At 35.5% G+C, this 72,089-nt stretch overlaps 1 protein-coding gene across 1 annotated transcript; it reads left to right on the top strand.

Annotated features, from left to right (window-relative positions):
* Positions 1 to 39,791: 39,791 nt before the first annotated feature.
* On the top strand, positions 39,792 to 64,136 carry LOC132300167 (K(+) efflux antiporter 3, chloroplastic). The gene is made up of 19 exons (XM_059797148.1): positions 39,792 to 40,066; positions 41,236 to 41,622; positions 43,246 to 43,347; positions 46,738 to 46,818; positions 47,928 to 48,029; positions 56,140 to 56,217; positions 57,111 to 57,179; positions 57,360 to 57,410; positions 59,002 to 59,115; positions 59,226 to 59,327; positions 59,424 to 59,558; positions 59,867 to 60,048; positions 60,129 to 60,264; positions 60,691 to 60,762; positions 60,841 to 60,942; positions 61,934 to 62,095; positions 62,533 to 62,622; positions 62,725 to 62,886; positions 63,560 to 64,136. The coding sequence occupies exons 1-19, from the start codon at positions 40,016 to 40,018 to the stop codon at positions 63,854 to 63,856; spliced, it is 2,475 nt and encodes an 824-aa protein (XP_059653131.1). The 5' UTR covers positions 39,792 to 40,015; the 3' UTR covers positions 63,857 to 64,136.
* The last annotated feature ends 7,953 nt before the right edge of the window (positions 64,137 to 72,089 follow it).

Raw genomic sequence — 72,089 nt, 5'->3', positions numbered from 1 at the left:
CTACATGGATTCATGTCTTCTCAACTAAAACAGTTGATGTTTGTTTTATATTCTGAATTAGGAAGGATTTATATATATATTTATGGTACCGTGATATGAGCTTGAGTCTCAAGATATCTCCTAGGATGGATAACTAGACCTAGTTGCTGTTCCCTGGTAGGTCTAGGTATTCAATTTGAAGGTCCCCCGTGTTAGTTTTGCCCATTACGGCTCCTCGCCCGCACGCTCAAGCACCCCGGCGTGCACGTGGGCATTGTATGCTAAAAAATGAAGTTTGGAGTTTGGGTTTGGAAGTTTTATGGGAGCTTCCTAGAAGCTTAAGAAGTGTTTTGCTCGGTTTTCTTCTTCGTGTTTTTCCAAAAAATATCGTTTAGTGCCTCAAAACGGCACACAATTTTTAGCATTTGGTAACTGTTGTTGTAGGCAAACTCAACTAAAAATATTTGGAGTACAATCCTTTGTGATATCTTTTACAAAAAGAATGGTCCTCTGATTCGATCTCCTTTTTGTTGTTGGTTGGATCCAAGGGCTGCACGAGCTTGAAATTTGACTCTAAACAAGTCAAATAACGTTAATACAACCTAATATAATTTCACAACATTCCAAGAGATTCTAAGAACATTGGCCAAGAATCCCACAAATTGCCCTTTCCTGGTTTAAGCAAAAACTGACACTGTCCCACTAAAACCTTAATAAATCCTACTGTGATTTGAATCAAAGAATGGCATAGGTACCATTGGAAATATGACTCAAAATCCTTGAGTTTAGGCACAACAACAAGGCCATGTTCTATTGGGAATGCCTTGGCCAATTTTTACTCCACAACCTCCCATTGCTCAAGCTAATCATGGTGCTACTGATCAAAGCCTCTGCCTGGGTTGGGCTAGCTTCAATTCCTCTCTGGTTGACCATGTGTCCCAAGAATTGGCCAGAGCTCATGCCAAATAAGCACTTGATTGGATTAAGCCTCATTCCATACCTCCTTAACATGCCGAACACATCTTGCAGCTGTTCTAAGCTACTGAGCACACCACTGGAAAGACAGCATAAAATTAATCCAGTTAGACCCAAGAATCACTTGATTCGGAGTCCGGATGAAGAATATATGAAACTCAAAAGTTTCATAAAATCAAACTTTTGGGTTATGATATTCTAAGTTACTTTGTAAAGCCACGATAGACGGTCTATATTCCGCATATCAGGAGGATAAGCCTTTGGATATTTGTTTAAGCAAACGATTGTGCAGTTAAGTTACGGTTAATGGATAAGTTTCAAGGTTGGATAATTACCAAAGAAACTATGGAATGAACTTTTGTGAACTTGAGTTCAAAGGAGGTTTTCTTCTCTGGAATGGAATATGTCTTAAGTGGAATTATATTTTGGTTGTTTTGTGTATTGTATGTACTACGTGTTTCATCTTTAATTGTTGTATGTTTCAATTTTGTTATTACATGTTTCATTTTATCAATTAGTCCAGATTGGGAGTATAGATTGGTTGGGAATCTAATATATCAGTTGTGATAGATTGGTAAAACCATAATCCCAAAGTGGCCCAAAGATATTTGCAACAAGAACATAACCAGATGATAAGATTTGGTCAAACCTACGGTTCAACGCTTTTATTTGAGCAGCTAACTCACTAGATTTTTTTACCTCGTAGAGTTTTTCAACCTTATGAATTCCAGGTGAAGACCTAGACCTAGAGGAAGAAGCATATTGCATTGAATTTTCACTTATGGCCTCACCCCTTGGGCTGCCATGGGATCTCCAGGTCGTGAATGAAGAGGGGAGAAGATGAAAAATGAAATATCTCACCCCCCTTTTATAGAAATCTCAAAAAGTGCCCCGAACGGGCCTCGCCGGGACCGAAAAACTCATATTACAAGTCCAAAAATCACCATTACCATTCACCACAACCACCTCCGCCTTTGACCACCACCACCACTTCTGCCACTGCCTTCTACCTCCGCCACCGACTTTTACCATTGCCCACCGCTTTCCACCACCACCATGTACTGCCACCGCCTTTTAACACCGATACCTCCACCACCTTCCACCACTACCACCACAATTGTCTTTCACCACCGCTACCACTTTCCACCACGGCCACCATCTTCCACCACCGCTACCGTCATCGCCTTCCACCACCGCTGCCGTCATTGCCTTCCACCACCTCCACCACCACCGCCGCCGCCGCCAGGTTACTCGAGGCTGGCCGGAGGTTCTGTTCTAAGTTCAAGAGCTCGAAGTTAGCTTTCCAATGGTGCTAACCATTCATCAGAACTCCACCTATAGTGTGAGTCATTCTAGTTCTAGTAAGATAGGTTCGTGGTAACTCTAAACAGAGAAGGCCACTTTGTTTTATTTCATAACCTTTCTATCCGGACTCCAAATCAGATGATTCTTGAGTCTAACTTCATTCATTTTTTGTTGTCTTTCCAATGGTGTCCACGGTGGCCCCTCGTCGGGCCACCGCGACGTCAATTCTTCTTTTGGGCTTTTCTCCTTCGTCCAGACTCCGATTCAAGTGAATTTTTTTTTGACCTTGACTAATTTTTCGCTGTCTTTCCAACGGTGTGCTCAGTAGCACCCGATTCTTCCTGGATAATTACTAGTTTACCCTTTTTGCTTTAAGTGCTCGTTTTTCTTCGTCATGCCGTTTCTCCTTCATTCGGACTCCGAATCATGCGATTCTTGAGTCCATCTTGATTAGTTTTCGTTGTCCTTCTAGCAGTGTGCTCAGTGGCACCCGAATCTATAGTTTTCAAAAATGACTATTTTGCCCCTGGGGGCAAACAAGGTGAAGAAAATCTAACCTAATCATTTCACAACATTCTAAGAGGTTCTAAGAACTTTGGACAAGAATCCTACAAAAATGCCCATTCCAAGTTTAAGTAAAAACTGACACTATCTCACTAAAACATGAATAACTCCCACTATGATTTGAATCTGAGAATAAAATTGGTACCATTGGAAATCTGACTCAAAATCCTTGAGTTTAGGCTCAAAAATCACCCCATTTGGATTAGAAATGAAGAAGTTATGACCATTTGAAGTTGGAACTTCAGTGCTGAAACATAACAGAGAGGCTGTGTGAATACAAGCTATTTTGGTCAACCAAAATGGAGTTTCAAAGGGCCAAATTGGGCAAAAACTTTTTGTCAAACAAATATTTTATTGTGATCGAGCCAGAAATAATCAATGGTACCAAAATAAATATATTAATTAAGTAGTCGGATTGATGGCTTTATTTATCCAATAACTAATTATGCATAGAGGGTCAAAGTGCAAGTTTGACTTAGAAATTATTTATTATTTAATTGGAGTTCAATTAATTTCTTTTAGTGGAGTAAAAATTAATTTATGTTTTACTTTTCTGCATTAGGAAGGAGTTATATATATATATATAGACACACACACACACATATGGTACTCTGATATGAGCCTGAGTCTCAGGATCATGGATAGGGTGTGTATATCGCAAAGGTTGGGTATCTAGTTATAGCTGATGTTCCCTAGTAGGTAGGTGTACATGGCCGCTGGAAAGTGTGATTTACATGTTACCTGCTATTCAGGCTGAACTACACTATAGGCTAGTGCACATCCTATATTGTGTATCTATATTTATGTGGACTATTTTAGTTATTGCTGAGCTATCTAGAATGTATCTGCGTATCGGGTTTATGTATGGATTGTAGTAGAGTAAAATTTTTGATTTCGACCTCCTTGTGCGACTCCGGCAACATTTTTCGTCTGTTTGCTCCTCTTGTAAGTAGCTAGAAACACCCCAAATTGATCGGACTCTGTCTTCGCCTAAATATTCACCGCCGAAGGACACCCCAACTCACCAATTCAGGTTGAAATTCCGGCAGTTTTTATCGCCGGCGTTTCTAAAATGGGTTCGTCGATAGAGGACGATGTCGTATTCCTCTGTTTCTAACCATCACAAGTAGTGTTTTCCAGTTTCAGGGTTTCTGGCCCTAGTCAGTGCCAAACTTGTTTAGGGCATAACTTTCTACTCGGGACTTATTTTTCAACGTAGTTTCTTCCATTGTTCATGTTTTCTCATTTTGAATCTTTTTCGTTTCAGTAGCACAAACCACGTACAATTAGGTTTAACCTTGCATTCAGTCTTAGTTCTGTTCTCCTCGGATGTTCCAAATTTTGGTCCGTTCTTGAGTCTAAATTGACCACATCTAAATGAGCTTTCCAATGGTACCAATTAGAGCTTCAGATTCCTCTTGTAACTCAAGATATTCAAGTTTTAGTAAGGTAGTGTCAGAATTTGGTTCAACACAAAAGTGGCTTCATATGAAGCCGTAGAATTCAAAAGAAATCAAAAGTGGAAACGAAGTTTCAAAAATGATTTAGTTTAACCCTAGGAGTAAAATGGTCATTTTACATAGAATTGTGTGCTACCGTGCACACCATTAGAAATACGGCAAAAAATAAAGGGGTAAAATGGTCATTTCAAAATAAAATGGATGCTACCGTATATACCATTGGATGGACAACGAAATATTAATGAACATATACTCAAAAATCACTTGATTTGGAGTTCGGGCGAAGAAGTTATGATAGTTTCAAAATCTGGTTAAGAAGCTGTCAAGGAGGACACCATGGGCACCCGTGGGTGCACGTCGCGCGCGCGCTGATGCACAAGGCAAGCACCCTGACATGCAGAAGCCCAAGTGAAAAAAAAAAAAAAGGCTTGCACCAGATTTTGAGATTCAAATGGGATTTTGAGGGCTTAAATGACATTTTTTGGAAAAAAATTGTGAAGTAACTCCCCCCGAGTCTAAATTAATCGCGTCGAAATAAGCTTTCCAATGGTACTAATTAGAGCTTCAGAGTCTTATTGTGCCTCAAGTTATTCAAGTTTTAGTAAGGTAGTGTGTGTTTTTGGTTCGAACCGGGATAGGGTATTCCTTCCTTCGACTTCAGAACTTGATATCTTTGTCGTCCGGACCTCGAATCAAGTGATTCTAGAGTCTATCTTTATGAATTTTTCATTGTCTTTCCAATGGTGTGCACGGTGGCACCCATTTTAGGATGGAATGACCATTTTGCCCATATGTTCATTCTTTTCCGTTTTTAAAACGTTGCTTCCGCATTTTCTTCCTTTGGGTTTCGTGACCTCGTTGAGGGTCACATTGGTGTCTTAGAGGAGTGTTGTATTAGGCAATTGAAATGAACTACGACATACAAGGATCCAAAAACATAATCCAAAAACCAATGTGTATCGAGTGCAGTGCAAAAGATCCAAAACTAGTTTTAAATAACAAATCATTGTAAAAATATCCCAGAGATAACAATGTATCAAAATATTAGTGTAGCAGAGCAGGTAATGAGTGATAGAGATAGACATAGAGAGGCAGAATCATAGTGCAGTATCTGGTGCCATCATGTCGGCGATGACCTGGATTCCAAAAGTTTATAATGTCAATTTTCTTGGACATGGTGGAAGAGTATCTAGAGGTCTTTATGGATGATTTTTCTTTCTTTGGGTCTTCATTTGATGCATATCTTTGGTGTTTAAAAGATGTCGTGAAACAAACCTTGTTCTTAGTTGGGAAAAGAGTCATTTCATGGTTCAAGAGAGTATTGTGTTGGGTCATGTCATCTCAAAAAGAGGTATCGAGGTGGAAAAAGCAAAAGCACACCATTGGAAAGACAGCAAAAAATTAGTCAAGTTCAAAAAAAAGTTCACTCAATTTGGAGTCCGGACGAGGGAGAAACGAGTGTTTGAAGTTTAACAGATGTGCCGCCCCAGCCAAACTCCCCACCTGACAATGTCTTCCGCCCGGATCGGCCCGCCGAGGCGAGCCTTAGGTCCAAAAAGAGGGGCAGTGCCCCGCCTCCGATTCACGGAATAAGTAAAATAACGTTAAAAGTAGTGGTATTTCACTTTCGCCGTTGCCGGCTCCCACTTATCCTACACCTCTCAAGTCATTTCACAAAGTCGGACTAGAGTCAAGCTCAACAGGGTCTCCCCAAAATAAGTCAATTCAGCTGAATTAGAGCATAAAAGAAGCAATCTCAAGCTTAGTGGAAGAAAGGAGCAAAGTGGACGCAAAGTGGTGAAAAATAACATTTTTCGATCAATCATACCAAGCTCTGATCGATCTTACAGTGATCGTTCCAACCATGACAAGATGGATCGAGACTCTTGTCCTTATCCTTAAGAAATTTCCCTCTTTAATCGATCTAATATTCCTTCGATCGATCGGGCATCTTTGATTTTATCCCCACCTACCACTTTTGTCCTTTTCCCCAGAGGGTACTTCTTTGAGTCAAGCACTCCATGTCATTATTCGGTTCAATTCTTATCTCTTCAAAACACACAATACGACCGCCTCATACCTGAAACCTCAAAATCAAAGTCAATCATTCCTAATATTCCTTAATAGAATTACCCATTTGCTTTCTCTAATCACGTAATTCTAAGGCGACATCGACACTTATCCTCAAAACACTGCTCAAATTAAACATCAATTAAAACACCCAAGTACATGAATCACATAACATCACCCAATAATCCCTAAACTGCTGTGCACTATACATCCCATAGCCATCACCAAAAGTACTAGACTCTAGAAACTTCCAATCCCTATTCAGTAACTCTTGCCTCACACACCATCGGTCAAGACCACTCTCAAAACAAGCACTATAAAAACCAAAGACTACACCTCCTTCCATGGGAATGAGTCGACCTATTCAACCAAACCCTTACCGGTGAACTCTAACAGCATAACAACCCATATACAGGTCCATCCATCCGCGGATGCACACAACTCCTAGATGGAGAACAAGGCTCACGACAAACGATGTCCTTGCCAGGACTATAACAAACAGAAAGGGTAACAACCCCGCTCTCACAAGAGACTGTCAGCTTGTACCCAGATGCACCCAACACCCTATCACACGTTACTCACCAATCGTCCAACCATGGCCAGTAAGGGCAACGGCCATGTCGGCATCAGAAGGCCTCCTCAGAACAAGATAATCAAGTCCTGGAGAGCAGATATGGGGGCACCGAGAAGAAGTGGCCAAAGTGTCAACGATAATGCGGATGGGATATCCATCAATGGTAATCTGTAGCTCTGACAAATTACCTGAGGCCGACCGGAGGTTCCTAGCCGTAGCCAAACAACGACATCTCCAAGTTTCCAAAATCAACAAATTGTGCAACAACGTATATATCTCAACATGTATATACAAGATATCAACTATTTACAAAGCACAATCCAAATTTGGAAACACATACAATACATGCTCTAAATCTACATCTACTATGGCATGACAAATGTCGAATCTTCAGTGAGATCGATCTCTCTCAGATCGATCAGGAGTAAGTTCGATTGATCTTTCTCAGATCGATCTGAGAAAACTTCGATCGATCGAACTGTTTTGGGAAATTTGAAAAGTCACAGAAATTTCTGCGTGATGAGGATCGATATCAGCATATTGATGTTGGGGAGATAGAGTTGCAGCCGGATGCAACTTATTTGGAGCCGTCGTGTCGTATTGTTGACGGTAGACCGAAATGAACCATCGGTTAAATAAGTTGCATTTCCAGTAGCCTTTTTCACTGTTCATGGCCATTTTGGTCGAGACCAGCTTGCACTAAAACTGCTATAACTATTTTTATTGTTGTAATTTTTACACAAGGCCAGTGGCATTGAAAAGCTGACTTCGAGCCCTTGAGTTTAGACTCAAATTTCACCATCAAAAGAAGATGAGTGTTTGTCGGCAGTTACTTGCGCATCAATAGGATTTTTATCCAGTGTGGTCGCGTACGTAGGAAAAAGGGTGCACCTGTTGATCTGGACCATTTAATGGGTTTGGTCAAAAGAGAGGTTATCTTGTGTAGCGCGGTGTACCAATGCACCCAACAGCAACCACTTAGAAGTTACCAACACGCGCCGAGAGTGGCTCAGGCGCGTGAGGGCGCGTGCAGGCCCGTGGACGCGCCTGACGGTAAGGGGAAGCGCGTGGACGCGCGTGGGAGTAGGCTAGGGGTTTGTGGCGGCGCGTGGGGATGCGTGTGAGGTCCTGGAAAGTTGCTTGAGACTCCGGTGAAGTTCCAGTATTTATCTTAAGCTTGTTAGGGTTAAAATTAATCATTAGAGGGTGTGTTCTTGATGTTCTGAAAGCCTCAGAGTGTTACTAAGATACCTAGTAACATTTAGTGGTATAAATACAATTAATTAAATATTTTTGCAATGAATGGAGGTGTATATATGTATATATATATGTAGATATGATTTTAAATAGTCAACGAATGGTATGGAATGTATGATACACACATATATATATATTATAAAATATATGTGTATATATATATTATTTAAGATTATTAAATATTATAAATCTTGTTTGGTATGACTTGATTCGTGGATGGTATGGTTAATTTAAAATCGTAATAGATACACGGTTATTAAATTAAGGACATGCTTATTATATGCATGTGAAGTATATGTATAATTACACTTAAAGTTAAGTTTAAAGTTAGTACATGGTTGAATTGTAAGCATGGATGAGTTGCCAAAGGCTTTGATATACTGCCTTATTGGTTATGAATAAATTTCATATATGGGAAGCATGGTTGAATTGCTAATTAATTGTAAAAGTAAATATACTGAAGGAAGCATGGTTGAATTGCTAGTATATAAATAAATATATTTATAAATGGCATGGTTGATTTGCCGGTGCATATTTAAATTGCTATATGTTTAGATGACTAAATTACTGTTTAGGATGGAGTTAAGGTGAGTGGGGTTTACTTAATGAGAAAATTATAAAAGGGGGAGCTTGGTCTAGGTATGTCTGATAATTAATTATTGATGAGTGGTTTTGACAATTTAATGCCCTATTAACAGATAGGATTCTTGTACTATATATATAAGTATTTATATATATTTGTAGTATCGTATATTAAAGTTAAAGCTTAATTAGGGATGGTTTTGGTAAAGATGATCTGTTTATTGGTTTCCAGAGGCTTGGTAGAGAGAACTTGCTCGTAGGGTTTAACCCGCGATTTTTTTTCAGGTTGCTAGAAAGTCAAGTCTCAAGGTTGAGGATCCGCAGCTGGAGGACTTATCCATTCCTTCTATTTACTTAAAAGTATGATATTAGTTTTGTTTCAGTTAATATTAGTATTTATTTGGTTGAAATGCTAAATAGTAACTTTTGGTTGAGGGGTCCTTGAGTTACGGGATTCCCAAGTTGTAACCATTTGGAAGTTATTAATGGATTTACTATTAATTGGATTTCTTCAGCGTTTTATTTTATTCTTTATTTCATTTTGTAATCCGTGCTTGTTTAAATACTTTAATTGGTTTGATATCCCTTGATTTTGTACGCGGACTTGATCAACCCGTGTTCCGAAATCAGGGGGTATCACATCATGTAACAAGAACAACCATTAAAAAATATAATTCATAAAACCTATGTTCTAGAACAATTAAATTATAAATTCCAGTTTTAATTGTTCTTTAAATAATCCTAATATTATACTAGAGATATAAATTCCACAGATCAAAGGAGAAATGTAGAACAAAAATTAACTTTTAGGGATTTGATAAAAACCCTAACCTCCTTCTTACTCTTTCTCTTCTTCCTCTTCCTTCTTTCTCTCTCTCTCTCTAAAATATAATACGTGATAAATTTCTAGTCTTCTTTTTCAACCCTATAGTTATATATTTATAGACTAAATAATAACCCTACTCCTTTTCCCAATCTACATCAAATTAATAAACCCCTTATCCAATTTGTCTATTGAACCCAATTAGGGGTGCACACGGTTTGGTTCCTTACTGTTCCTGTCGAAACCGGAACTGTTCACAACAGTTCTTAAAAAACGGAACTGGAACCGGAACCGTATAGATTAGAACCAAACCATAGAACCGGTTCGGTTCCATGAGAACCGTTAACCATGAGTTGAGAGATAGCGGCTGAAGCTTGCGAACCCGAACTAGAACAGCGATGGAAACTGAAAGATATGGGTTTTGATTTTTTGAACAATCTGAAATGATATGCCGATATAGGTTTTGAAATTTTGATTCTTGCAGACAGTTCTGAAATATATGGGTTTTGAACTTCTGATTCTTGTAGATTTTGTAGTTTACAGTTGCAGAGAGAAAGAGGACAAGTTTAGCAGTTACGGAGAGAGTAAGGGGGGAAAGCTTGAGAGTTGAGAGATAGCGGTTGAAGTTTGCGAACCCGAACTGGAACAGCAGGCGATAGAAACTGAAAGATGTGGGTTTTGATTTTTTGAACAATCTGAAATGATATGCCGATATGGGTTTTGAACTTTTGATTGCTGACAGATCTGAAATATATGGAAGAGAGAGAGAGGGCAAGCACCAGGACATGAAAGTGTATTTACTAAAAAGAATAGTGAATTTATGTAGTTTACAGTTGTAGAGAGAGAAAGGGAAAATTCAGAGTCGAGAGAATAGAGATAGAGACGATTTGGGAGGCTGAGCCGCTGAAATGAAATGATTTGCCCTAAAAATAATTTTTTTTTTTTAAGGTTTAGACTTCAATAATATTGTAATAATATAATCAAATAATATATATATTACGGTTCGATTCTGGAACCGGAACTGTGAGACCGGAACCGAAACCGAACAAAAACTCAACGGTTCCTCATTTTAGGAACTAGAACCGTGAGAACCGGAATTTTGGTTCCGGTTCCGGTTCCATGGTTCTTTTGTGCACCCCTAAATTCAATTGGTTGGCCCATGACTATTATCCATAACCATTAGAATAAAAATAAAATAAAATAAAATAACCATTTAAAACATTTAATTCATAACCATTAATTATAAGAAAACACCTAACATTTAAGTAAACAAATTCACATCATCTAATATATAATTCAACAAAACAAGTATTTCAAATAAACACACAATCAATTAATTCATATAAACAATTAACAAATAAACAAGAAATCAAATAAAGAAATAAAAACAAAATTAATACAATACCGAGACTATCCTTTTAAAATTAGGGGTTTTACATTCTCCCCTCCTAACAAAAGGAATTTCGTCCTCGGAATTCGCTTTTACCTTCATCCATTATATCTGAAAAGGTTTAGCGAATAACGTCCTCTAGTTCCGAAGTAGATTCATCCTCATTGTGATGACTCAACTGGACACGTACCAAAGGAATGACCTTATTACGAAGAATCTGATCCCTACAATCAACAATATGATACAGTGGTTCCACATAGGTTGCATCTGGCTGCAACTCAATCTCACCAACATCAATATGCTGATAACGATCTTTATCGCAAAGAAATTTTCGTAACATGGAAACATAGAACACATTGTGGACACGATCTAAATTGTCCGGAAGTGCTAACCGCTAAGCCACAGCTCCAACTCAATCTGTAATTATGAATGGACCGACAAACCGCAGTGACAACTTCCCTTTCTTCCCAAAGCGCATTACTCCTTTCATAAGAGACACTTTGAGTAAAACCTGATCCCCAACCTGAAACTCCAATGCACGAGTACGACGATCGGCATAACTCTTCTGCTTACTCTGGGCAGTGCGTATGCGATCCCTAATAAGAGCAATCTTTTCAGAAGTATCCTTAATGAATTCAGGACCCAAAAATCTACTCTCTCCAACCTCCATCCAACAAATAGGAAATCGACATGGTCGACTGTATAATGCCTCAAACGATGCCATACCAATAGTCTTCTAGAAACTATTATTATACGCGAACTCCACAAGTGACAAATAATTCTCTCAGTGGCCCTTCAAATCAAGAACACGAGAACGAAGCATATCCTCCATGATCTGATTAACCCTCTCGGTCTGTCCATTTGTCTGAGGATGATAAGCAGTGCTAAGATGTAACTCTGTACCCAAAGCCTGCTGAAAACTCTTCCAAAATCCTCACACAAAGCTGAAATCCCTGTCCAATATAATAGATAATGGAATGCCATATAACTTCACAACCTCTGCAATGTAAAGTCTCGCCAACTGCTCCAATGTGAAGTCAGTGCGAATAGGCAAGAAATGAGCTGATTTAGTCAACCTGTCAATGATGACCCACATGGAATTGTGATCCTTGAATGAATTAGGCAATCCCTCCACAAAATCCATAGAAATGCTCTCCTACTTCCACTCTGGTATAGGTAGTGGCTATAGAGATCTTGGCGGCCTCTGATGATCAATCTTTACCATCTAACAAGTACTACATCGAGAGACAAAAATAACAATGTCCTTCTTCACACCTGCCCACCAAAACTGTCGCTTCATATCATGATACATTTTGTCTCCTCTTGGATGAATAGAAAACTTAGAATGATGAATCTCAGTCATCACATCCTTCCTCAAATCGTCAGTAGAAGGTACTACCAATCGCCCTTTGTACCTCAAACCTCCATTAGTCCCAACATAGTAAAATGGAACTTCCCCAAAAGCTATCTCTGCTACTTTATTAATGCACTGCTAATCCATAAGTTGTGCCTTTAGAACCTTGTGAATGATAGAAGGTGTAACTACCATGCAAGCCATAAAAGCATCAGATAACTCGTCAACGGTTTTCAAAGCATTCCACTCAGTAGTAAATAAAGCAGAAAGACTCGCATAGGGTCGGCGACTGAGTGCATCTGCCACCACATTTGCTTTCCCTAGATGATACTGTATAGAGAAATAATAGTCTTTCACAAACTCTAACCATCTGCGCTGTCTCATATTCAGCTCCCACTGAGTGAACAAATACTGTAGACTCTTCTGATTACTAAATAATCTGAAGGACTCTCCCAACAGATAATGCCTCCAAATGCGTAAGGCAAAGACCACCGCTGCCAACTTTAAATCATGTGTTAGATAATTAAGCTCATGAGGCTTAAACTTACGAGATCCATACAAAATTGGTCGTTCTTCCTACATCATTCTATCCCGCTCTGTGGAATAGACAGAACCGGTGTAGAAGTCAACTTGTTTTTTAGCTCATCAAAAGCTTTCTGACAATGTGCATTCCATACCAACTGTACACCATTTTTAGTCAGATGAGTGAGTGGTCCCGCTATCTTTGAGAACCCCTGAATGAATCTATGATAATATCCTGCCAATTCGAGAAAACTTTGAATCTCGATAGGTGAAGTAGGCTGTCCCCACTCTACCACTGATGAAACCTTGGCTGGATCTACCGCGACCCCCTTTCTGACACTACGTGACCTAGAAACTTCACTTCTCGTTTCCAAAATTCACACTTCTCATATTTGGCATGTAACTGATGTTCACGAAGCATCTGCAACATTGTGCGAAGATGTTTAGTATGATCATCCTCTGACTTTGAATAGATCAAAATATTATCAATGAAAACAATGACAAACTGATCTAAGTAAGCCCTGAAGACTCTGTTCATTAAATCCATGAAGACTGCTGGTGCGTTAGTCAATCCGAAAGGCATGACACGAAACTCATAAGAACTATATCTAGTGAGAAACACTGTCCTAGGAATATCTTGCTCCTTAACCCAAAGTTAATGATATCTAGAACGCAGATCAATTTTAGTGAAGTATGTAGCTCCCTTTAACTGATTAAAAAAATCATCAATCCTGGGCAAAGGGTACTTATTACGAATAGTAACCTTCAGCTCCCTGTAATCTATATACAGGCGAAGTGAACCATCCTTCTTCTTCACAAACAAAACTGGTGCTCCTCAAGGTGAAGTACTCCTATGAATAAAACCGTGACAGAACAATTGCTGAATCTGATCCCTCAACTCTCGCATCTCTACTAGTGCCATCCTGTATGGTGCTTTAGCAATAGGCGTAGTACCTGGACCTAAGTCAATCATAAAGTCTATCTCTCGACTAGGTGACAACCCTTGAATCTCTTGAAAAACATCCGAAAATTCCTGTACAATTGGTATTGTAGTGACCTTGGATTTTTCAACCCAGTGGGTCCTGTTGTAATACCCCTAATTTTAAAAGGATATTTTTGGTATTTTATTTTTGATTTTATGGTCTTTTTATTGGATTAATTGTTTTTATTATTGTGTTGATTAACTTGCATGTATTTTAATAAATTGTTAATTATTTGATTAATTGTTAATTATTTAATTGTTTTAATTATTTAATTGGTTGTTAATTAATTGGTTGTTAAATGTTGTTTTTTTATTTCTTTATTTAAGTCATTGTTATTATTTTTCTTGTAGGTATAAATTTACGTAAGTTCATGTAGCCGATACTGTTTAAACCTAGGTTGTTTAATGGGCCGAGTTGTATAAGGATTAGGGTTTAGGATTTAAAAGTCTATATATATGCATATTCTACGTTGGTTTAGGGTTAGAAACAAAACCCTAGTTCTCATAGTCACGACTGTGAAACAGAGAGATACACAGAGAGCAACAGAGAGAGAGTTCTAAGAGTTTAAAAGGGAGCTTTAAGGAGAAAGGAACGGGGTTGCTTCTGGGTTGAACCAAGAGCACCAGAGGAGTGGGACGGCAATCTAGGATGTTGTCGGAAACTTTAGAGACAGAGGATTACAGTTTCAAAATCTAAAACTACAAGCAAGTCACTATTCTTCTCCTTCCCTTTAATTCGTGTTCTGTGCATTCCTAGTAGACTCTAGGGATTTACCAAGCATTAAAACAGATTAGATTGAAGGTAATATTAAGCTTGAAATCATGTTTGTATCAGTAGTTTAAACGTTGCATAAATCTGTGTTGATAGGAGGTTGCTTTGTAAATTGTACCTGTTATTGTTACGTATAAGCTTTGTTTAATAGGGATTAATAATGGATTGGATGTCTGGTAATTAATCTAAAACTGAGTTTAAACCCTAGAACAAGTTCTTAGATCAGTTTTTGTTTTCACTAAATTAATTGGTAAAAATCTGTTGTAAGTTGCTTGAATTTTCTAACGGAGGTTCTGTGATCGTGGCTTAAGAACTTGTGTTCTTCACATGTTGGGATTGGTTTTCAGTGATTTAAATTTGTCTAGAAGTAAGATTGAACCTAGAATGAAGATTAAAAACATTGCATAGGCTTTGCGTTTCGCCGGAGACAGAGAAGTTGATCAGTTTTCGCGCAAACGGAGCACAGGGGAGTAGAGCCGGCTCACCACAAGGGTGGAGCCGCCTCTACAAGGGGTAGAGCCGGCTCCACTTGTGGTGGAGGCGACTCCACCAAGGGGGGAGGCGGCTCCACTTTTAATGGAGGCGGCTCCTCTTTTGTTTTTTGACTTTTCCACATTCTGCCTTCAGTTTGGACTGCATGGAGGTTTCTAGGTTGGTTCTAAGGACTGTTGATGGTTTATAAAATTATTCTAGAGATGTAAAAGATTGCGAAGCATGTAAGTATTAATTTTTAAAGCATGAAATAACCTACAGTTAATTAATACATTGCATGTGGAAGGTTGTAGTATATTTTGTTATTGCTTACAGTTTCCATAAATCAACTTGGTTCCTTAGCATGATTATAAACTGTTATTTGTGCTTCAACTGGCTATAAGCATCTATTATATATTCTGGGAATTAATGTAGGTATGCTTAAATGGAAATTAATTGAAGTATAATTATACAGTAATTTTCATCAGTTATTGTACTGTTTTGGAGGAGTTATATGCGTAGTTCTTCTTTATAAACTTGGAGGACTGGAATAGGATTTCTATATCTTGTATTGAATGTATAATTGAATCATACACATATTAGATTAGTTGTATGTTGGTTCTGGAGTACAGTTAATAAGTGGTTATTATGCTATTTTGTTAACTGTGTTGGATGGAGGACTGTGTGTACCGGTATGGGACGGTGGCATACTAGGTATGAACTAAATCGAACATTGTGTTCTACCCAATCTGGATTTATTGGTGGATTAACCAAAACAAGAGGTTAAGTCCATCTCATAGTTGTGTCATATCATTAAAACGATTGAATGACCTGTGGTGGTTTTAAGATGGATTGGTTATACATATATTAAACCACAATACAGATGGTTGATATTTTGTATTAGGAGTACAAGGATTTTGTATACATATTTTATGATGCCATGGTATGAGTTTGAATCTCAAAACCATGGTTAGGGCGCGTATATCGCCTAGGATGGAAAACTGGGCATAGGTGTTGTTCCCTGGTAAGTTTAGGTACACATGACCACTTTATGTGCGATTTGCATGGTATCTCTACTCAGGCTGAGACAGACCTACTGGACTAGCGAGCGTCCTATAGTGTGTAATATATATATACATATGGACTACTCTAGATATTGTTGAGTCTTCCTAAGATGTATCTGCGTATCGAATTACTGTTTGGATCGTAGTAGAATAGGACTTGCAAGTGGGCCTGACCCACCCTCTTATTTTTCAGGTGTTCGTCAGTTCCAGGGTTAGAGCTTGGACGTGCCGAGCAGATACAAACATTCATTCCTCCAACTACGTAGGAATTTTTTCTATGTTGACCTTAAGTTTCTATTTCAAATATTTTAGTTTCAATTGGGATTTTTAATAATAAAGGGTCCACTAGATGGATTCCCGAGTTGTAACTTATGGAGTTTTGTAGTTTGGATTTAACAGATTTCATTGATTATATTTTGAGGATTTTAATTAGTATTCTTCCAACTTATTGTTATTATTTATTTTATCTTATATTCTGTGTTCGCTTATATATTAATTGTTTGATATTCCCTCGGGTTTGGGCCTGGGCCTGATCAACCCGTGTCTCGGATCCGAGGGGTATCAGTGATACCCAAACCGGATTCAAGATGCGGAAACAAAAGAATAAACCAAAGTCTTAAGGGATATAGATCGTCTCTCAGACGCCAAGGTGACCTTCCATGAAGTCACGAAACTCAAGGAAATAACTGGAAGTGAAAGCTAGAATGAAAAGGTCAACTGGTACCCTATGGCACCAATGACACCCAAGGAAACAAGATCTAGTTCAAACTAGACCACGTACACCATTAAATGGCTTGAACAAGATCAATAAGGTCAAGTGGGAATGAACGAAACGAAGTTAACCAGTCTAGGTAACAAACCAAACAAAACCAACAAGGCAGTTCCATTTCGGTCGAAGATCTAGTTCAAACTAGACTACGTACACCATTAAATGGCTTGAACAAGATCAACAAGGTTAAGTGGGAACGAACGAAACAAAGTTAACCAGTCTAGGCAACAAACCAAACAAAACCCACAAGGCAGCTCCATTTCGGTTGATCGAAATGGAGCTTCGGTTGGCCGAAGTAAGCCAGGAAAAAGAAAAAAATGAGCCTTCATTTTGGTCGACCGAAATGACAAAACGGTCAACCAGTTTGTGGCTTGAGATGAAAAATGGCTACTGGAATTGACAAAAAGCTGTTCAAACCAAATTGAACAATGAACCGGTCAACCAAAACAAGCCATCGGTCGACCGAAATAGGTCAAAGAACTGAAAATCAGACCTGCTATGCACCAAATGATGAAAGAATTCCTAAGTCTCATTAAAAATCCCCATTGCATGATCAAACTTAGTTATATGCTAATGTGTGAAAATGTGAACATACATGCAAGTGTAATATGGTATTTTAGACATGCTACACTGGCCCATGGCCTTATTACAATTCATTTACAAGATTTGACATGCCAAATCTCTAAAGTTGGAAAAAAAATGCATTTCAAAAGCAAAACTTGAAGTTTACGTACATACACTTGAACTTTAAAGTTTGTGACCCTTGGCCTCATGTCATACATATCAAATATATCACAAAAGGTGTACTTATGTACACATTACATATTTAGAGCAAAAATATAAGTTTTATCATGAAAAGCTATAAGTCATCCAAGGGAAATGAAATCTCTGAGTCTTGAATCCTGTACCTGACAAATCACCCGGTAACTTTGGAGTGAGTAAACAAGTTTACTCGTAGGGAATGAGCATGCATCGACTCGATTTCTTACAGATTTTTACATTAACTTTAAACAATTCAAAAGGGGTTATGCCACCTAACGTCTATGTCAAAAGTGAGAGTCAAGGAGCATCTTAAGTTACCTTATAACATTTCTAGCATAAATCACATCATTCTTGCAATTTAAACAACATGGTAGCACATAGTGTAATACAACAAGACATAGGTATTCAAAGTTATCAACTTTTAACCTAGAATGAGATAAACACTGAAACGGTTCATGTCACCTAGAATCTAAGTCAAGATGCTTATATAGTATCATTCCTAAGTCATATCAACATGAAGCAACATGAATCACGATGTCTATGAAATTGAACAAGGTTGGGATAATCCAAAAAATACGACAAGTTTATAATTGAATATGAATCACATTATCAACGTAATTGGACAAGATTGGAATAATCCACACAACACGACAAGAAAGGTGCTTGAATACATGGATTACATTATCAATGCAATTATCATGATTAGAACATTCGAATTAACACGATAAGAAGGATGCTTGGATATAAGTTAATAAGACTTACATTATCAATGCAATTAACATGATTAGAGCATTCCAATTAATATGATAAGAATAATACATGAAATCAAGAACATGTCATAATATTTATGCAATTCACAAGATTAGAGCATTTCACATAACACTACAAGTTTTAAATCTTCAAGGAATAGCAACTTGAAATTTAAAGAGTGAAATCAACCAATGTGGAAACTCGGATATCGCCCCGGATTAAAACCATACCCTTGGAATCACTTTAGGGCTATTAACCCATGGGTCCTTCCCCTAGTGTGCACTATAGTTGTAAAGGGACAATCCCCCATACTAGAACTAAGTCCTAGCCATGTCAATTCTTGATTGATATCTCAAGTCCCAAAATCAATAAGTTGTGCAACCAAGAGTGTATCAAGATACAAGTAATGTATTAAACCACATTCCATGCACAACCAAGATTTTGGAACATATAAGTCATGCTTTAAGTTTTCAACTATGATGGCATGTGAAATGTCAAGAAATCATAGTGTGCGTCTATATAGTGTACATCTAAGATACATAACACATGGAATCCATTGACGTAAATACACCACAAGTATAAGATTAATGATTTAATTATTTACTAAGCAATAATGGATAATTAAATCATTCCAAGACGATTACGCTAGTTCATAAAACACATTAATGAAGTCAAGTTACAAGAAGTCTAGATACATGATAAAAAGCTAAAAGCCCCATGAAATACAAGTCCGATTCATAAGATTGACAAGAGTTCAATATAAAAGCATAGTTAACTCGATGGAAGCATAAAAATGGAATTTAATCAACTTAAAGGATTAAATTCTCAAGACTAGCTACAAGTTAACACTAAATATTCCACGAACAAGGCATGTCAAAGGTCACATCAAGGACAAGTTTAATATCAAGTTACAAGTTCATTCCATATAAGATACAACTATGTGAATTAAGTTTCATACAAGGAAAATAATTAAATATAAGTTTCAAAACTTATCTGATTATTCTCAAATTGATACACGTGAAGGAACTTGTCAAGGAAATCATGAATACCAAGTTAGAACTTAATCAAGTCCATGGAACCATTGAATAGATTTTACTTAATTCCTTTAATTAAAATCTCTGGATTTTGAAACTCATCCAAATGCTTTCAAATTAAAGTATGTCATTAAACATGTTATGACTTAATTTAATACCATGATACAAGTGAATTCCAAGCAAGATACGGCCGTGAGTATTAAACTTTAATACAAAAAAAATAATAAATAAAAGGTTTCAAAACCTAATCAAATATTCCCCATTTAATATATGTGAAAGTATATGGCATGCACATCAAGAATATCAAGTCGGAAATCCAATGGGGTAAATAGTGCACATGGAATAAATTAATTAATCAAATTAATTAAATATTACTAGATTTTAAAACATCTCCAGTTACTCTCAAATTCACTTATGCTGAAGAGCATGCTAGGGCCTAATATAATATAACAACACATGTTAATTTCAAGCTAGTTAAGGCCACATGAATTAATCTTTCATTCAAGAAAAATATTAAATAAAATCTTCAATACTTGTTCAAATGCTCTCAATTTAATATACGTCAATGACTATATCAAGAGGTAATATAATTCCATGCCATATGTTTTAACCAAGCTATAACCAACCGAGAAAATCAAATCCCTCACAAGAAAAATAAATAATAAAATCTCTAGATTTTGTATCAAAGCATGTAAATAAGTTGCATAAACATCACTAGCATGCAATACATCAAGAATAATAAACTATAACACCCCCTAACTCAATTTGAGATGAAAATCTCAATTCCCCACCGAAAGAAAAGTGCTTCGAATCCGACGATATTTCGGGGTTTTGTCGGGGACAACACGGTGAACAAGAATCCCAAGGAAGCCCCATGAAAATCACAACTTGACTTCAAACCCGAACTCATAAAATGGTTAGAAATGGGTTCTAATAAAGGGGAAAGATGCACGTCGTCAATGCGAGTAATAAATGTTAAGGCTCGAAACTTTTTACAAAGGAAATCAAGTGGAGTACAAGAAGGAAAGGTGGCAGCCCAAGGAGCTCCCATGGCTGCCGGCCAAAGAGGGAGGAAGATGATGGAAAAAGTGACTTTTCACTTTAAGATATTCTATTTATAGTAAAACCCTAACAGGTTCCTAAAGGGCCCCGCCGGGTTTGAAAAAGTGAAATTTGAGCAGACGCACTCAAAAGGAAAAACTCGGTAAAAGAAAAGGAACCAAAATGAGAAAATATGTATAACGGAAGAAACGGCGTCAAAAACCGAGTCTCAAGTAGAGAGATATGTCCCGAACAAGTTCGGCGGCAACCGGTGTCAAAAATCCCTAAAACTGGGGAAAACGACCGGAAGGGAATTCTAAGAGTTCACGACTCAACGAAATGTGAAAATGAATCCCGTACAAGGATCCAGGCTCAAAATGAGGCATTTTGCAATAACTTTTGTTAATTGCACAATGGCCCTTACAAAAAGGGTTAATTACAAAACTGTCCCGGAATGAAAATATCTTCCAAAAGATATTTTCTTAAAAACCCCTGAAATAAAATATCTTCAAAAGATATTTGTGAAAAACCACCCAAAAAAAAGAAAAAGTTTCCAAAGAACCGTGCATCCATGCCCCTATGGACACCGGGAGCAATCAGAGTACTTTTCTACAAAAGTAAAGATACGTATTTCATGGAAACCACATAGAATGAAGGCATGTGAAGTCAGAAATCAATTCTGAGCACGAAAAGTGAGGTTGTGCCAAAAAGTGACAAACGAGAAAAAGACAAAATAGGGAAAAGGACGAAAAAGTGAATAGTGTCCAAAAAGTGAAAATGTGGAAATGACTCGATCCTTAAAGGAAGTTGTCAATCCAAACGAAAGAGTCTCGGAAACCATTTCCAAGCACTTGAGATGACACTATAAGATGAGAAACTGAACTCAGAAAATAAATTTAAACGGAAAAAAATTATCCGTAAAATTTGAGAAAAAAGGAAAGGAAGGAAAATGACCGCGTCATTACAGATATGTTATTCCAAGTATCACATCATAAGTGTGCATGTCCAGGACCAATAAATTGGCTAAAAATCTGAGTCTACCAATATCTAGTGTCACAGGCCCATCACTCTCATGTAAAATGGCGGTATCGCCTAAAGGTATAGAAATACCATGACGTATATCGCACACTCGCGTCGTCATCCCAGATAATGCAACAAAAGATTTAGATACAAATGAGTGTGTAGCACCCGTATCAAATAAAACACGACCCTATGAACCATGGATAGGAAACATACCCTCAACAGCCTAAGGTGCCTGAATGTCCTGTGGCATGGGGTTATACACCCTATTATAATGCAACTGCTGCAGTGCCTGTCCCTGAGGCTGTGGCAGTGCTGGTAATACCAGATATGTCTGTTCCTGAATCCATGGAATCTGTGGAGCAGGTAAAGGTAATGGTGCCCTCTGTCCCTGTTGCACATATTGTACATGTCCCTGTCCTGCTCGACACTGCTTGGAAGTGTGTCCAGGCTCTCCACAAGTATAGCAAGTACCCCTGAAAGTACCAAACGGCCTCTTTTGCTGGTTAGCCTGTAGCTGATCTCGTCCTGCCTGTGGTCCCCCATTCTACTGCCTCTGAATAGGTGCCCCATCTCGATGAGCATCTGAACCACCCTTGTGCTTCTTCTAAGACTGTTGGCCCTGAAATCTGCCCTTATCATTGTGTCGGTGTCCATTGCCATCCCTTTCTCAGCTGACTGATTAGCAGAGTCTCTGTCACCCCGCTTCTCACCCCTAACCTGTTTGAAGTCCACGGTCAACTGATACTGCTATAAAGTGGCGTCTACCACCTGAGCATAAGTAGTGTAGGTTAGACTACCTGTAATAGCTCGCTTAATAGACCACATCAGTCCCTTAACGAAACTATTACGTTTCTTCTCCTCTGTATCCACCTCCTCTTGAGCAAAAAGAGATAAACGCGTAAACTGCTACTTATACTCTGCCACTGTCATGTTCCCCTGATCTAAATTAAAGAACTCTGTCTTCATACCTGTTCTGACTACATACGGAAAGTATTTTTCATTGAAGCGAGCACTGAACTAATCATAAGTCAATGAAATCTTCTCCTCTACGGTGGTAACTAACTCCCACCACTATAGTACATCTCCGACTAGCTTGAATATAGCAAACACCTGCTTTCGAACCTCTGTGCACTGAACCATGCGAAGATATTGTTCGATGTCCTTCTTTTACTGGTGAGCTACTTTTGCATCGGTGGAGCCTGAGAACTCAGGTGGGCTCCCCTTTGTGAAAGAACTCCTAGCCTTTTCCCAAGGATCAGTCTAAACCACTGGTGCTGGTATAGGTACCTGTTGTACCTGCAGCTGATTCTGAAATGTAGTTGTTTCACCTGTTTCTATAGCTCGAGCAATGAGGTCATTGAGATGAGGAGGATATTCTGGATCCCTTCCTTGATCCTAAGTCTGCTGAACTTCCTCCTGTTTCATATGCAACTGACCACCATTTTCCTGAAACCCAGGTAATTGTTGCTCTTCTTCTATTAGCTGACGCTGTATAAGATTTTGCCGCCTACGTGCCGCTTCCTTTCGCTGTCTGTTTCTCTGATTGTTTCGTCTAGTTCTAGCGCTTACCATTCTATTAACATAGAAAGACAGACATCAGTATGATTTTAAACAAACCGTAAATGAATACAACGAATCCTAACTTAAGCTCTAAACAAGATAATACGCTACGCGGAAGTCTTATTACGAAATAACCCTAGAGACACTTGAACCTGGAGTGCTCTGATACCAACTATGATACCCCTCGATTCTAGAGCCACGGGTGATCAAATCCGAGCACAGATCCGAGGGATACCAAACAATTAAGTATATAAACAAGCATTTGATTACAAATGAAACAACTAAGAATAAATAAAATAGCAGAAAGAAAAATAAATAATAAATCCTTAAATTAATAAATAGTTAATCCTCCAAATGAAATATCCAAAACCTTTAATATCATTACAACTCAGGAATCCATCTAGTGGACCCCTTATGATAACCCAACTGAAACAACTGAAAGGAAATAATCTCAAAACTAAAACATAAAGAGAACCCTACGTAGAATTGGAAAAGTGATGTGGACAGTCTCTGCTCAGCACAAACAAGCTCTATGTCTGAAAGTGACGAACATTTGAAAAAATAATAGTGGGTTAGGCCCACGAATAAGTTCTTTCTACGACAACCCAAACAGAGATTAGAGAAACTATATAACGATAGCTAACCCATACAATAACTACATAGTCCATAAAAATATATACACACTAAAGGAACCTCATTAGACTATATGATTACCTCAACCTGAATAGTAGGCAACATGCAAAACGCACATATAGTGGGTATGAGTACCTAGACCTACCAGGGCACACAACTACACTATATCTAACTACACATCCCTAGTAATATACGCACCCTATCCACTGATCATGAGACTCAAGCTCATATCATGGCATATGTCTATATATATATATATATATATATCCAATCTAAAGTAGTTCACTATGTATTGTAATACCCCAATATTTTAAATGATTTATTAAATTGAGATTAATTACTTTTATTTTATTTTTAAATGATTTGTTTGATTTAATTTGAATTAATTGTGTTTATTTTAAGTTTTTATTGATTTGTTTTATTGGGTGCTTGGATTAATTATTTTATTTTATTTATATTTCGTGAATTATTGATATGATGATTGTTGTGTGTGTGCTTAATTATTAATTCAATTGTTGGTATGTTGATTGTATTCGTATGGTATGACCTAGTTGTAAATTCTTGTTTGTTTATGTGCTTTATGTAATTAGTTATTTTAATTTAAGTCTTTATTTAATTATTTTATTTATTTAATTAATTTGTTTTATTGGGTGCTTAGATTAAATGTTTTATTTTATTTATATTTCGCGAATTATTGATATGATGATTGTTGTGTGTGTGCTTAATTATTGATTTAATTGTTGGCGTGTTGATTTTATTGGTATAGTATGACTTAGTTGTAAATTCTTATTTGTTTATGTGTGCTTTATGTAATTAGTTATTTTAATTTAAGTGTTTATTTCATTATTTTATTTATTTAAATTAATTGAATTGGGCTTAAAGAAAGTTGGACCAAAGGATATGGTCTTGGATTTGGATAAAGCCTTGTTGGGTTAATTAATAAAGGCTTATGGTTATGTGATTATTTAAATAAACGTTTTTGGATATATATATAAACATATATTATATATGTATATATATATATATATATATATATATATTATTTAAAGATAATAATAATTATTTTTATTTGGTAATCTTAGTAGGAATATGATTAGGGTAATTAATGTGTATAAATATACACATAAGGTTTTATTATTGAAAGTTTTTCACGTTAGAAAATAAGAAAGGTAGGGAGAAAGAAGAAGAGAATGGTGACAAGGAGGAGGTCGGATCTGAAAAAGAGGACTTTGGATTTGGAAAAGACGATCAATGCTTGAAGCATCGGTTTCGTTTCGAAACCTTCAAGCGAATTTTCTCTATTTTTCCTTTTAGAACTCATAAGTATTTCACCTTGAGTATCAACGCTTTAGATTAAATTTATTAATTTAAATCATCGTTAAAACGGATTAATCAAATACATTAAGTTAATTTTATTTGATTAAATTAAGATTTAATTGGAATAGTTAAAAGTATGAATTATTATTATTTAATATTTTTGGAGTTTTAAGGTTTAATTGCAATATATAGGTGTTGTGTATATTTTAAATCAATTTATAGGTTGATTTATGACCCAAGACGGTTATTTATGGTTTCCGGATTTTCTGAAATTTTTCTTAAATTTTCTGGAATTTTCTGATATTTTTCTGGTATTTTTGGGAATTTATTAGAATTTATTTTTATATATTTATTAGAATATATATATATATATATATATATATATATTATTTATACATATATACACACTGGAGGCGTCTGTAGTAGAGGCGCAACAATTAGGCTGTAATCCAGTATGGGATGGCACATGGAATGATGGTGCATACGCTGATCTAGGCTGTTGAAAGAGTTTGATATAAGTGGATTGATCTAGTGCATCGCGGGGCATTGAAGTATGGTGCGGATGTGAATCTGAACTATAGATTAGTTTTGGTCAATAGAGATTGATCTGGTGTGGGTGTATACATGTGAGCTCAGGTGAAATAATTTGGTGTGGGTGCATATATGTGAGCTCAAGTGAGCTAGTCTGGTGTGGGTGCATTTGTGTGAGCTCAATGATATAATCCAGTGTGGGCGTGCTCACAGTAGCGTTTGAGCTCAGCCTATTATTTTGCCTGTTTGTGACATAAAATTGAAACGGCCATAACTCAATCATTTTAAATCGAAATTGGGTCATTCTTGAGCTCAAATTTAAGGATTTTTCGTCCTCTTTCCAATGGTACCAATTTCATTCTCAGATTCCCATCATACTATGAGATATTTACATTTTAGTGAGACGATGTCGGAAAATTATTTAAACTGAAATGGAGTATTTATGGGCTTTCTGATATATTTAGTAGCATTTAATTTGCTACTAATATAATAAATTAATAATTGGTTATGGAAAGATGATATGTGTGTGTGTGTGTGTGTGTGTGTGTGTGTATTTGTATATATGGTTTATTTAATTTATGAGTTATATGGATAGATGTATATATATGTATATATAATTGTTGATATATATGTATATGTGATTTTAAATAATTAAGGATTATACACATATATAGTATTAGTGTTATTATTCTTACTTGATATATCTGGATGGACTGGTTATTAAATTCGTGATATACTTATAATCTACATGAGATGTCTATGTATGAATTAACTATCGTTGAGTTTAAAATTGGTACATGGATGAATTGTAGGTGATAGGGAAAAATAACCTACCTTGACCAGCCGCAAGACCTCTTTGACATATTTCGTTATCAGAGATAAAGATTTTCCTCATATAAGAATGATGACATTTCTTATCCAGGATAATGAATAACGACGTGGTTCAACAGGGTGAAGATAACCTTGACACAATTTGAGGAAGTCAAAGGAGTAAATCTTATCCCCAACAAATCTGGCAACAAACGATCTCCTTTGATCTCGCACAAGCGGATCTCCCGCGAGATCAATTTGATTCCAATCGACAGCCATAAATAGGGCACCAAGCCGTTAAAGAAGGTATGAGAAAAACCGTCCCCTAAACGGAATATACACAATTATTATGTGATACGATTACAAGTATTAACTTGATCGTCGAAGGGTCCTTGGCTGGTACCCTACCGGTGCCATTCGATGTGACGTCCTTTTGTTTTGCAGGTAAACGCCATCGTTCCTAGTCGTGAGGATTTTTGCATCAACAGCTGGCGCCGTCTATGGGAACAATTAGTTCTCTGAAGAAATAATAATCCTGACGCGACTTGGCTCGGACGGTAAGACGAAAGTTTCCGATCATGGAAACCATCCCAAAGTCATCAGTTAACAACGGGTTTCCATATAAAGACATGTTTCTACATCATGAGTATTCGTCCATCATACTAGGGGCAAAACGATGTGTTGCATGATGCCACCCAGTGTACGATGACAATAATCAAAATTTGGCACGTCGACCTAGGTAGTCCAATGTGGTATTTTCCATCTAGTGATGCTTGGTCCCCTCACTATTGAGGTTTGGTCATCTAAGACCAAACTCTATCTCATATCTGGTAGCATCCAACTACCAAGGCCTGATTGTTGAAGACTAAGGCCTGATTCTTCTGCGCCTACATAAATGAGTAGGTCTCCACCCATCAAGAAGATCACTACCAACAAGGGGGTTTCTACTTACTAGGAAAGCCTCCACCTACCAGACGACAGTCGTCACTTCTCTTCCTTTGCAGGAATTGCCAATTGACTTCAGATTATGCAGAATTTTGGAGTGATAATCCATGGCAGGTTAATTTTCAGTAATCATTTCTAACACAATCTAATATTTTTACAACTGTAGATTGTTGCAGCACCCGGCACCCCATCCGCTGTATAAACGTCTATAGAATGGGTCATCACCCAAGATCCCACCATCAGGGGCAGAATAGTGGATCACACGATGTCAATCGTCGATCTACATATGATTACAAGGTTTAGAAGATCGACGTACCAACCTTGGTACATCGAGTTAGTCGGGTTTCTAGCTTCTCTCCTTTAGCGGCCCCTCGGGGGAACTAGTTGTCCAAGACCAGTGCCCAATCCTCTGAAATCATAACCTGATAAGTCTCTACACACCGGCAATGACTCTAAGTCCAGTAAAGTTTCTATAATCAATGAGTCCACCATGTCTAAGGTGGTCCCATGAGGTTTTTAACCATCAAATACCAATGATGGTCTTTTTAACCTGAAACCAAGCTTAGTCATATGAACTTCAAATTTGACGGGTCACTACCACCATAGCCACAAAGCAAGGCAAACATAAAGGATAAGTCCACAAAAGTGAAAAACTTTGACTCCTTTATTAAAGGGCAATCATATAAAACTTGGGCAAAATATCCCCTTATTAAAGGGGCGAGCTGGGTAAGGCTCGTAAAAAATAACCCTTTATTAAAGTTGCAATATCCCCGTATTACAAGGGATGATAATGAGTGTCCTATATTATAAAGACCCGGGCCGAAAGAATCCTGTAATCAATATCCCCGTATTACAAGGGATGATAACAAGTGTCCTGTATTATTATTTCCCTTATCAATAGGGCATGCTGAGTGAAGCTTGAACATATTACAAACTCATTACCAAAGGAGTAACAAAAAAACCTAATTCCCTTACTAAAGGGACGAGCTAAGTGAAACTCGTAAAACCTAATTCCCTTACTAAAGAGACGAGCTGAGTGAAACTCATAAAACATGATTCCCTTATTAAAGGGACGGGTTGAGTGAAGCTCGTAAAATCTACTTCTCTTACTAAACGGACGGGCTGAGTAAAGCTCGTAAAATTTAATTCCCTTATTAAAGGAGTGACGAGCTGAGTAAAGCTTATACAATTTATTCCCTTACTAAGGGAAGATTACCCAGGGGTACTAAAAATAGTACCCAGGGGCAAAGCACCCAAGGGGAGGATTACCCAAGGGTACTAAAAATAGCACCCAGGGGCAGATTACCCAAGTGTACTAAAAATAGTACCCAGGGGTAGAGTACCCAAGGGTACTAAAACTAGTACCCAAGGGAAGATTACCCAAGGGTACCAAAAATAGTACCCAGGGGTAGAGTACCCAAGGGTACTAAAACTAGTACCCAAGGGTACTACAAATAGTACCTAGGGGCAGAGTACCCAAGGGTACCAAAAATAGTACCCCAAGGGACCATTACCCAATGGTACTGTTCCTAGGGCAAGGAAAAAAAAAAAAAAAAAGATCTTGTTACTGTTCATATGAACAGTACCCGCGGGAATAGTACTCGCGGGTACTGTTCCCAGGGCAAGGAAAAAAAAAATTTGACATTCCCAAAGGTAGACAAGTAAGCTTGGGAATGGGGGGCAACTGATAGGGAAAAATAACCTACCTTGACCAGCCGCCAGACCTCTTCGACATATTTCGTTATCAGAGATAAGGATTTTCCTCGGATAAGAATGATGACATTTCTTATCCAGGATAATGAATGACGACGTGGTTCAACAGGGTGAGGATAACCTTGGCACAATTTGAGGAAGTCAAAGGAGTAAATCTTATCCCCGACAAATCTGGCAACAAACGATCTCCTATGATCTCGCACAAGCGGATCTCCCGCGGGATCAATTTGATTCCAATCGACAGCCATAAATAGGGCACCAAGCCGTTAAAAAAAGTACGAGAAAAAACCCCTAAACGGAATATACACAATTATTATGTGATACGATTACAAGTATTAACTTGATCGTCAGAGGGTCCTCGGCTGGCACCCCACCGGTGTCATTCGAGGTGACGTCCTTTTGTTTTGCAAGTAAACGTCGTTGTTCCGAGTCGCGAGGATTTTCGCATCAACAGTAGGCATGGGTGAGTTGCCAAAGGCTTAAAAAAATATTGTCTTATTTGTATGAATAAAATATATACATAGGAAACATGGATGAATGATTAATTTAAATGTATAAATAAATATACTTGTGGAGGCATGGTTGATTTGCCAATTTATAAATAAATATACTTGTGGATGCCTGGTTGAATTACCAATGTATAAATAAAAATATTTAAGGAAACATGGTTGAGTTGCCAATATATAAATAAATATATTTATAATGACATGATTGATTTCCCAAAGCGTAATTAAATTGTTATGCGTTAGATGATTAAAATTTCATCTATGGTTATTATATGTATAGGTTGGATTATGATTTGTTATTATTAAATTAGAATAGTTGAGTATTTACAAGTTAGTGTATTATTTTATATATATTAATAAAATAATATTGGAGAAGGCATGGATGAATTGCCAAAGTATAAATCTTTGCTTTATGATTTAAATAAATAAAATCATTCATTAGTGGTTATAGGGTTTTGGATTAAAGGAATTATTCCTTAGATTATGATTTATTATTTAAATGATTAAATAACTATTTAAAATAGAATTAAGGTTAAAAGGTTTCTCTTTAAAAGAGAATGAGATTGTGGATTGGTTTAGGTAGGATTATGTTTTAATGATTTTGAAAATTAGTGAACCTATTAATGGATGTGAAGTTTATATTGTATATAATTATTTATACATATGTGTATCTTTATTAAACTTAAAACTTTATTAGGTTTGGTTTTGATCAGAGATGAAATGCTTATCGATTTTCAGAGGCCTGGTAGAGAGAGCTTGCTCGTTGGGTCTAACCCACGATTTATTTTTCAGGTTATTAGAAATTCAAGTCTCAAGTCTCAAGGTTGAGGATCCGCAACTGGATGACTTATCTATTCTGTCTATTTTATTTCAAAGTAGGATATTATTACTTCAGTAATTATTAATGGATTTATGGGTAGTGGATTTTGGTTAAGGGGTCCATAAGTTAAATGATTCCCGAGTTGTAACAATTGGCGAGTTATTAATGGAAATTTTATTTATTAATTTTTCTTCAGCGTATTATTTATTCTTTTATTTCATTTTGTACTCTGTACTTGTTTGAAATACCTTAATTATTTTGATATCCCCTAATTTTGTGCGCGAACTTAATCAACCCGTGTTCTAAAATTAGGGGGTATCACATATATCATCCAACTTGTTCAGTTGACCTGACACGAATATTAGTTGGACTTAACATTTTAGTTAATCCATTCCCTTATAAAAATAGGTAGGACTTAACTGATAAGTTAATCCATCCCTAGAGTGCCACCATCCCATACTGGTGCACTACATCCACACAATCCAATAGTTAATGTAACAATTAAAGAAGTACATCAAATAATCCAGACATAAACATAATAATATAATATCATGCTATCTCAAAATAGGAATGACTTATAATTTATTTAAACTTCCTACATCACATATTTTACACAAACTGAATATTAAACATGCTGATATTTTATTATGCAGTCAAGTAAGTATTCTCCAAATACAATTCATGCTACACATTTAATCTTAATTTTTAGAACAAAACAAAGATTAAATCCATCCATCCCTCAAAGAATTCAAATAGCATATATTGTTATATTTAAGTTCGTTTAGAATTTATTTAAACTCATACTTAGTCCTTATTTGATGTTTAGAACCCTCAAAATCAATTAAAAATTAATGTAATGTTGTTTACAAAACTTTCCCAGGTAAGACTCGAGCTTTTGTCCTAATTGCTCGAGCTTCCTATTTCAGGCTTGCACTTTTACACCTATGGCTCGAGCTTTTCTTTTTAGGCTCGAGCTTTTCTTTTCAAGATCGAGCTTTTCACCCATGGCTCAAGCTTTGCCTCCAAGGCTCGAACACTGTATCAACGAATCAAATACTGTTTACGGGATTGAACCTAGAATTCTACTGCGAACCTAATCTTTATTATTTAAGGATTCTAAGGCATGTTTCTAGGTTCCATCAATACCCAGATATGAAAATATATCATTTAAAGCATGTAACAATTCATAAAGAAATCAAATCAAATCTCTGAATTTATCAGTTCATACAACAAGAACAACCATGAAAAAATATAATTTATAAAACCAATATTCTAGAACAATTAAATTATAAATTCCAGTTTTAATTGTTCTTTAAATAATCCTAAGATTATACTAGAGATATAAATTCCACAGATCAAAAGAGAAGTGTAAAACAAGAACTTGTCTTTAGGGATTTGATAAAAACTCTAATCTCCTTCTTCCTCTTTCTCTTCCTTCATCTTCCTTCTTTCTCTATCTCTCTCTAAAATATAATACGTGATATATTTCTAGTCCTCTTTTTCAACCATATAATTATATATTTATAGACTAAATAATAACCCGACTAAATAATAACCCTACTCCTTTTCCCAATATAGATCAAATTAATAAATTAAAATAATAAAATTAAAATACTAAACAAAAAAGTAACTAAAACATATATTACGTATAATCTATCTATATTCTTTTTATTTAAATAAAATAAATATATCAGATTATCACTAAAGGACTTTTCTTATATATATATGTATATATATACATATATACTATCCATGGGTAATTATCTGTACCCATTAAACCCCTTATCCAAGTAGTCCATGGAACCCAATTGGTTGGCCCATGACTATTATCCACAACCATTGGAATAAAAATAAAATAAAATAAAAATAAAATAACCATTTAAAACATTTAATTCATAACCATTAATTATAAGAAAATACTTAACATTTAAGTAAACAAATACACATCACCTAACACATAATTCAACAAAATAAGTATTTCAAATAAACACACAATCAATTAATTCATATAAACAATTAACAAATAGCCAATAAATCAAATAAAGAAATAAAAACACAATTAAAACAATTAATACAATACCGAGACTATCCTTTTAAAATTAGGGATATTACACACACCCCTATCAGGCACCACCTACAGCCCCCACCTCTTCCCCAACCACCCTTTAAACCTTTATCACTCCCCAACCATTCATTCACCACATTTTTCCAACACAACAAAATTTGAACATTAGTTTGCAAAAAATTAGAGCTTTTTTATACTGATTCGAGATAATCTTTCAGCACATATTGAGTTCCAAAACAAACTTAAGAAATGAACGAAACCCTGTTTTGTAATATGAGCATGTAAACTAAATAGAACAAAGAATATAGGTCAAATTATGCATAAGAAAATAAAACCCCACAGTATGCATTATAAAAAATGTATGTAACTATTGAAATATAGCACCAATTTATAAGAAAAATTGTTTGCCTAGCTGAACCAAACAAAGATGTACAAAGATTGAACAAAAATAGATAAAGAACCTACAATACCCAATTAGCCAAAACTGAACAAAAATTGTAATGATCATCAATTTTTATTTTATTTCCAAATTAGTAATTTCGTAACTAGGTGAAGAACTTGTCCCAATACAAGTACTCAAAAAACCACCAATTGGTAAACTCATCATAGTCAAGAAGAATTGAGGATTTATTACACACGCATTAGATGAGATTGTGGTTTGTATAGGGTTGTGTAACCTTTGACTCTTCGAGGTATGGAGTAACCAATGGTAATGTTTATAAAGGTACTGGACTTTTGCTATTTTGTTCTCCTTTCCTTTTGTGACCAACCACCACGCTATATGATGTTGTAATGGTACTCTGTGAACCCTAGAATGATGTATTAATTATGTCTTGACATTGAAATAATGGTTTGCCCTTAGATGATCTCGGGTTCGGGTAAGAACCCGAGTAATGATTTGTACCCCCATGGGTTTGGGTTGTTACAGATTTGGTATCAGAGCGTGGTTCGAAAACCTTTTGGACGACGGATAGTGGCCTACCTAGAGGGAGTAGGAAGTTGATTTGTATTAACTATGTGTTTCGTGCTTAAGTATTTAACGTTTTGAGAAGCATGTCTAATTGATACGTGTTTAAATGTCAATATATGTTAAATGCAAGGCCATGTAAATGAAAAGTGTATGTAATTTGAAAACGTATTTATGAAATGCTCATGTGTGAATAGTTTAAGTGATTAATGAAAATGATTAGTCTTTTAAAGTATGATAATTAGACTACGTGTTTACTTGTTGAGTTGCTTGTTAATAATGAAAGCATGATATATGTATTAGTATGGCAAGTAAGTTATGCATGGCATATGACTAGTATAATGTGCACGGTAATGTGAAGGGTAGTTGAGCATAATTTATGCAAGGGTATTGTGCATGGGAAGGACAATGATTGTAAGAAGGCATAATGTTTAAATCATAGTGAAGGGACACGGTTGTGCCAAGATTCATGTTTCGGTCAGGGTATAGAAGTGTGTGTATGGACATCTATCTATATATATATATATATACACACATACACACTTATACACGTATACGGTTGAGTATGGGATGGTTGCTAGTATGGTAGAGCACTTGTTGCGACATTGATGGTTGTATGAGTTTTAACCTGAGTAGACAAGGAGCTCGATTACTACAGGATTGTTGGGTACTAGTTCTTATTGAACGAATGGCGAAGTTCTTTAGCTCGTGGATTGAGGTATTCGGTGCGTGGTTGTTCCAGTTTTCTTGTTGTTTTTATAGTATAAGGCTCGGGGCACAACCTTAGAATGATTGTGTATTGCATAGTGAGGTGTCCAGGGTGAGGTATATGGGTTTCATGTATTAATGTATGGATTCTTGTGACCGTGGAGGTCAAGTGTACGATATGGCGGAAAGGTATGACCTTAAGAGGTTAGTGTTTACGACTTGGGTCATGGTTTGGTGCGGAGGTTCTTTTTTGAACCGATTTGTGATAGATGTGATAGGAATTGGCAAAGTTTTGAGCGTGGTCTAGAGATCATGGACGTACGTTTCAGGTATTCTGGTGTCTTAAAAGAGTCTATTCTGGAGACTAGTTGGTTGAGGAGTGATTCTCATTTCGGAAAGCTACAGGAGTGTGTTGCGAGTTATTGACTCTCAGAAAGTTGATTGCATGGCTCGGTTGATGACCAGGGTCATAGGTTGGCACGGCTGTTGAGAGAGACTCGAGGTAGGGTATAATGGTCAGTTTTAGCTGTGTAGTGTAAGATTGCACAATAAGACAGGTAGTATGGGGTCATTGAAATGCTTGGTCATTAGCTGATGAAGTGATAGATGATAGGTACTGTGTTACCAAATGGATTGTATAAACCTCATTTGACCAGATTAGGGTCATATTATCCCTCCTCAATATAAAATAACCGTTTTATCTTTGGGTGTTCACGAGTCGGGTTGGGATTTGGTTATCGATCCAAACCCCCGGTTTTGGGTCGTTATAGTTGCACAATGTGGAATGGATATGAAAGTTTGATGTAAAAATAACCTAGAGGGGGAGAATAGGCTTTACTTGCTCCTTTATCCAATTTTTACTTATTTTAATTTTACATAAATAAAACTAAAATCAAACCGATAAAGCAGAAATAATGTACTAGTAAAGTAAATAAAGTTTGAGAGATAACACCAGAGTTTTTGTACGCGGAAAGCCTTGTTGGAAGAAATCCGACCAACTGAGATGGAAACCACGGAGACTTTCGCAGTCTCGAGCAAACTAATCTTTTAATTTTTAAAGCAAAGTATAATAGACTTTAACTCAGGTTCACACTTACTCCACTCTTCTAAGAACTAGTTGTTGAACATCCCAAACTAACTATTGCGACTCCCCGTCCGATAACTGCAAATTTCATGATTACTCGTTAATCCTTATAGAAGGGTTGTTGGTAGATCACGAACACTCTATAAATGCTTTGACCCCTTTGTAGTGTGATCGATTCCTCCTTCCTTCAAATTTTGAATTAGTGAAAGTAAAATAGAAACCTCTACTTTTCTAAACGGAATCAACTTAATCATCAATATTCTTAAACTTCGATCAGATAGAGAACACCAACCTAAGATCACTCTCATGTAATAGTGTGTGCTTTCAAGTATATAAAAATATACATAAAAATCAAGGATGATTTTACGCCAAAAATACTCTTAGAAAACTCTCAATAGCAAAATATTTTTCTTTTTAAAACCCTAATTAATTAAGATAGAAAGAGAGTTTATATAGGCTTAGAGAGTACTCGTAACAGGTAAAAAGAGGTTTAAAAACCGTGCAAGGATAACCGTATAATTTGGGTAAAAATAGGAATTAAAAAAGTTAAAAAAATTTGATTTTTTGCACATTTAGAAAAATGCAACCGGTTGGACTTCAGAGTGCAACCAGTTGGCCTTTTACTGAGTCCTGTTTTCTCTTAAGAAGTTCAACGGGTTGGATTAACAAGTGCAACCGGTTGGAATTTTTCCGAGAGTAGATTTCATTCCAAAAATGTAACTGGTTCAAGTATAAAGTGCAATCGGTAGGACTTTGTTGAATATTATTTCTGACCTCTGCTCTCCTGCCCAACTTTAAACATTCTCACAAGTGTTCCTTACCCATAAACTTGTTCTACATGATATTCTTATCGAATTGAAGTATGCGTGCACTTGTTGTTCCGCTTCGGACATCGAGACTCAAAAGTAAATAGAAAATTACAACTCGATCGGGGTTTTGACATCAAAACTTGCCAATAACAAAATTTATATCTCACAATTACCAAAGATGCTTCCGAATGGTACTAAACACACTTCAAAGCAGCAATGTTGTTTCTGTTTTGGATTAAAACAAAACTACAAAGCAAAAGCAGTTGCCAAAAAAATCCTAAGTGAACCACTTCCCAAAGTGTTTAAAAAACTCTTCTCTGCTAGGAGGAAGGGGTTCAAAAAGTTCACCTTCAATTCACTCTAGCCTTATTATCAAAAGAGTGAAGTAGGATCTCCTAAAGAAAAACTTACATACTTTGCAACAAGACTTTAGAGATGTGGAGATGATTAGGCGTAGTTTGGTATAAATGAATGGAATGAAATGGAATGTTCATTCCAACCATTTATTTTTTTGGTATGACATTTAAAGTAGGAATGAGCATTCTCTTAGAATGAAAATTCATTCAACATCTAAGCCGATGGAATGAATTTTTGGTCATCAACATAACTATATATTGTCATCGCCTTCCACCACCACCGCTTTCCACCACCTTCCACTACCACCAATTCCTTTCCCTACCACCATTGCCCCCTTCCACCACCACCATCGTAGCCACCTTCCACCACCATTGCCGCCTCCCACCACTTCCACCACCACCATCGTAGCCACCTTCCACCACCATTGCCGCCTCCCACCACTTCCACCACCATAGCCTTCTACCACCACCACTTATTATTTCATTCCCACATCATTTCATAATTGCAACCAAACAATACAATTTCATTTCCATTCTAATTCCATTCACACATTCATTCTATTTATATTCTATTTCATTCATGCGTACCAAACCAGGCCTATGTTTTCCTTACCCCTTCCATCTCCCCATGAATTAAAGTCACTTGTTTTAACACCACACAATTCATCTAAGAATAATGTTACCTTAATTGATGGGTTAGATCTAATTAGAGAATTTATTTCTTTAAATATAGTATAAATGATAAGGTTAATTTAATAAAAACATATCTTAGGAAGCATTAATTACTAAAATACCAATAGGCCAGTGGCCTAGCGGTACCTGACTCTTACTTTCCAAAAGGAGGTCCGAGGTTCGAGTCTCGGTGAAGGCATGTGTGTGTGAGTATTAAATTAAGAAAGAAAATTTAATTATTAAAATGTAAATACTCAAAAATAACCTCATAAAAAAAATAGTTTAGGCAACAGTAATTATAAATATGTCAATTTTCACCGCACTCATGCAAAACGTTAATTGCACTAATGTAAAACATTTACTAAATAATGTAAAATCTATACTTAAAAATGTAAAACTTTTACTTAAAGAAAGTAAGATGTTCGTGCAATACTTTGTTTAAGTAAGAGTTTTACATTCTTAAGTAAGATTTTTACAGTAATTTGGTCTCTATGAACAATAAAAATTAACATATTTGTAATTACTTTTGCCTAAACTATTTTTGAGTGTTCACATTTTAGCTATTAAAATTTGGGTAAAGTACAAAAAACTCCTCTAAACTATTGCCCTTTTGCAAATAACCCCCCTGTACTAAATATTGCCCCATGAACTATTGATTAATTTGTTGCAATTAAGGTCAAACCCATCACAAAAGACTATTTTATCCTTTCTCATTAAAATTTTCATTTCTTATTAAATTATTTTATTATCTTTTCTCTTATGTAAATATTAATTATACTATTTACCTTAATTTTATTATAGTATCAATTTATCATTAAAAAAAAAAAGATAAATAGATTTGTAACTACCCGTTTTTAAATTGATTCACTTATTATTAAAACTTTATTATTTGTAATAAAACTTATTATAACCAATTTAAACATTTTTATCGAAAAAAAATATCTTCTTTTTCATACAGTATATTGATTAAAAATTAATAAAATACTTTTAAAAAAAAAAAAAAAAACCTTCTTTTTATCTAATATATTCATTAAAAATTTAAAAAGTAAATAAATTTTTTAAAATTTTTATACTAAATATGTGTATTTAAATAATTAAAGGTTAAGTTATGCAAATTTAATGGAGAATATGTCATCAAATTAATATAATTTTTTTTCATAATTTATTTAGATGAGAAAATATATTAAATGTAATTCAATAAGAAGGGGCATTATAGTCATTTAATGAAATATAGTATAGTCATTAATACTATGTTGCAACAAAATGTGATAGTTATGCACAAAATATAGTTCAGGGAGGTTATTTGTAAATTCAAATTTAGTTCAGGAATTTTTTTGCACTTTACCCTTAAAATTTTGATATCTCAAATATCTTTTTTCACGGGCATGACAAAAAAATTGAATCAGGTCATATTAGACATTGAATATGTATCAATCTAAAAGTTTCTTAATTGTGATGATCTGAAACAAGAAATTAGACATTCTAAAAAAAAAAAAAAAAGTGACAGAATATTAGAATCACATGTCTGTTAAACACTTGGTTAAGATTGCTAACCATGGAGAACAAAGATCATTTTAGTTCAAACTAAGCAATGCCTCGTACATGTTCTCATTGCTAAATGGTACATTTTCAAATTATGAGGCATTTTATAATTTTTTGATAAACCCTGCATGAAAACAAAATGGACCTCATAGAATTTCTTTTATTGGTTTTTATAATACCATTTGAGTTCAAATTTGAAAAAAAAAAAAAAAAAAATTTGACCTGATTTAAATTTTGATTGGTTTCAAACTAGTTGGGTTATTCAATAATGGAGATACATGTCATATACAAACAAAAGCCTCTTAGCTACATGAGTTAAATTTTGGTTTCCAGGTTTAGATTAGATGAAATGTTTAAGCAAAGTGCATATTGCTAGTATTTTTCTTATAAACTTTCATATTTTGTAAATTATATATGGATGTTGTTCTTATAAAAATACTTGCAAGAAAATATTGTATTACTATATAAGTTTTGTCTTTTTAATCCAAACTAAATATGTGTAATGAAATATATTTTACTTTATTTATTTCACTTTCAATATTGCTAAGTTTACTTCATGTCCTTTTGGCAATGAATGTCATGCACCCTCGCTTTTTTTTACCTATAGGTCCTTGAGTAACATTGATAAAGAAGAACAGGTTAAAAGGCAATTACTCTTTTCATTTATATCTTTTTATTATCCATATCTAAATCTATTTATCTATACTAATACTATTATTAAAAAAAATAAAGACTTTCTATCCAATTATAAATACTAAAAAATAAAATCGTGTTAAGTCAAATTACCCAATAAACCTAGACTCACTTGAAAGTGAGTAAAAGATAATTATGATATATATTTATATATAATTATCATAAATAAATTGAATAATTATCAAAGGTGGAGTAAGGTACAATTCTACAACTTCATGAAACCTATAAATAGAGGTAGAATTGAATAAAATTATCATATATAACTTTTGTTAACAAAATAACAAATGATTTTTTTATATATTAATCTTATGAATAAAAACACTTAAAAAAAACCTTTATATGAATAAAAAGTTTTAAAAAAAAAAAAAAAAAAATACTGTAAAAATAAAAACTGACCCGGACCTTTTTACCCACCCGTTTTATATGAAAAATCTCGAAAGCCGTTATCACTTATCATCAATCCGCCACGTGGAAATTCGTCAGCTTCGTTGGAATTTGGAAGTTAAAAAAATAGCCAATTCTCGCATAAGGGAGACTTTGCCGTTTCCTCCGCACAGACAAATGGCCGCTATTCTCTCTCTCTAAATATCGCGCTCTCTCTCTAAACCACCACACTCCTTCAACGTGTGGTCATTCGTCGTCCTCTCCTTTTACCTTTAGAAGCATTCAGTATCCGTACAACTCAATTTATAACTACACTAGGGTTTATCAGAAAATTAAGCAATGCCTCGTATGTTTTCTGAACCAGCAATTACTGTTTCATGAGCATAATCACTATGTTGGATTCAATTGCTTGTTCTCATGGTTTCAAGGTACGTAAAACTATGTTCAATTACTTATTGCCCCTTGTTTGTTTGTAGAGAAAACTGTGGAAAAGATATGTTAAATGAAAGAAAATTAGACAATTTAAGGTTGTTTTTGTTACCGAGATGAATAGATTACTCAACAAAATCAAGTAGCAGAGCTTTTGGCTCACTACAGTAACGGTACTCTTGCTACTGAATCTGGGGTTCCCGATAAGTATTTTGAATGCTTTATGTCCTGCTTCTCCTCAAGAAACAAGCACAGGATTGTCTAATTCTTTAGGGTTGTTTGAAAAATGTTTCTAAATCACACATATTTATTGGCGATTTGTCTTTTGGATTACTATAAGGGCCACATGGGAGTGTAAACCAAGTATAGGTAATAGGATACTCCATGGATTAAAACAGGTTGTATAAAGGAGTTATTGGGTAGTTGCAAATTTCTGATGAAATGGGATCTAATTTGAATTTTGAATTTTTGTTGGACTTCATGAAAATCCAATTTTCTCATGCTGTTCAAAAGTTTAAAATTTCTCAAAATTTTTGTTCAGTACTTGTTTCCGAACAGAAAAATCAGAGTATCTGGATGGACGAAAATTTGAAATGTCTTCATAATGCTTGGAAAAAATGACTCTTTTTTCCTGCACATATCGGTATTCAAATTATTTCAAGCATCTTCTCTAAATTTGAATACGGTCCAAAAAATCTTATGTAGGTGGTAAATTCTGAAATAGAATTAAAATATTTATAAGTTAATGGAGGAAATGCTTCATTTCCATTTTGGCAGTGACTTGTTGCTTTTGAATGCAAAAGTTGGATGCCCTCAAAAGCAAACTGGTCACTTGCCAAATGCTGATTAATATGTTGTATTATTTCGATGGGCCTTTGATGTGCAGTGCACACACATCATATCTAGCTTATTGGATTTGTCTGGAATTATTTTTGGAACACAATAAGTTCTGCATTTCATGGATGTAGGGCTGCATGACTCTTGGTTGTTTTAGAAGCAATCTAATTTTTTTGCTGTTTCATGCATTTCAAACCACTATGATAAGATGTTATACATACTTTTTATATATAAAATAAACAAGGATGTGCCCTGATGTGATATCTTTTACTCTTGGAGGTACATAGTATTCGCAAATGTTACTTCATCACATTTGGTTGTTTACTTGCAGGGATACAACATTGTCAATCAGGCCAGCTCTGTTAGGGCTAATTCTCATGTTTTCTCACATCTGTATCGACATATTTTCTACATGCCATATGCTTGTAACGAGCTAGTGCGATCTCGATTGTCCACCATACATCATAGGATAAGTCATTGGTCTTATATTACACCAAATGTGTCTAAAGGTACACCTTTGTTAACTTCCTCATTTTCTGGTGCTCGAGGATTCTACTCTAATTGTAGATGGACGCAGAGGGAAAGATTCCATATATATGCAGCACTTGATGTTGCCAGTGCAGTTGATGTCATCAATGACTTAGGATTGGATACTTTGACATTCTTGGGTGTGACTGTTATGGTTGTTCCTGCCTTCAAGATTATTAAAACTAGCCCTGTAAGCTTAACTTTAGTAGTTCCCATTTTTTCTACTCTTTTTTTTCTCTTATGCCTGTTTACTCGTTGCTACACACACGCGCGCACAAGGTACAGAATTTGCACATATGAGTACAGAAATTCACATATGTATAATGTACATATTTGCATTCATGGATGTTGGATGTGTGGTATTCAAGATGTATCCTTGTATGTGTATGTATAATGTTATTAAAGCATACTCATACATGCATTTTTTTCATTAAAATTTTTATTCTTAAAATGTTTTTTTGAACTTTAAATTATTTGAGTTTATTCTTTTAGCACACATCCTTGGCCAGCATCACTAAAACTTATATTGAGTGTGTTTGTATTAGACTAATTCTTCTATAAACTTTACTAAAAAATACGCAGATCCGCAAAATGTTAGTATAAGGGGTTGGCCACATGAATCCTTTTTCTCCCTTTGGCTTTATTTGTGGAAGTTATGTTCAAAAATAGAATCGTATAACTCATCACTAGTTGCAGAAACCTTTTTAAGTAAAAAATTTCGCACAATTTTTTTTTTTTTTTGAAAAGAGAGGCTGAAAAGTGACCTGGAGGTCATGGGTTCGAAACCTGAAACAGCCTCTCCATGCGGAAGTAGGGCTGCGTACGTCTGACCCTCGACCCCACAACGGCAGGAGCCTCGTGCACTAGGCTAGCCCTTTTTAGGCCAAAGAGTGATGATGAAGCTCTAGATTATGCGAGTTCGAGGACCTGAGCTCCGGTGACTATGTGGTCAGATTGCGGCACAGAGAGATCGACAGGTCTCAAGTTTGTTCTGTTGAGAACAGTCAAGCCACCGTCGAACATTGTTATGGTTTTAGGGAGACAGAATAAGAAGGATAATTAAATTGAAACCGAAATTTGTACAGAGAGAGACCAGTTGTCCACAGTTCATGCAAAGATTGATTAGTTCATGCCTTTGGTGTACTAAGAAGCACGAAACTTCTATAGAGTAGAAATGCCTGTTCTGAACAAATCAAACATCAACACATCTCATTTTAAACATTTTAAACATGTCTACAGTTTAAAATTTCAAATTTGACCACTTGGCTAACGCATCTTGAACACTTTTGAACACGCGATTTACATAAAATATAGCTTTGTTTTATTGTTCTTAAAGACTACAGAATTATCCGAAAAACGACAAGATAGAATGTATTAAACACTTGGACCATTTATTGTCACAGAGATGTAGTGAGCCAGTGAGGACTTAAATCAAAATTGAACTCTTCAATTTTGACTCCTAGTTTGTAAACAACATAGATAAATCCTTGTTGATGCCGTGCCCTACTTATGAGGATGTACCATGTGAACATGTCTTTGTACGTAAATACCTAAAATCATGGGAAACACCTATATCAAACTGACATGGCATGGGTATAGGTATATACTGTAAATTCGCATTGATATTCCAGAATGAGGTTAGAACTTGTATGGGAGATCTTATGTTATGTAAGAACATTATTTTACCTTCAGTTAAAGGATATGAAAATCTGGAAAACTGTGCAATTCAATCATGATGGGTTGTTTAATCAATTTATTGTTTTTGTAATATATGATTTATAAGAGATGCTGAATAGTACTTGATGGGTTTCAGATACTCGGTTTCTTCTTTGCGGGGGTCGTGCTCAATCAATTTGGCTTGATTAGGAATCTTACAGATGTTAAAGTTCTATCTGAATGGGGGATCCTCTTCTTGGTAAGCTTATTCACTTCCTTTATTTTTATTGCTTTTCTGGTTAAAGGCTATAGTGTGCTAGACCCCCCCTACATGATTTGAGAACCCCTTAGTTTTGATGAAGGTGGGATTTGATCATAGCCTTTCCTAGGTAACTGTGCTTGGAGTCTCTATTGGCAAAGGCTAGCACCTTTCACCTTTGTTGTTATTTTTGTTGCTGTTGTTGTATTGTAATTGCTTATCATCATCCCCTCATTTCATAATTTAATGAAAAAGAATGAATTGTAACTTCTCTTATTGAGTAAGGGGCGTGTGTCTGTGTGATGCTAATTTTGAAGAAGTGTACCACGCAAGGCACACAAGAACTATTATCTAATTCTAGATGTACATCCTAATGGTGTATAAAGCTTTTAACCTTCATAAAATATTGTGAAAATCATTTCATTACAAAAATTAAATAGAATTGATGGATTTACTTGTGAAAAGATGCAGAAATTGACAAGTTCACATGATGTCCTTCAAACAGATTTTGGGGGATGTAGTGGGGTTTTGAGTACGCATTTTCAAGAATTTGATACTCTTTCGTGGGCCATTGGATTAGACAGTGCTACAAGGATGCAATTATTTTACAGGATGGGAAGGCAAACCATTTCATATTTAAGGAATTTAAAGTCGCTACACATGGTAGCTTTTTGTGGTATTAATTGAGGACTAGTTGAGGAAATTTTTATATAATGGTTGTGATGTGCACTGAAGTCTAACAAATGCTTCATCTATAAATTTTAGTTTGTTGAAATATCATAGAAACGAGGAAGACTTGCTATTACATATGTTTAAATGAGATATGATATTTGATAGGGCTGAATGGTGAAAGAGGTTTGTTTAGTGGACTCCACATAGTTGAGGTTTGCGAAATGGACTATTTAGGCGTATGAAGATGTCCTTTTTTAGCCACTTTGGCACATATTTAGGTGTATGAAGATGTGCATAGGGTTTTAAAATGGAGCAGAGGAAAGTGCGATTACATACAACTCAATAAAGCCATATGGACTTTGCGAAATGGACTATATGAATGCCTGGGCTGTGAGGGCTCTCAGCCACATGGATAGTTCAATGTGCTCATCAGCGCATGACCCTGAGGTTTGGATCATCCTAGGCACATTAGCATGGCGTACTACTCACCATTATGTTCTATTTAGGGTCATAGTCACATACTGTCATGTCTTTCACACAACTATTTTAAATCTGGTATTCCTTTTCACCTGGCATCAACCATTACGTGAACCATGTCACTCTTCCCTTGACATCACCTCAATGTTTACCATGTCTTTCTTTTCTCAACGCTAAATATTGCTCTCAATTTTTTTATTGTCAAACTATCTTTGTTGGTTTTCTCTTATTTTGTCTTCAATTAGTGCTGCTTTTACCATTTCACGAACGTGTTCATTTTTAGATTTATCCAGTCTTTCTTGTTACAGATCAATCTCAACACCACTTTTTGGTTGCACTCATTATAAAAAATGTTATTTCTTAGCTGTCCAATTTGTATATTATAAAACAAATTGTATATTATTTCACTCTTTATGAATAATAAAGCCTATGTAAAAATGCATTCACTCTTTTGTATCTCTTGACTTTTAGTCGATAGTTTCTCTCCATTTGTAATTCGGGGAAAGCTAAAGTTGCATTCTTTTTACTCCATTTCAGTCCTACTTATCTTAAACCATGTTAATTCTAAATCTTTTCTTCTTGACTTCTGATTTAGTATTTAACCTTACTTTAGTTTCATCAATGAAAATATTACAAGGAAATAGGATACACTATGTATCTCATACAGAACATGTCTACTGTACAGTTAAATTATCCATAAATTACAGCCAAAAAAATAAAAATAAAAAACAATAAAAATACCTATCGTGAATTTGCTCATTTCTTGTGCTGTGGTTGTTACAGCTTTATCAAACATGTACCTTATCGTGTTACTACTTGTGACTCTGTTTTTTCCTAAAACCAACCATACATCTCTAAAGACCCTGTTATAGGCTTTTGTCAAGTCTATAAAGTCAGACGAAGGTTTTTCTTGTTCTTTCACAACTCTAAGGTCTCCTTAGTAAGTAAAAAACTTCTTTCATTGACCTTCTAGACATAAAAATGAAAATATTTTCTATTTTACCCCAGATGATGTTGCTTCAAGTTTTGGTCGTTATTCAATCATTCTCTCACAAACTTTGGTAGTATGGCTCATTTTTTAATACGACAATAATTTGTGCAACTTTGAGTATCTCTTTCACTTTCACATTGAGGCACTAAATACTGTTGCAGCACTTGTCAAGTATTTTCTTAGTTGTTATCTTTTGGTGTCAAAGTCCATTTGTTTCTGTCATCCTTGATTCATTTTAGATAATTTTCTTCCGGTCAGTAGTTCCTTGCTAATGTGGTGTGAGTTACCCATTCCAAAATTATTTTAAATGGAGGAACCTCCCACTTCCAGCCAGCATGAATCTCCTAACAATTGCTTCTTCATCCTTTTTTTTGGAGAGGTGATAGGCCTCCTACTTCTGATAAGTGTTACTGACTTCCTATTTTAATCATAATATAACTCTAATATTTTCCTAACAATATAGGAGTGATATTTGCAGAGTTCATTGCCTGGTGTAGCTCATATTGCCAAGTGTGAGAATACTGGCTTGCAGTTTTGAGGTTAAGGACTGCAAGTTTGCAACTTTGTGTGAATTATGTGAAAGGTTAACCAATAGGCTAGTAGCCTAGCGGTGCCAAGCTCCTACTTCCCAAAGGTAGGTCAGGGGTTCGAGCCTCGGTGGAGGCATGTGTGTGTGAGTACCAATTAGGAAAAAAAAATATACACACACATATATATATATATATGTGAAAGGTTAGGTTTGTACCAAGTCTACCCTCCTAGCATCCTTCATAAATGAGGACCACATTGGATAATGGTCTTTAATAAACTAATATTTTAACTAAAGAAAATAACAAAAGTGTTTTTTTAATGAAATTGTCTTATAGAAGTAACATCATAAGGTGACATAACAAAAGAGTAATTTAATGAAATAATCTTAAAGAAGTAACATCCTATGGTGACATCATGGATTTCCTAATTTTAAATCGGGTTTGGATCGTTTATGTTTTGCTTGAGCGTTTCCATATTACTGAATGTTAGCTGTTAGGGCATCAAGAGTAATTTGAATGGCTATGGAAGAACTGCTTTTTCAGTGAGCTTATATAGATTTGGAAACATGTGAGATGGTTTCTGCAGTATGCATTGTATTCTATCCACTTTTTCTGTGGCTATTTCTTCCTTGTAATTATTGATCATCCAAAAATAGGTAGTTTAATGTGATTAAGATCTTGTGGTTCTCTTATGCATATTCATTAAATGTTTCTTTGCAGCTGTTTGAGATGGGTTTGGAGCTTTCACTTGCACGTTTAAAAGCTCTTGCGAAATTCGCCTTTGGGATGGGACTAACTCAGGTATGGTGTTGACAAAAACTAAAATTCTGATTGTATCTTGGTGTCGAGGAGACAATTAAATCATATTGAATATAATATCTCTATCCGTTGAGCATCACTATTAAAAGTTGACCTCAAGTTGTGGGAATAGGTTCTATTAAGTTATTGAGGTATGTATGATATGATAAATAAAGGTCAAAGTCTTTGGATCAAACACAGATAACACAGCAGGCCTATTTGTCATGCCCAAAACCAATCAGGTTTTCACATATAACCTTTCTTCTCCAGTTTTCAGAAAGCTCAAAACTCAGGTTTGGGTCCAACAACTGCTGCATAATGCAGCTTGTCATGTCCAAATTCGACCTACCTGCAGTTTGGTTATGTCATCATGTAAAGTTTCATAAGTTAATAAGCATCATGACTTTTTATTGAAAGCCTTGATTTTGTTTCCTGATACATTGACAAAAACCTTAATACTCGTTTAATATGCAATATACGCTGGCTCCTGTCACCCTCATTGGATGTCTTGCCACATAACAGCTACAACTTTTGCTGTGTAACCTATATCTATGATCATCCTTTGTTGTTATCATGCATTTCTTATATGATGGGGTCTTGTTCCAAAAGGTAACATGACAAATTTATTGTGGGAGTTTATAGAAGATCCCGCAAGTTTGTCTTATAGAAAGTTGATTTAGCTAATTATGGCATGGCTTTACCTTTGCAGATGTCATTTTGTATAAATGCTTGTTGTTTATAATCTTGTATGTCCATCGTGCGCTTTAACTTTGTTACAAAGGCTTGTGCCAAAAAATGACACGACAAATGTGTCGAGTTCATATCCTTTTTTCTTAATGAAAAGGTTATTCAGATAATCATCCCATGGCTTTACCATTGTCAGATCTTATTTTAATGCATGTGCTTGCTGTTTATTTTCTTCTGTGTTTAGTTTTCTTTAATTTCTACACATGTTACAAGCTGTTTTGCAAGAAAATATTAACTATTCTAGTATTACTAGTCAACTTTTTGACTATATTACTGTTTTGCTGGAAAATATCATGTGTCCTAGAAATTCTAGGCAACTTTTTGAATTTGTTGCCTTATTTTTATTGGCTTGTGTTATTTTGAAGGTTGTATTATGTACTCTTGCTTTCACGGCATTTGAACTTCCACCAAATGGGGCTATTGGAACAAGAATTTTGGAGTTCCTTTTTCATTCAAGGCCTGATTTGGTGAGTCTTTTTTTTTTTTCCCCCTTTTAATGCATCCTTAATCTTAATTGTAAAATGGACTACCATTGTTTTGCTCTGCCATATTTTTGGGTTGGAACTCCGTCAAAATGCGGCAAGCATTGACATTAGTTGGATTTTATGTGTTTAAGCTGGCTTTGATTTAGATGGTGTTTTGAGCATCTTCCGTCTCATTGTATTCCACAACTCTTGATAGGAATAGTGGTTGTAAGAGTCAAAATTAGACTTAGGCCAATGTTGTTTTTGAGGTAACAGGCTGCAGAAGAATCTACGGTGTTGCTATTCGTTTCAGTTTCGTGGAAGCAAATTCTTACAAATGCCGTATGTGCTTCATTGCTTTATGGACCTTGTGCATTGAAAATTTTAATATTTGAATACGTTATTATATCAAGCAGCATGCTGTTGTTAGTTATTTTATGTCTTTAGATCAATGGATCTTTGTAGAATCAACTAAGGATTTTTTAGCGTATACTTCTACATAGGGACCACAAATGCGCCAGCTCCCTCCAACGTAAGATTTTAGGCCTGGACAGGGGCTTGACCGGCTTTGACCAGTTAACGTGCAGGCTGGGCCTGGCCAAAGAAATTGTGTGAAGCCCGTGCTGGGCCTGTGGCCCAGTTGGTTTTCGAGCCTGATTCGTACCAGGTTGCAGGTTTTCTAATCGGGGTCAGGTTGGGCATAATTCAGGTTTAAAAAAAGTTGGTCCAATAATGGTCCTTAATAGGGCCTATCTCAGTCCAATGAATATAGAATTGTGTAAGCATTTAACTATGGGGAAAGCTAAATTTCCCTCCTATACGAGAAAGATAAGTTTGTCCCCGCATCGAATAGACAATGACAACCTTATTTTAAATTTGTTGAAATTCAGTTTTAAGGGACATAGGTAATGTGAGTTGTGCAGCGGAATAGGTTGTGGAAAGTTTGAGTTTTTTAAAACTGTTTTGAGAGAGGAATTACTCTACTAAAATTACCGGTTATTTAAACAATCACAGAAATTAAAAGCAAGTAAAGTTTAGAGTGACAACGGATTTTATCAAGGAAACCAATTGGAAAACCTCGAGGTTTTGTCTGCTATCCCAAGCGTAAAAAGATCCACTATGTATGAAGCAAAGTACACCGAACTTTGACTCAGACTCAAACCCCTTCGCTCTACCATGACTCAATCCGCTGAACGTCCCTGATTTGCGACTTCCCTTCCAACAGCTCTCGACTTCAGACTTATGCCTCGAACCTTGTAGAAGGATTGTTGGTAGATCAACAACACTCCTCAAGCGCCTTGATCCCTTCAAAGTGTGATATGAAATTCTTCTTCTTCGAATATGATTTTGTTGTATAAGAAATAAGATCTGCTTTCTCTAATCGTTGTAGATGCAATCTTTAATAGACTTGAATACGATTAGGATTTGAACAACACCCGAAATTCACCCGTGTGTATATAGTGTGTATATTCTTAAAAATCTCATAATAAGGCTTTTAATGAAAATCAGATTTTTAATGCAAAAAGCCACACAACCCTAAGTGAGAAGATATGTTTATATAGACTTTTGAAACCCTAATTGAACTTGGAAAATAAGTCAATTTCGTGCATAAGGTTTTAGAAGAAAGTCTACAAAATAGGAAGTTTGAAACAAAGTTACCAAAAACTGCTGCAGAACTTGAACCGATTCAAGTTGGCCAATGTGTTATTTTTAAAACGAAGCTTTAACACTTGAACCGGTTCAGTTGCTTTTGAACCGGTTCAAGTTGGCCAGACCTGAAGTTCTGAACTGAAAACTTTTACACTTGGAAAAATTTCAGCAACGCTTATTTTTGAAAACATGCAATGCATGCAAGTGTCCTCACATTCTAACTAAACTTCCTAAGGTATTGTTCTTACCTTTTTCGAAGTTGCCAAGCTATTGATCACGAACAACTCTTCAATTCCACTTCCGATCTCAAACTTGAATTTTGAACTCAGAATTACAACTTGATCGGACTTGTTTTGACAGCGAAATTAGCCAATTACAAAATATATATCTCACTGATAACTCAATGTTGTCTATTTGATAACCTTAGTTTAAATCTGTTGAAATTCAGTTTTAAGGGACACAGGTGACTCAATGTTGCAATTCTTTCCCAAGTGCAAAATCCCAAGTCTTCGCGTCCAGTTTCCCAAAGCTGGAGATTCCAATTTTTGTGCAACTCCTCGAGCCACTTCTTATGCCTGCTCTGAAAAGGACTCACATTATTAACTCTCCTGTAGCCGGAGTTTGCATAGAGAGTTTGCTTTGATTTTTCATTGAGTTTGATTCAATTAGAAAAAGAATTGCTTCGGTGGAGAATGGGCACATTATATTCACCATGGTTAGTAGGACACTTGATGACAATCATCCTAGAACCATAATATTGCCTCTCTCTCTCTCTCTAGAATCTAATGTTGTTGTCATATTGCATCTCTGTCACTCGGAGCCATGGAGTCCATGTTCATTGAAATCTCGAGAACAGGAAGGATATCATGAATCTCTTGCCTCTCATACTGGAATCCATGGAGTCCATGGTTTCTAGAGCCATGGGGTCTACGATCACCAAATTATCACTTCTTTGTTTTTCTCCATTTGTAGTCATCAGAATTTCTTGAGTTTGGAAGGAGTATAGTCATGTTTGATATAAATGACTAATATTTTTGCTATTATGACAATTTTACTCTTTGAATGACCACAATGTCTTTGATCCATTTGTAATGATCCACATTATGAAACTGACCTGTTATAAAAAATAAAAAAAATTGACATGTTAGTAATATATATATATATATATATATATATATATATATATATATATTTATCAAATTTATCCTAAGTTAAAATAATGTAATTTACTCCTATCTACTCTCTCTCTCTCTTTATATATATATATATATATATATTGTATACGTACACACGCGCACACACACACACACACACACACACGTATTTATATCACAGCCCATCAAACCTCACAATCATTCTCTTTGTTTCTAACTGAGCCAATTCATCTTAATCATCCAAACTGCATATTCCCTCCATCACCTCCAAACTCCACCACTGTCCACCTTTTCAATCTTTGATATCTCATCCCATTCTCATGCAAGTAGTAAGATAGTTGGCAAAAAGAAAGGGGGACATTAACACTGGAGGTCTAGGTGGATAGAGAATCTTGAAAATTGAGAATGAAATTGTCATTCTTCAGCAGGGATTTTAGGTAGAGTGGGAGCTTCAATTCAGAGGTGCTAGCACCGAGCTCCAAAGATGGGCAAATTAGGAATGATTGGTTCTAGTAGTTTCGATTTTCCATTATTCATGTAGCTCTTTTTCGTTTTTTCCCTGTATATCTCATATAAAAAGAACCCATTTCGAGATTCACGATCTTCTGCAAATTTATTTAGATTCTCGAACTCATCAATTAGAAAACCTTATATGTTTGTGTCAATAATATACTCCATTACTTTTCTTTTTCCCCTTTTTGTTTCCCTTTTCCCCTCTTTTTCTTGTGAGACTTCTTGGTTCAAATCTGCACGCTTAGGGTGTTTGTTATTGAAGATTGATTGATTACATAAAAGTTGGTAGATTTTAATTGACAATATCCGTTTCACAATGTTTTTGGCACTGTTTAAGAAATTGTCTTGAATCTTGATGGGTTGTTGAATGTAATTTGATGTTGAGAAGTTGAATGTATATTGATCTTTTTCTCGACGCTTGAAATTTTTGTTATTTTGTTATAAATCTAAACCCTTATTTGTTTTTGGAACAACTTTTTATGGTTTTGTCTACATTAAAATATTGTTTCTAGTTGCATTCAAGTTGCCATTTTAGAACAGCCTCCAGTAATTACTGCAATTGCTTTAACGGTTATCTTTTAATCGGAGTCAAGTTTTTTATTTTGCTTTTTATATTTATATACATATAGATATATATTTTAATTCGAGAGTGGTGCTGTGGTAGAGATTCGTGCCGATATGGACCTCAATTATTTGTGAGGTGGGTCAATGGGGAGGCTCTGTTTTTGGACAGGTGAGTTTCTTTTACAGGATATTTCCAAGATTAGAGCTCCTCATTGCACCAAAAGAGGAAGTGATAGAGGTTGGTGAAGGTGGACAATACTTGGGGGCAGTCAGTGATGTCATTAGTCACTTCTATTTGACCTCTGCGCTCCTTTTCATCTGTGTTCATTTGTTTTAGAGCACCTATGGGCATATATATACTAACCTACCCTGAGGTTAGTGTATAAATATGTATATATATACATACATATATATATATATATATATATATATATATATATATTAAGATTCTTAAGCGGAGAAGAATATATTAGATAGTCTGGTCATTTTGTAAAGGACAGGTCATTTGTTTCATTTAGAAAAGAATATTACACTAACCTCCCCTGAGGTTTATCGGAATTGCTGCGTGTTCCCCATTACTAAAAAAATTAAGTGACCTTCCCTGTCAAACATACTTCGGTCTCCCTTTGTCAAGTACCTAATTCACTCATGTCAGGAAAATAAATAATCAAAATATTAACTTTACCCTTGAAATGTGTGTGAACACTTTGTTACCCTCTTAACCCCATTCAGTAGTTATGAAATGACATAACTACCCTCAATGTAACCACTTAATTTATTATACCAATTAATCAAATTTAGTTAAATTTTATGAAACATATAATATCATCTATATAATTTCCAAAAATTGCAAATTTTGTAAATCAACACAAAGAAGTCTCCACACAATTGGCTACCATAGATATATTTTTTCTTTATTCTTTTTCCTAGTTGGTACTCACACACGGTACACCCCCTCTCCAAGGAATTGTTTGCACCTAGCAGGAATCGATCCTGAGGCCTGATGCTTCACGAGGCACCAGGGCTCAAGTTTTTTCCAACTAAGCCAACCCCATGGGGTTTACCATATTTTTCATTTTCTTTGAAAGAAATTGTCAGGTGATGCTAAAATCATAATTTAATATGTTTGAGATTCTAAAGTTTCTCATGGAAATAAGAGAAAAGGAAAGGAGGACAGTAAAGTTAGCAGGGCTAGTGGGATACTGACTTGTTAAAGAAATCCCCATGCTCATTCAGAAGAAGAATGAGTTTTCACTCTTCAAGAGCAATTGTCTCGTAAATCACTAATCCAGAAAAGTAGGTTTGAGAACAACAACTATTTAGGAAAGTGAGGACCCTTAAAACCAAAATTATTGTCGCATCAATAATCAAGGGTCATCACATCTTCTCAGTTGTCTTCTTCTTCGTGCAGGTGAATGTATTAAACGTTTTCCATCGATGAGGTGCAGAGTGAGAAAACCCTATTGCATCAGACTGATGAAGACCACCTTTCAATTACTGCCACTGATCTTTTATCTCCAAATTTGGTAAATATAATTCAAGTTTTAACTCCCCCCCCCCCCCCCCCCCCCCCCAAAAAAAAAAAAGTGAAAGAAAATTACTCCTCTCAATATCATCAAACGGAAACTTAATTCCTAGCGTCTTCCATTACTCTCAAAAAAATAGTTGTGACCTTAATGAAATGAAAAACATATATCACAAACATATTGGATGAAGAGAGTAACACATGAAAACAAAGAAAGCAAAGTCGAAACCCTAATATATGACGGGAAGTCTTATATATAGTGGTGGGGTGAGTGTTTTTGTTTTTAAGTAGTTGAGGGTTTTGATTAAAGAGTTCTGTAAAGAGGGAAGAGAGAGTTTTAGAGAGAGAAATAAAATGGTATGAAAGATTTTTCGTCTTTATGTTAATTTTTTTAATTTTTCCTAAATGAGGATTGACATAACTTATGGTTAAAATAGTAAAATTACAAGCTATGTTAATACCATCAACGGAATTGTCTGACTGTAATTTTTAAATAACAGGAGAACACGTTGTGGTTTTGATACATCTCAGAAAAGGTCAACTTAAGTTACCATTTAGAAACTATGGCACAAGCTGTAACTCTATCAGATGGATATATGGTAGACAGACCCTTCACACAACTACATAATTTATGAGTATTTTGGTAGTTTAATGTAATTACTGACCTAACATCATGGCCCAATTTGCAAAAATTTCTAGTTTATGATTTTTTTTTTTGTTGGGTCGAAGGTATTTGCAAAAAGAAAATAGTTTAAGGGGTTTTCTGCATTTTTCTCCTAATACTTATAACAAGTATACAATTAATTATTTAGTAGTTAGTATATATTAATTAAAATTAATAAAGTATTACTAAGTTTATTTATTATCCCGTGTGTCTTTTTTGTTTTGGAGCTTTTGAGAATTGGCACCTGCAGTTCCAGTATAAGTGATGTGGAAAGTAGAATCACAAGCAATAATGTAGTTATAATCGTTAGAAGTACCGGTACGAATCCAGATGCAATCTTTCATGAGATGAATTTTGAAAAGAAAGAAAAGTAGCATCAAAGTGAATTGTTTGGAATTTAGTTTTGGATCATTCATCTTTTCTACTTCTTTGTCCTTTGGCTCATGCACACAACTTGCTGTTGAGTAAGTTGTAATTTGATTTCATACTTCTGTACAGTGTTGGAAATGAATTTTTTGTTGTGGTGACCTATGTTTGAACTGAAGTTGAAGTTCAGATTTTCCAGCATAAGATTTGATGTCCTGGTTTCAAAATTCCGCATGCCTTACGAACTTCCATTAATTAATGAATTTTATGCAAAGAATGTTGTGAAAGCTTGATATACATTATTAGGTTCATTCATTAATAGTTTAAGCTTTCAAGGCTAGTGGTATTCTAACAAGGTGAGCGTTGGTTCTGGTGGGTATTTTCTCAGAAGTTTAAGCTTTGAAGGAATGCGCCTGGAAATTTATATCTAATTCTCATATTCTCCCTCACGTGATACCACCAATAAACAAGGAGAGGCAATCAAATTAACAAACAGAACATAGTGTCCAAACAACAAATACAATAGGCAAAAGCATAGTTATTACAGGCTCAAGGCGCACTAAGGCGCCAAGAAATCCTGGAGCCTATGCGCAAGGTGCAATGTTAGGCGCGGGCCTGATTAGTAAAGTGCGTATTTAATAGAAATGAATATTAAAAAGAATAAAATGAGCTTAAATCCTTTCTTTATCCATATGCATTAACTAAATCAAGCATCAAGCATTTATTATATTAAACATTGCACCAATAAAAAGCAATAATCATGTTATTTTAAATATTTATTTTATTATGATGAAAATCAAGCATCAAGCACAGGACGCATTTAATTTAAGTAGTGCAAACAAAAATTTTTTTTTTTTTTTTAATTTCTTTTTAGTTGAGAAAAAAGTAGTGCAAACAGACATTAGATTAAACAATATGATCCATTGAATATGACCCTGATTTGATGTAGATTATGTAAATCCATGTTCTATTAAAGAAACACAGAATATGATATGAAGGAATGACAAAAGTTATTAGCCACGCTTTTTTTGAGCCTGGAGTCCACTGAAAAGCGCAAGCCTGGGGGCAGCCTGAGGGCTTTATGTTAGCCTGGCTTTATTAGGTTGAGCCCTTCCTCCTGATCCTTGATAAGTCTGGGGTTTTTTTGGAGCCTAGGCACATCTGTAGCAACTATGGGCAGAACATATCCAAACTCACACTTGGGGGGAGAAGTTCCTGGGATTTATATGTGCGGGCACCCCCTAACCATGTAGACACATTTTGAGCAAAACCGTGAACACTGAGAGGAGTTTGTGCAAAGCGGACAATATTTACATGGTGCAGGGCGGGTCGTGCCAAATGGTATCAGAACCAATCCCCATCCAGAAATGGGGGGCGTGCACAAGTCCATGCAGGTCAGACCAGCGAGGACTCTGTGTCCCAAGAGGGGGTGAGAGTTTGAATCCAAGGCCTCTGTTAGAAAATCATTTGCCTCAAAAGCTTAAGCTACCAGAGAATGACTCAAAAGAATGTATATCAAGTTCTTACGATTTGAAGCTATGATGTGGCAGCTGGGTCTGGGTGGTTTAGACTACATGTTAAAGAATGCCTTGTTCTATGAAGACCATCTTGCTTGTGTTCTTTGTGATTCCCTTCTTATTATTCAGCTTCACTAATACTGGTTTGAATGGACTGTAGGTAAATATCAGAAGCATTGATGAGGCTGTAGTGATTGGTGCTGCTCTTTCGTTGTCTTCTTCAGCTTTTGTTCTGCAGGTAATCTAATTTTAGTGATCAAGACTTTATTTTGTGGTAGGACTAGTTGCTTTCTATATGCTGGCATAGGCCCTAATGAAGCTAGTTCAGGCTTTCCAAACCATAGGAAAGCTTTGAATAAATATTTGAAGCATCTCCTTTTTCAAATTTTTCATTAAAGGTAATATGGACAATGTACACTTGAAATAGAAATCCCTTTATTAGTCTTATTCATTCCTATCAAACTATACACCATAGGAATAAATTTTTTTTTGTTTCTTCATACTTCTCGATTTTTGTATTGTGTGATGCACTTGAAAGCTTTCAATGATATGACAAGATTTTTTAAAAATATTGTGCAAAAAAGAGAAAGTACTTTGGAATCAATTACACAATAAGCAGCGCTAATTTCCAGGACAAATTAAGTTCCATTTTTCATTTGTCATATCTAAACTTAATTGGGTTTAGTTTTGACCTGTTTGTATGATTTCTCATTCCAGGTGTTAACATTGAGTAGATAAGTAGATATATACCCAACATCATAGTGAAGATAAGGTACCAACATCATAGTGAACATAACAGTGAAGCAGACTCTGGGGTTGACGGCTAAGCTGTTTCTAGTTATTATAGTGAAATTTCTTACTCTTTAGGTTTCGTGTGTGGTTTTAGTTAAATTACTTCCTTTTCTTGTTCTTTGTTCTCCTGATTCATTTGAGATGTGTATCAGGGTTCTTTTAGTCTTTCATATGTTCTAATAAATTTTTGTTGCCAATTAAAATGGAAAAGAAGAAGAAAAGTTTGTGCTCCATATGATTGAATTTACAGTTTATAATGTATCTCATGTTGATGAAAATACAGATTATTGCTAATAAGGTTGGATATAATTGGTTATTCTCACTTAGTATGTTATGTAGCTTCTTGCAGAGAAGGGTGAACTTCCAACTAGATTTGGCTCAGCAACTCTGGGGATACTTCTACTACAGGTTGCATTCGATTTTTATGAGAATTGGTGACATCAATTTGAAATTCTTCTGTTTAGTTCATAATGCTATTATATTTCGTTTTATTTTTCTTTCTGTATTGGATAGGACAGGTCATGCAAAGTGCGTCAAAAAGTATCAAGTCAATAACCTTTTTGGATCCCTACTACTTGATATTTGCAGGACATAGCAGTTGTCCCTCTCTTAGTCATACTTCCAGTGCTCGAGAGTCAGGTAAGAAAAACTTGAAATGTTTAAATTTAACTTCTTACGAAATAAATTTAATTTATTTTAGAAAATAATTTGTTTTTCTTCATGGACATAGGTTTGATGTTGTTAATTTTTTGCTTTCTAAGGTTTTGGTAACTAACTTACTCTGTTTCAAATTATTTAACTAATTGTATTACTAAATGAAGCTTCCCTTCAACTCTCATTATTTAAGAAAAGGTTAGGAAAATCCCTTTATGTATTCAGCATCTTGCATAGAAGCATATCTATACATTTCTCTATTATGTTTTGAACCCTTTTATGAAATATGTGTTTCATTATAATTAACTTAATTCTAGGATATTATACTGGTGATAACTGATAAGTATAAAATAAAATTTGCCTTTTGAGTGAGCTTAAATATTCTCAGAAATATGAGTTCTGCTTCACTCTAGTTCAATATACATTGAGTGAGAGCCCACTCTGGAGGTACTTTTCATGGCCTAAAAATTACATGGTTAGATGATCAAATGTGGTGATTCAATTTTGGTGGCTGAGGTCTGGCTATGCATTATGGCCTTACAGTAACCTGGGTAAAGGAACTAATTTGGCGGCTGAATTGTTGGCTGCTTCTCATGGATTAAAAATAAGGTGGGTTGAGGAATCAAAATGGTGACTGAATTTTATGGAAATATTATGTTCTAAAATGGCTTGGATTGTGGTTTTAGACAAGTTATCTAAGATTAGAACTAATGGAGGCCATCTTTCACCTCTACTGCAAAGTTGTTTTGGCTTGTTCTGAGCTTATGCTCCGGAATTGGCAATGTGTGATCCAACACTCCTTCAGGTTACGTTTGATGGCAAATAGGAGTCTGGATCTGCCACTTGGACTTTCCATGGTTGCAATTCTCCCATCAGATTTGTATCATCTTCTGCAAGCTGATTGTCGCACTGCACAGCGCTATATGTAGTTTGGACTTCAGTACTCCTCAAACCAAACTAAGTTTTGGAGGCCAAGGCTAGTAAATATGTAGTTCAGTATTTATTACCTTAAAACTACATGATCCCACGGGATCTATGTGGTCAAAAGAATCAATGGAGAAGTAGGTTTTTTATTTTATTTTATTAATTTCTTCCCACAATGTGCCAATGCATTCCACTAAATCAAATAACCGCAATAATGTGGTAACGTAACCATAAACAATTAGTTTGTTTGTCACATTTCTTATGTACCAACTTTGAACTAACTGCTAGTGGGTAACTGGGTGCCATGCTTAGATAGCAAAGTGCCACATCGGATTCCTGTTTTATTACAGCCAGTTGATATATCCGGAACCTTCTAACAAGTATACGGAAGTCTACCTTCTTTGGCGGTGTAGGCTAAAGGTTGCAGCCCATTTTTATCATTAATCATCTCATGGCACCACAAATCTTTTGTTTGCATGTTCATCTTATATGGGGAGATATATTGAAATTCATTTTCTGCGCATTAATTGAACTCTCCTTTTAACTAATCCACGATTTCCCTTTGATTTAATTATGTTGACTTCTCATTCGATACATGAAGTTATTCATTAAGCCTCCATGTTTTATTATTGCTAACTATTTTTTTCTGCAGAATCTGGTCGAGGGAAGTATTTGGCCAATGCTTGCTAAAGAAAGTTTGAAGGCTTTAGGAGGACTGGGTCTTCTTTCTCTTGGAGGAAAATACCTTCTTAGGCGGGTTTTTGAGGTATGCATCATAGATACACACGTGCGCGCGCGCGCGCGCGCACCAAAAAAAGGCTCCAAAGACATGTTATTATGTGCTGCAAAAAACTAAATGAAGTTTATCATTTCCAGTTTGTTGCAGAAGCAAGGAGTTCAGAAGCTTTTGTTGCTCTCTGCCTTCTGACAGTTGCTGGAACTTCACTTATAACACAGAAGTTGGGCTTCAGTGACACGGTTCGATATATCTTTCTCAAATATGGAAAATGGATGGAACTAGTATCATTCAATTGGATCAGTTGTTGTAATTATTGAATTTGATTACATGTGCAGCTTGGAGCATTTTTGGCCGGGGCACTATTAGCGGAAACAAATTTCCGAACACAGATCGAAGCCGATATTAGGCCTTTTAGAGGCTTACTTCTTGGGTTATTTTTTGTAACTACTGGGACTTCTATTGACATGCAGGTACATCTATTTTCTAATGCCATGCATTTTACTTATTGTTACTGTACTGTTCATTTTTGTCCCCATGCATGACATGATGATAAATTGATCAATATGTAGCGTAGCTGCATATTTTTGTACTGACCCATGATTTATTGTCTAGGCAAAAGACAAATTAAAAATTTCTTATAACATGTTTACCTAAAAACTGCTTTGTGCAGTGTATATTTTTTCCATACCATTTTACTTTTAGATTTAAAAATTGAGAAACATTTTTATACATTCATCCTTTGCTACATTTTTATACATTCATTTTTTTCCTTGTGCAGGTTCTTTTCCGAGAGTGGCCCAACGTGCTTTCACTCCTGGCTGGTTTAATTGTTATCAAGACACTAATTATAACAGCAATAGGTCCCCGTGTTGGACTAACCATACAAGAGAGTGTAAGAATTGGATTACTTTTGTCCCAAGGAGGCGAGTTTGGTTTTGTAGTTTTCTCGCTAGCGAACAGGTCAGTTGTGACGTCACATTCTTGCTACGCATGAGTGCATGTAGTGTTTGAAAGCTGCTCATAATATCCTCTTTTTATAGGCTTGGAGTACTACCACTTGAGCTGAATAAACTGCTCATAATTGTTGTTGTGTTGTCAATGGCTCTAACCCCTTTGCTTAATGATGTTGGAAGAAAGGCTGCTGATTTTATTGGTGAGAAGTATGATGAAGATGATGTAAGTTATTAATTTGTACTCTTAGTTATCAGTCTTTTATTTTTTATTGTAAATGAGAAAACTGGAGGTAACCATGATACGCCACTATTGCAGTTGGGTAATTATTATTTCATGGCTCCACTGCTCCAATGCAAGTCTCAGATATCAGAAAGTTAACCAAACTAATTATTGGAAAGCTGTAATATGATTATGATTTAGTAAAGAAACACGTGACTTGTGGAAAAAGGAAGTTGAGAAATGAAAGGGTTAGGATCATGAAAATCAGTAATTAAGGAGGTCGTTTACCCTTTTTCACATTGTGACAATTTTTGTACAACCTACTCCTACTGGAATTTGGGTAGATAATTAGGATTTTCTCACATCCAGATTTAATTTAGTTTATTCCTTAAATTCTTTTGCTATAATTGAAAATTCAAATCATGACAGAAAACTGCTGATATGGTGAATTTTGATGCAAGTGAACCAGTAGTTATCCTTGGATTTGGGCAAATGGGTCAGGTACTGTATTATTATACTATGAACACTAGATTTTCCGGAATAGTAGTTCTCCACTCTTGACTTCTTTCTGTTGTACAGGTCCTTGCGAATTTCTTGTCTACTCCATTGGCTTCTGGAGTTGATGACAATGTTGTGGGATCGCCTTATGTGGCTTTTGATCTTGATCCGTCTGTGGTCAAGGTCAGTGAGATTTTCATTCACATTGCTTGCCTTTAAATTCTTGGAGTCACGTGTTTAGATGTTGATTTAAAATTAAAAAAATTCTCAAGGGCCGTAGGAAAATTTTTAATAACATGAGTTTAAAGTGGATATTGTCCTTGCCATACGAAATACACGTAAAACTTGCAGGAACCACACTGTTTAGTTTGTCATGCATAGGAAACTTCATTAATATTTGGGCCAATTGAATGATCCACTTTTTCATTTTCCTTTGAGAGGTCGGATGAATGAATCTGACAATACTTTTTTCAATCTGGGCCAATTGAATGCTCCACTTTTTCATTTTCTTTTGAGAGGTCGGATGAGTGAATCTGACAATACTTTTTTGATTGAAATATTAGATCCATCAAATGCGTGCCTCTAGAATTTTGGTGTTAGACATGCAATTCCAGACATCATGGCTTTGATATATGTACTGATGATTTTTTATTTCAAAATTGTTATCTTTTGGTATATGCATATGCATATACGTGTTATGTATTTTTGTGTTTCTGTTCAATGATATCATTTTGAGTCTCTATTTATAATTGTATATGGATGTTTGTTTATAATTAAAGTTGGAAGAAAGTTTGAGAACAGTTTTTTTAGAAGCCTCCAAGGATTGCATTAGGTTAAAGTAATTACAAAGTAACCTTCCACATAAAGCATGATTTGTGCTATACTTATGAGGTTGCAATTTGTTGCTCATGCCAACCGTGGAAATTAGGTGTCAAAAAGAATTGTCAAATTTATTTTGTGCCAGAGTTGTGCTTTTCTGGAAATATTTTAAAGAATTTATTGCCTTTCATGAGTACTGTAAAGAGTCCTTGCCAACTTCTATTTTGCATCTAACTGTAACTTTAAGTGGTTTTGTAGAATCAAATCTTCTAATTACAAAATAGTTCTTCTGTTTTACATGCCCAAAAATAATAAAGTGATTGACATTAAAAGTTTTTCACTATAACCACAACAGGCATCTAGGAAACTTGGTTTTCCAATCCTTTATGGTGATGGATCACGTCCAGCTGTCTTGCAATCTGCTGGTATATCTTCTCCAAAAGCTGTAATGGTCATGTACACCGAGAAGAAGAGAACAATTGAGGCTGTAAAGAGGATTCGGCTTGCCTTCCCTGCGGTATTTTTTCCCTTCCCCCTGTCTCTCTCTCTGAGACACACATGCTCACGCACAGTAGTTTATGTCCATATTTGAAGTCACAGAAAGCAGATGGACCATGAACATTTGGGACAAATAGTTGTTTAAAATTTTGTCATCTGTTTTCTACCTGGGGCTGCCAACTTTGTTCGGGAAAGCTTATGAAACCTCTGTCCCTTTCATTGAGTGAAACCTTCTTGTCCTCACTGTATATGTACTTGACCTCTTTGATTCAGAACATTTAGTTATGGCCAAGGTTTGTTGCATTGATTTTTAAATTCCATGAAACTTTGTAATAAGCAAATGGGATATGGTGTCAATTTCTGTTGAAGCTCTTTTAATTTGTTAAATTCCTGGTGAAACTCTTTTTTCTTTTCTCTTTTAATAACTAATCTCCTGGTGAAATTCTATTTTAGCAGATCCCAGTATATGCCAGAGCTCAAGACCTCAAACATCTTTTAGATCTGAAAAAAGCAGGTGCCACAGATGCTATTCTTGAAAATGCAGAGGTATCAAAATTGACTCTCCTTTGATATTAGGTTTTACAATGAAAATTTTTCCTTGTATGTTGCCTGAGCACTGTGACTTTTTCCAATTTATTCCTCCTGCAGACGAGTTTGCAGCTTGGCTCTAAGCTTTTGAAAGGGCTTGGTGTCATGTCTGATGATGTAACCTTTCTCAGTCAGCTTGTTCGAGACTCTATGGAGCTACAAGCTCAAGAAGAATTTAGCAAGACTGATGATCAAGAAGCTGATGTTATGAAGCCATTGCAGGTACTAAAATATACATGCGTGTGTTGTGTGTAGTAGCCTTCTTATACAAACCAAGAATGTGCTTAAAGTTGCATCAGGCTCCTGCTTCTCCTGATTTCTTGTTAGTTGGAACTTTTAGGAGCATTGTAGAATGTTCTTATTATTATTATTATTATTTTCTTTTCTGTATGGGTCTTTTTGCTTTTCCATTTTGTGGACTATCTGATTTTTACATGATATTTTAAGAGGGATCTGACAGATGGATCGTTTTGTGTCATCTGACTTTATCATTTTTAGGCTCAAGCAACTCAACAGATTGTGATAGGTTTCCAAATTTAGATAAATGTGAAAATGCTCCTTTCTAAGCACATGGGATCCATAAGTTCCGTGATATAATAGCAACAGACACGAATATGTCCAGAATATTTTGGAGGTTATTGATTGAACATAGGTGGAATATTTGAATTTTTCTGAAATCATGGAATATTTGAGTTTTTCTGAAATCATGGAATATTTGAAGTTTTCTGAAATCATAGCATCTGCAACCCTAATGTACAGTGTCATGCCATGCACTATTGTGTTTTACTTCTCTTGGTTTCATGCATCTCTATGCCGTAATTGCATGTCGTGTAGTACATTTTGTCGCTTAAGCAATCGGATATTTTCTGACTGAAAAAATATTTTGCTGGACAAGGTGAGAGTCGCAGATTTGGTTGGTTCCCAAACACCCAAACCATCAGTATCAACCAGAGACACGATGTTGAGAGTGAGCCAGACACAGAGAGATTACGCCTTGAGGTTGCCGGGAGAAGTAGATCAATCAGAGATTGATGGTGAGCTCTGTCAATCCGACGATCTCGAAGGCAAGGGGGTTTTATACTGTGAATTGAATTCTGAGAACGGTTCTGCAGTTGGCTCTGAAGATGCTGAGGAGGAGAAAATGGTAGTAGATCCGTCGATACGTTGCATAACTACCAACGAAGGACCTTAAACATGTCTTTGAAGCTAGTGATCATCAGGGCTCGAAAGCTTTAACCATGCTTCTCATGCACAATGCTGTGTCTGCATAAAAGCTTGATGGTGTTTGAGCATTGTCAGTTTTGTCTTTGAGAGAGTGGTATGGTCATACTGTAGCAGTGTTTACATTAGACAATGAAATGTCTTAATGATTTGGTACAGGTTCAACTTTTTTCAGAACCACACATTTATGTATATAATTGAATTGATGAGAACATTTTTTTTCAATGGAAAGTATTATTATTATTCATTTATTTATGGTACAATGGATGGATTTGAAACTATGGGATTTGAGTTTAAATAAAAGATTGCTAAAACTGAATTTCGAGATATATTAGGGTTTCGCGCGGTTCAGATTGGCTCGGAGTAGGGGAAAATTAGAATGACGGTCACAACGGTTTGATTTTCATTTGAATTCAAATGAACAAATTCAGATAATTTTGAACTGTACAAGAATTTAAAATATATATACATATATATAGTTTCAAAACATGAAAATTAATTACATTTTTTTTTTTTTCCATTAATGAAATAGATTGAGGTGTGTTCTCTATGTGAAATTGGAGTCTTAAAACTGAAATTGATAGGATTAGAAAAAAAATTTAATTCTATTTTTTGTAATTTTGAACTGAACATTTTTTTTAATTTCACTAATTTTAATTCTATGCAGGTGAACAAAAGCTAAGAATAATTATTTTCAGGTTGTTTTTTTTTTTTTTTTTTTTTTTTTTTATATTTTAGGAAGGTTATTTTCAGGTAGTTATGCAAGGTATTGCTCTAATGAAGAAAAGAGTAACTGTACAATAATTTAAAATATATATACATATATATAGTTTCAAAACATGAAAATTAATTACATTTTTTTTTTTTTCCATTAATGAAATAGATTGAGGTGTGTTCTCTATGTGAAATTGGAGTCTTAAAACTGAAATTGATAGGATTAGAAAAAAAATTTAATTCTATTTTTTGTAATTTTGAACTGAACATTTTTTTTAATTTCACTAATTTTAATTCTATGCAGGTGAACAAAAGCTAAGAATAATTATTTTCAGGTTGTTTTTTTTTTTTTTTTTTTTTTTTTATATTTTAGGAAGGTTATTTTCAGGTAGTTATGCAAGGTATTGCTCTAATGAAGAAAAGAGTAACTGTACAATAATTTAAAATATATATACATATATATAGTTTCAAAACATGAAAATTAATTACATTTTTTTTTTTTCCATGAATGAAATAGATTGAGGTGTGTTCTCTATGTGAAATTGGAGTCTTAAAACTGAAATTGATAGGATTAGAAAAAAAAAATTAATTCTATTTTTTGTAATTGTGAACTGAACATTTTTTTTAATTTCACTAATTTTAATTCTATGCAGGTGAACAAAAGCTAAGAATAATTATTTTCAGGTTGTTTTTTTTTTTTTTTTTTTTTTTAGGAAGGTTATTTTCAGGTAGTTATGCAAGGTATTGCTCTAATGAAGAAAAGAGTAAATTGTGATATGAAATTAGATTTCCCGTTCAGAACATAAAAGTCAAATTTCATGAAATTCTAATACGAAGTACATAAAGAAGGGCTCCAGAATCAGCAACAAATTTATATATATATCTATATATATATATATATATATAAGCAAAGAGTTAGTCCAAATGCACCTAAACAATTAGTTCGATTCCATTCTGGTGTTTGGATAAAAGCACAAAGTAACTATAGTACTATTAAAAAAAAAAGACGTTGAAAATATTGCTTCTAAACAGATTTTTGCCCGGTGACAAGCTATTTTAAGTATATTTGATTTTGATATAGAATATATCAAAGGAAGTAACAACTCTATTCCAGATTTTCTTACAAGAGAATTTTTACAGAAATCTAATGGCGGACAGACAGCCTCCCCAGAGGCCCCAACTAGTTAAACCTTCTGACATTTGCTCTGGCAAAGCTCCAGCCACCAGATCACAAACCCAGTCACAATCTTCTGCTCTGGCAGTCAACAACCGATTCCAACCACTTACTTCGCCACCCAGTTACCGATTAGCTCTTGTTGATCCAACCCCAGATCTTTACTCAGACTCCACCAAATCCCAGTTACAAATACCTCATTACACAAAGTCACCTACTGATTATATTGAAAAACCTTATTCCCCTTTGTTCTATATAGAACCTTCACTAAGTCACCTCACCGACCCTGTAGAATTAGTCAAAGCCTATTTCCCTCCTAATCTCCATTATTGTGCCAGTCAGCCCTTCAAGTCCCTACAATTTTACAAGAATATTTTATATTCTACTCATTCTATCCGGATTAACCCAATTTATGATAAAATCAACCCCAAGAAAGTCATCTACCATTCCTTCTACATCATCCGGATCATGTCTCTAGATGAATGGGGATCTCACCCAGCTATAACCAAACAGTTACCAGAACATGACTATTCCTACAACTATCATGACTACATGACAGCTTGGTCTGTTATTCTACTTCACCAAAATCCATCATTCACTCATTCATGGTTCCTTTGTTTTGATAACAAGTTCAATTACAAAGCCCCAATTCCTACTTGGTTTCTTAAATGGTCAACATTTGGCTCCATTTTAGAAATCCTCCCTCTTACTCTAGCAGATCAAGTCACATATTTTCACACAATTTACAAAACCAGTAAACATAACTCTCAGCTCCCATTTCTATTCTTATTTTTTTGCAAATACAAAGTCCCCTGGATTTTCAAATGGTTATATGACATTCAGGGAAACACAGTCATTTGTCACTACTATGTCAAATGGTGGGATGCTTTCAAAATAGCCAGGATTCTTGATTATATTAAAGAAGAATTCCCAGCTTTAGTTACAGTAGCTCCAGTTATAGTTGCTCCAGTCACAGTCACTCCTCCACCACAACAAGTTACTCAGTCAAAACAATTGACCTCTGCCACTACTTCAAAGTCACGCAAATCCACTCCCAAATTAGAGTTGGATTCCCTCAAGAAAATCGCAGCAGATTTAACTACTCGCATCCAAGAGATGTCACAAGAAGAAGAAGAAGCAGAAGATACCCCATCTGCTGAAGAATCTAGTTACCCAGTTACCAACCTATATGATGACCCAGTATTCCAAGATAGTCAAACTCCTTACGATGATCCTTACTAAGGTTTTTTGGGAAAAGTCAACATTACTACAATAACAGGTCGAAGTCACTATTTCTACAGTAACTGTCGGCAGAATCACTATTTCTACAATGCTCCCGACAAAGAACTATTCATCTACAGTAACCGTCGGCACAAATGACGGGAACAGTAACTCACTATTCATCAACACTTAAAAGCAGTTTGAAAAGTCAAAAGTTACTTTTGAAAGCCGGAAATTGCGCCTCAGATGTCTCTAGTATCGCCTATAAATGCAGTGGTCAGTCCCATTGCTCATCAAGCTTCGTTTGAGAGAGAATTCAGGCTTCATAATATACTCTCATTGTAATATTTAGTTCAGTTCTTTTCATCCTTTCTGAGTGTAATACACCAACAGTATGCTATATACATCAGACTACTATCAGTTACATTAAGTTTGTAAGTCATTTTCAGTTAATATTCTGTTGTAACTATTTTCAGTAATACAAGTTTGATTCAGTTATTTTATCTGCTTTAATATATATATCTTGGTCGGTTATATACCGCCTTAATTATTCTGTTATTATATCTTGGTCGGTTATATACCGTCTTATCTATTTTAATGTTTATTTGTTTTAAGTTAATGTGCGCTTCCCCTTTTGGTATCAGAGCCATTTAGTGGTTATTTGAGTAATCTATTATGTGTCTTCTCTCTTACTTATCTTGTTTGTTTGTTCTGTTTAAATCATTCTGTTTATTGATTCTCATATCGTTGTACTCCTACTCCTTCCTGTACGTCCATATCCAAACAATAAGACCCGAGCCAAACAGTAAGACCCAAGAGAGGCCTGAGCGGGACGGCATGAGCGGATGAACGCATGGATAGGATTTAGAAACCACTTTGAGAGAATTATGACAATAGTATGTTTTATCCAGTCAATCACCCAAAGATAGTTCGAGATAAGTAACCACGAATAGGTTATTCAGGTCTTTCTCTTCAATGAGTTCTAGATCCAGAACTAGCCTACCTCCCCCAGTTCAAACATAGTCAATGAAGAAGAATACCAAGTTGAAGATATTAGTTTAGATTTTAGTGATTAGAGTATTCCCCGTATTCTAACCAGAGAAATCTATAAAACTAGTTTCTTTAAATCAACTTTCCTTAGTGACTATACAGTTAAAACAGTAGAACAAATCTACTATCTATCCAGAGAACATGAAAAATGCCAATTACTCACTAGTAAAGCAATCAAGAGACATCAAGATCGTGGATCCTGTAATGACCTGGTCATTTTTCTTCCTTTTCCTTTTCTCGAATTTTTACGGATATTTTTTTTCCGTTGTCTTTTCCATTCTGTGTTCAGTTTTTCGTCACTTGATGTCATCTTGAGTGCTCTGGAATGATTTCTGAGGCTCTTTTCATTGGATTGACAACTTCCGTTAGGGATTGTGTCATTTCCATATTTTTATTTTTTTCCGAACACTATTCACTTTTGTCTTTTTCTCGCTTATCATTTTCTTTGCACAAGTTCACTTTTTGTGTTCGGATTTGATTCCGGTTTTGCATGCATCCACGATATTTAAATTCCATGCTATGTGTATTTGCACTTTTGTAGAAAAGTATGCTAAGTGCTTACTTTTCTTATAAAGGGTATGGACGCATAACCTTTTTGTAATTTTCTTAATTTTAGGGGTTTTTGTGTAATTACTGTAAAGTAATTATTTTTCATCTTAGGGACCATTTTGCAATTTAATTTGGAAGATATTTTCAAAAAGGACCTTTTTGCAATTTCCGAAAAAGTGTGACAAGTGTCACACTCTCATTGGTCTACTTGTTGACATGTGTGTGGAAACACTTTGAGACCTTGGATGAGGACATGTGGAGGGTGGAGATTTAACCACTTGTTGGCCTAGGATTGGTGCACTTGTTGGCTTGCATGGTTGACAAGTGTAGGCTTGAGATTTAGCCTAGGATGGAGCCTTGGATTTGTGACAAGTGTAGGCTCACAATTTGATCTTGCATTAGTGTGTGTGAGAGAGGTAGTGTAAGAGCACATAGTGAGTGGAGGATCTCTATCCCCTCCACTCACATTTCATCTTCATCATTTTCCATTTCCTCTCTCTCTTGTAAAGAAAACCTTAGCCTCCATGGATGGAGCCTAAAGCCTTAAACTTTGACCTTGATTTTTGAGAGCCTTCCATTGAATTCCAAGCTTGAACTTGGGAATACATTTTGTTCCCCTCATTTTCCTCTTCATAACCCTAGAAGGTTTGCCATTTTGTGTGGATTTTGCCTTGGATTCTAGAGAGACACTTCTCTAGTGAGGTAGGGGATGTTATAGGGTTATATGTTTGTTATTTTGCATGTTTTTTATGCTTATACAACTTATATGCATGTATTGTATTAATTTGAGAAATTATGATTAATGGTTGTTGCTTATAACTCATTTTAGACTTGGTAAATGGCATGTCCATGAGTTGATCTTTGATATATATATTAATTTGGGTTGATTTAGATGAGTTTTCAAATCTAGAGATTAAATGGATTTAATTTGATTTAAATTCTAGTAAATTGTGTTTTGCTTGTAATCTATCTTAGACTTGATATATGGTATGACCAAGACTTAGTGCTTGATATATATTAATTTGAGATCATTTGGACAACTTTTGAAATCTAGAGATTTAATTGATTTAAATTAATTAAATTCGATTTGATGATATCTTGCTCATCTTGCACTTTTGATTTGATATATGTAAAGACCATGATATATTGCTTAACATATGTTAATTTGAGGTTATTTGAAATCTAGAGAATTTGATTATTTAGTTTAATTAAATTCTATCTAATGGCTTCATGGATCTATTGGTATTTTAGAAGTTGTTTCTATATTCAAATCATTGACTTGAACTTGTTATGTATTCACTTTGTTGTGTTTTGAGCATTGGACAACTTTGTTGTTATGTTTATATTCATGAGAACATGTTTTCTTTATGGAATATATTGATGCTATGTGTAGTGAATTGCACACTTTGTAATTGACATTATGTATGTCATTTTAGAATTGAAACTCTAAGGCATGGATTGTGTGGTTTCAACCTACTTATGCATGGAAGGTGTTTTCATGCATTATATAAATTATGTATAAGTTGTGAACTTATTTGGTTTAATTTTGGAATCTTAAAACATTGTTGAGTTGAGATGGCTAGGGTTTGGCTCTAGTACGGGGACGTGAGTCCTCTAAGTCATTGAGATAGCGAGCACTTAGGGTGGTCTTCCCTGCGGGTTAGTGCCCGGAATAACCATTGAGGTCTCGGCAGAATTCCGAGCTTAGATGTCCAAGTCTTCCACTATTTGTTTTCGCATTCAATTCCAAGTTAACAATCATGTTTATATTGTAACTTGTGGTTTTGGTTATTGGTGATTTTGATGTTGTTAAGTACATCCATGTTTATGATTTTAATGAATCATTTTGATGTTGTTAAGTACATCTATACTAAATTGATATATTTAGTTGATTTCACACTTTTAGATTCCTAGTTGATAACCTAGAGAACATATGTCTTGATGTGTGGTATTAGATATTCTAATTATGTTAAATTGTTATATTTAGTTGATGTTGCATTTTAGACTTCAAGTTGATTACCTTGAGAATCTATATGTTGTTGCTTTGTGTAAGCATGCCCCTATGTTGTTGCTTTGTGTAAGCATGACCCTATGTTGCTAATAATGCACGAATGAGGTGATTGATGCTAGAAATAATCTTAGGTAGTTAGGATGCTCCTTAAGTCTCACCTTTGACATAGATGTTAGGTGGAATGAACCACAATAATTAAATCATGCAAACTTGTAAAACGTAGGTCGATGCATGCTTATTTCCTATGAGTAGCTTTATGTTACTCACCCCTACGATACTGGGGCATATTTCAGGTACAAGAACCAAGGTTTCGATTCTCGTCATGCTTGGATGATTGGTGGACTTGAAGATTTTCATTTCTTGTAAAGGTTGGCTTGAAAAGCCATTTGTAGCTTTATATGTCAAAATATGTATATTTGAAATTAAACATGTAATGTGTACATGAGTACACTCCTTAAAATGTATTTGACATGTATGAGATGAGGCCGGAGGCCAATGACATGTATTTGTATTCTATGTAGTTTTGACTTCATGAAATATTATGAAAATATTGAAAAATGTTAAATTGTTGTCTCACTATGTATGCATCGGGTGTGGGAATTCCGTTTTGATTCTTCCGTAAGATCTCATTAATCATGCATGAAGTGTGACCAAGGGCCAAATGGTAATTTCCAATCATTTGCTAATTTTGTTTTTCAAAATACCCATTTCAAATTCATTCGCCTCTTTAGCCATTGGGGGGTCGGATTTAGACTCGACCATTTCTAGGAGCTGCGGACCATTCCCGCGCGCTCAAAATCACTTATTACGTTTGCATGTATATTTGTTTTAGCCTAGAAGCGCATTTGGGGTCAAATGTATGTTTGGTGCAAATTCACATTTTTGCCGTTTTGAGCCTAAACTGAGCATAAGGGAATTTTGGGATTTTCACTTAAAAAATAAAGTTTTCTTTTCGCATGGTTGGCTAGAAAACATAATTTTGAGGGTAGTTTATTCTTTGTGTTTTTCTCAAAAAGGCCCGAAAAGACCTCAAAATTGCATTTCAAGTTGGCATTTCAGGCGTAGCCTACAGTAGTTCGAGCGCTCTAAAGGGGGAGTTCGAGCGCTCTAACATTGGGCAGAACTCTTAAGGCAATTTCTGAGCCCTTGAAGTCCTTGTTCAAGAGCTCGAAGTCACGGGTGTATGTGTGTCTTTGTTCAGCACTGCAACTCCGACTTCAAATCACCATAGCTTCTTCGTTTTAACTCCGAATTGGTCCGTTCTTGAGTCTATATTGATCGCGACGAAATAAGATTTCCAATGGTACTAATTAGAGCTTCAATTTCTTCTTATGGCTCAAGTTATTCAAGTTTTACTAAGGTAGTGTCTGTTTTTGGTTCGAACCGGTGTAGGGTTTCCATTCCTTCAACTTCAGAACTTGATATCTTTGTCGTCCGGACTCCGAATCAGGTGATTCTTGAGTCTAAATTCATTAATTTTTTATT

This window comes from Cornus florida, unplaced genomic scaffold, assembly GCF_030987335.1.
Source record: "Cornus florida cultivar Cherokee Brave unplaced genomic scaffold, ASM3098733v1 CherokeeBrave_3.0.0_Hap2_Chr03, whole genome shotgun sequence".
Taxonomy (NCBI): Eukaryota; Viridiplantae; Streptophyta; class Magnoliopsida; order Cornales; family Cornaceae; genus Cornus; species Cornus florida.
Note: the sequence above shows the minus strand (reverse complement) of the source record. Positions and strands in the feature narration are given on the sequence as shown.

Excerpts from the sequence above, each read along its gene's own strand:
- LOC132300167 (XM_059797148.1), top strand. The coding sequence starts at position 40,016 with ATGAGCATAATCACTATGTTGGATTCAATTGCTTGTTCTCATGGTTTC. Across the intron at positions 57,180-57,359 it reads TGGGGATACTTCTACTACAG|GACATAGCAGTTGTCCCTCT; the intron begins GTTGCATTCGAT and ends TGATATTTGCAG. Across the intron at positions 57,411-59,001 it reads TTCCAGTGCTCGAGAGTCAG|AATCTGGTCGAGGGAAGTAT; the intron begins GTAAGAAAAACT and ends TTTTTTCTGCAG.